At 41.9% G+C, this 70,898-nt stretch overlaps 5 protein-coding genes across 8 annotated transcripts in view; all 5 read right to left on the bottom strand.

Moving 5' to 3' along the window:
• snx13 (sorting nexin 13) overlaps positions 1–24,497 on the bottom strand; it is a 24,970-nt gene extending 473 nt beyond the window's left edge. Inside the window, exons 1-25 of one of the 4 annotated variants that reach the window (XM_026156192.1) lie at positions 24,293–24,497; positions 15,719–15,831; positions 15,495–15,597; positions 15,273–15,362; positions 11,660–11,781; positions 11,405–11,523; positions 11,194–11,298; positions 11,013–11,101; positions 10,700–10,783; positions 10,448–10,586; positions 10,212–10,300; positions 9,972–10,071; positions 6,559–6,752; positions 6,257–6,361; positions 5,992–6,162; positions 5,833–5,902; positions 5,191–5,369; positions 4,757–4,864; positions 4,551–4,661; positions 4,167–4,328; positions 3,995–4,066; positions 3,585–3,730; positions 3,403–3,471; positions 3,208–3,320; positions 1–2,111 (exon numbers count right to left, since the gene is read on the bottom strand). The exon at positions 1–2,111 is cut by the window's left edge and continues 473 nt beyond it. In XM_026156192.1, coding sequence (XP_026011977.1) covers positions 1,876–2,111; positions 3,208–3,320; positions 3,403–3,471; positions 3,585–3,730; positions 3,995–4,066; positions 4,167–4,328; positions 4,551–4,661; positions 4,757–4,864; positions 5,191–5,369; positions 5,833–5,902; positions 5,992–6,162; positions 6,257–6,361; positions 6,559–6,752; positions 9,972–10,071; positions 10,212–10,300; positions 10,448–10,586; positions 10,700–10,783; positions 11,013–11,101; positions 11,194–11,298; positions 11,405–11,523; positions 11,660–11,781; positions 15,273–15,362; positions 15,495–15,597; positions 15,719–15,831; positions 24,293–24,304 — 2,901 coding nt within the window. In that variant the 5' untranslated portion in view covers positions 24,305–24,497 and the 3' untranslated portion in view covers positions 1–1,875. Of the gene's footprint in view, positions 2,112–3,207; positions 3,321–3,402; positions 3,472–3,584; positions 3,731–3,994; positions 4,067–4,166; positions 4,329–4,550; positions 4,662–4,756; positions 4,865–5,190; positions 5,370–5,832; positions 5,903–5,991; positions 6,163–6,256; positions 6,362–6,558; positions 6,753–9,971; positions 10,072–10,211; positions 10,301–10,447; positions 10,587–10,699; positions 10,784–11,012; positions 11,102–11,193; positions 11,299–11,404; positions 11,524–11,659; positions 11,782–15,272; positions 15,363–15,494; positions 15,598–15,718; positions 15,832–23,950; positions 24,252–24,292 lie in introns of those variants that run through there. The other 3 variants (XM_026156193.1, XM_026156190.1, XM_026156191.1) reach the window with 3 other exon arrangements.
• A 15,610-nt stretch (positions 24,498–40,107) lies between these two features.
• On the bottom strand, positions 40,108–41,797 carry twist1a (twist family bHLH transcription factor 1a). The gene is made up of 2 exons (XM_026156285.1): positions 41,021–41,797; positions 40,108–40,587 (listed from the first exon to the last, which is right to left on the bottom strand). The coding sequence occupies exon 1, from the start codon at positions 41,594–41,596 to the stop codon at positions 41,048–41,050; it is 549 nt and encodes a 182-aa protein (XP_026012070.1). The 5' UTR covers positions 41,597–41,797; the 3' UTR covers positions 40,108–40,587; positions 41,021–41,047.
• A 1,810-nt stretch (positions 41,798–43,607) lies between these two features.
• Positions 43,608–44,440, bottom strand: LOC113015276 (fer3-like protein). The gene has a single exon (XM_026157230.1). It carries the CDS (start codon positions 44,373–44,375, stop codon positions 43,926–43,928), a length of 450 nt encoding a protein of 149 aa, XP_026013015.1. The 5' UTR covers positions 44,376–44,440; the 3' UTR covers positions 43,608–43,925.
• Positions 44,441–57,583: 13,143 nt separating this feature from the next.
• polr1f (RNA polymerase I subunit F) lies at positions 57,584–61,224 on the bottom strand. Its single transcript, XM_026157025.1, has 4 exons — positions 60,857–61,224; positions 59,379–59,520; positions 58,936–59,144; positions 57,584–58,722 (listed from the first exon to the last, which is right to left on the bottom strand). The coding sequence occupies exons 1-4, from the start codon at positions 61,156–61,158 to the stop codon at positions 58,245–58,247; spliced, it is 1,131 nt and encodes a 376-aa protein (XP_026012810.1). The 5' UTR covers positions 61,159–61,224; the 3' UTR covers positions 57,584–58,244.
• Positions 61,225–64,476: 3,252 nt separating this feature from the next.
• Positions 64,477–70,689, bottom strand: tmem196 (transmembrane protein 196). Its single transcript, XM_026156470.1, has 5 exons — positions 70,246–70,689; positions 68,154–68,210; positions 66,354–66,489; positions 65,257–65,375; positions 64,477–65,175 (listed from the first exon to the last, which is right to left on the bottom strand). The coding sequence occupies exons 1-5, from the start codon at positions 70,408–70,410 to the stop codon at positions 65,104–65,106; spliced, it is 549 nt and encodes a 182-aa protein (XP_026012255.1). The 5' UTR covers positions 70,411–70,689; the 3' UTR covers positions 64,477–65,103.
• Positions 70,690–70,898: the final 209 nt, after the last annotated feature.

Genomic DNA, 70,898 nt, shown 5'->3' with positions numbered 1-70,898 from the left:
GTTTCCGTCCAATGACTGCAGCAGAATGGGGCGCCGTTTAGTCAATGGGGGAGTGGGACTCCCACACTTGCTACAGTAAGTGCTTATTAGTAGTGATTCTAGTGGTCACAAGACACAGCTCTTCTGTGAACCTGTCTCACCCAATTTTTTGTGGGGGGGGGGGGGGGGGGTGTCTTTTCAGCGGTCAGTTCATAATAACAAACCTCTTTTCACACTTCACAGGCTTCAATGCATGAAAGAAAGAGCAGTTGTTCAAGGCCACCTCTGAAGTAGCTGTCCCCCCGCCACAGTCTAATAATCATCTCTGATTATTTCTGCAAGAGTCAGCTGGGGATAAATGGGAAAATAACCCCCTGCACACCGAAAAGAAAAAAAAGAAACAAATCTAAAAAAGAAAAATCAGACTTATAAAACAAGTCTGTAAAATTAAACATTGTACTTTTATAACAACGGAATGTTAAGTTGTCGGGGGTAAGAGGACATCTCTGGGAAAAGAGCTCTCGCTTTTTCTACTATTAAAATAATTTTCAGTAATACAATGATTCAAAAATGCACATGCCTTAAAGAAAAGAAAAAAATATTGCACCAAATCCAAGTCGTTTTTCCTCTGACCAAAGGTGGTTAGGGACACATCTCCATATCTCTGTCCTGATTTCCTTGTTATGTTCAGTCATGTGAAGGAGAGCTACCTCTAGCGTGCATCTCTTGATCAGTGTACACTGTATATAGACTTAAGGCTGGTTCCCCTAGCTCACACTGGCACAGTTTCTGACAGAAGAGGGTTGCATCTTTGTGCTAACCACACACGCACGCACGCACGCACGCACACACACACACACACACACACACACACACAGACTTCTGCTCAAGCCAGATACAGAACAGACCAGAGAGTACATTCTTGAATAGTTCCTGACAATAACACACCTCAGTGTGTCGTCACAGCCTCACCTTAAGGGTCATTAAAGGTCAACGTTGCATTCTTTTTCTTTGCGTGATATGAAACACAGTAATGTTTCCCCAATGTCAGAACAGTACACACACATACGAACAGCATGAGCTTTGGTTGCTGCAGGATATGAGAGTAGCATTAAAAAGGGTTCTTTGATTGGATGATCGAGGGAAGTACAGGTGATCTAAGACTTGAGAGAGAGAGAGAGAAAGGGTGGAAGAAAGTCAAGACAAGCACTGAGGCTGAGGAGAGAAAAAAAAAGGATATTTGTCACATTTTAAAAACAGCGGCTCTTAAACCCAGTGCAATCGACATTTTTTGGTTGCGAAAACACAGTGTGCAAGTGATTTTTGCAGCTTAGATGTCTACAGCATGAGGGTGGGTTTGATTACAGCTGTGCGGCCACTTCGCTGACGTGGAGGAGGACCGCACTGGCCAACAGATAGAAGCAGGAAGGTAAGGCAAGGTGTGGGTCTAATGCTATTGAGTCCTGCAGTTTAAAAACAACGATACCTGTGGTTGGGCTCTCTGGACCATGATAAAGCAGCATCAGCTGGCCCAGAATGACGCTCAACACAACAACAACAAAAAAAGTCTCAAATGGAGCAGGGGAACTAAAAAGAAAACACAGCCAAGTTCAGTCTTGGTGCAAATTATGAGATTTGTGTTTGCGCGTGTGTCCAAGTGTTACACATCCTTCGTTTCTGTCTTGACAGAAATAATCAGCCAGATAAAATAGAGTGATTTCACCTTCAGCAATGTGTGAGGGAAGAGGAAGGGCAGAATTCTCTCTCTCACACACACACACACACACACACCCCTCAACAACAGTCATATCAATCCCCACCACTGCCACTCACATCCTCAGCTCTCAAGTCTGTGTATCTTATCGGCCCTTGTCCTGCTGCCTCTGTCCTCTCCTGTCACCTCTTGAGGGAGGTGGATTTCAGTTTCTGGTTGTATCTATGGATGCGTGGCGAACGGGAGTGCAGCTTGACAAAGAGCTCGGGGAATTTGTACTGAGGGAACATGGTCTCCAGGAAGCCCTCCAGGAAAACGTAGACTAGGCGACGGTTCATGGGTTGGTACTGAAACATGTCAAAGACGCGGAGGATGCCCTTCCTCGTGGTATCGGCTCCGATGATGTGCTTCAGCTCATCTGAGGAAGAAGGGGGAGGGAGACGTAGATATCAGCAGCGTGAACAAGTTTGGTTCTGTCAGAGGTTACTTCCTGTTAAAACTGTGTCTTTCCTTCCCACTGTCACCAAATGCTTGCTCAGGGGGAGTTTTCTGTTGTTTTTTATTGTTCTCTCTAACGCTTCAGCATCTTTACTTTTAAGGCGACAGGTATTTGGCACTTAATAATTAAAACTGAATGAAATTGATTTTTTGTATGAGTTTACAGCACTGCAAAGAATTCCACCTTTCCTTTGGTTCGCATTAATATTACTGGAATTTTTAGTCTGACAGCAGAAACAAAGTAAAGATATGGCACTAAAGAAAAGTGAGCATGAGTTATACAGATGTCCTCACTGCACCTCATTAGGGCTTGGCTACCTTCACATAGACACCTGATAATACAGCCTCTCAATTCTTGTATTTTCTGTGTACAAATATATTTCTAGCTCTGTGCTTTATCAGAGGTGCAAACCATCAAGGAAAGTGTGTAACTGGCAAAAATGGTCTAGTTTGATGTCACCCTTTCAGTTTTCCAATATGCTTTCTCTGCCTCATTCTAGTGCGCTGACTCATAATTAGCTTATTGAACAAATGATGGTTAAACAGCATTTATACCGCCTGGACACAAGAGGGGGGCAGTGAGTTCATTTCAGTCATTTCTTAAAAGCAGACTTGGACAAATCATACAGAGGTCAGTCTCTGGGTGGTTCTCACTAACTTACTCCAGATTCACTCCTAAACTAGAATACTATTGTGCTGTACTTCAATCGTTTCTTCACACATACCAGATATCGTCTTACATCGAAATTGTTTGTCATAGTTTGGAGTGGTAGTACACAGAAGAGCAGTGGATTAAACCCCTTTATTAAAAAGCTGTTGGTGACACCCAGAAAGATGTCACAGATTCCTCCCTCCTCACAGCTTTTACTTCCATATTCAGTGGGACAAGCAGGGACTGAGAACTGCTTTTCATTTTAAGTATGAATGCTTCAAAGATAATGAGTAAGTAGATGTGGTTGTCTCTATTTATGGCTAGGTGCTAGCTTTATAAAGTGTGAGTGTGTGTGTGTTTTCACCTGGCATGATTCCCAGAAGGCTGGTTTTGGCAGCTACTCGTGTCCTCATGCGGATGTTCTTGTCCCGGCGGGGCGGGGTCTCAGCTAGAATACCATTGGGCCAGTAGGAATCCCTGTTCGGAGGCGGAGCACTAAAAGTTATACAGTACTCCTCTGACTAATCAGAGGTCTTTAAAACAAAAGGCGATGAGTTACCTGAACCTCTTGACGTAATCTGCCACCTGCTCTGGTGACGTCAGGTAGTCCACATGATCTACGATTTTCCTACAGAAAGAAGCAAACTTTAAATATTTCAAACTACTATTTGTATAAGTGATAACATTTTCCCACCTTTAACTGTATGTCAGTCTTTTTTGCAGGTTTAATGTGACACTCACCTGTTGATTGTGTCCCCATATGTGGCCCTGATGAGTTGCTGCAGAAGGTTCTTAATATTCCTGCGCAGCCACTGGTTCTTCTCTTTGAGATCAAACACCTCGTCCATCAGCAGCAGCATTACCCGGAGTGGGATATTATCATCCACCTGGAAGCAGTTTAATTTAAAGCACGGTTAAAGGAATGAAACAGCAGCACACTGACTCACATCAGAGACTTTTGCAGAGACATGTCAACGCAAAGAATGCTGAATTCCTATTCCTAACAGCAAAGATAATGGCAGAAGGATAAAAGCTTTTCAAATCCTCATTTTAGTGGGAACTTTTTAAGCAGTTTCTCATCACATTTAACTGATGAGCCGATGTTTGTACTCTGAGGCATTTCAAGAAAACTTTGGAAGGACTTTGCTCACATTGTCATCGAGCTGAGCAGAGACTCGACAGTGCTCAGGGTCGATTTCAGACTTGGGGAGGATTGGAGGCACCTGGGAAAATCAGAGGTTAGATTAACGACTACAGAGGATCAAGCGAAGCCCGTGCTTCACAACGTTAACTCAAAACACTTGCAGTATTAAACGGTTCTACCTTCAGTATGGATTGTTTGATATCCTGACCCAGTTTTTCTGACATGCGGCCCATGTTATCGGAGACTTTGGTCACTCCCTCTGCTAAACTGTCTGGGAAGGCTTTTACTGCATTGGACACGTTTCTCATAGAGCTCCGCAGAGGGTTCACAAATGTGTCTATCTGATGGGGGAATAAAACAAAAGCAGAAAATGTACTTTATAGACAAAATGCCAGTCACATGGTGAATAAACAGCTGATCAGTAATGAATGATTCTCCAACATACTAAAACGTTATAACACAATATCTACACATCTACTATAATATATGTAGTAATTAAAATAAAAAACAAAAAAAACTGCACAACAGTTAAACAGGTATTTGCATTTGAGAAAAGGAAATACCTTCCGTGCAAACTCTCCTTTGCCCTTGCTATAGGCCTTGTTCTCTAGGAAGTCATACACGTAAGGGATCAGAGTTGGGCAGGCCTTCACCATCTCTGGGTTCAGCAGCAACTGCAACAAATGCGCACCAAGAACTATTAATGGAAGGAAAAATGCATGACAATAAAAAAGAATAACATATATAAACTATCACATAACAACATTACCTGTAGGTAAGCATTGAGGTCTTTTTTTCTCTTCTCCAAGAAGTCTCTGTCCATGTTATTGAAGGTCTTCTTTCCTGGCAGCTTGAGGATTGATGCCAGGTTCTCAAACTAAAGCAGAGCAAGATTACAAACTGAGACTCAGAAGAAGAAAATGCAGCTGATGACTTTCCCTTATTTTCTGTCACGTTTACATTTATCGTAACAATGTTGGATGCCAGGCCAAAGTTTCTATGATAGAAATAATGAGGTCAGTGTGTCTATAAGTAATTCCAGTGAGTCTGACGTTTAGGCTCACAAACTTGCCTCCAACATTTTTTTTCTCTTGTGCCGTCAATATGGCGATACGGTCACGTCAGCCACCAGGCACCACCGGCCTTTGTTTTTTACTTTAAACCGTGTAAAAGTGGTGTAATAGAGTTAAGTCCCACACACACCTGTTCAGTGATTCTCATATGGAAGTCATGGAAATCTGAGTAGCGGCGGTAGGTCTTCCAGGCATCCTCACTGCCATCTTGGTTGCGTCTAACCACAGTGATGGTGTACAGTGCGTAGGTCTTACCGTGGTCATTGCACACCCCTGCAGCACCCCAGAAGCCGGGGAGACAAGCATCAGCTACCCGATCCGGTAATACATCCAACATAGGGAATTGGAAAATGGGGGATGGGTTGAAAAGAGCAGCGGAAAGACAGGAAGTGGGCAAAAGGGAAGTGTTGCAGGTGTAATATAGGGCAGTAAAAGAGCAAGCAGAGGGGAAAAGTGTGTATGAATGGGATAAAAGGGAGGAAAAGTGTAACAGAATGGCAGGAAAGGTGAGGGAGGGAGGGAGGAGGGGAAAAAGGAAAAACAGAAAAGTAGTGAAGGTAATGGAGTGATAGAAATAAAGAATACTGGAACAATGTGGCACGAAACAGCAGGCACATGCAGATGAAACGAGCTTAGAGGTGAAATGCTGATAGAAAACATGCAGGGAAGGACTAAAAGGAAGTAACAGATACCCAATATCCAAAAGAAAAATCACACACACACAATTCAACATGTTAGAAGAATATAAAACTAAACCACTCGGTTGGCGTACCTGTGTCAGAGATGAAGGCATGAAGGTGCATAGATTCATCATGGCAGGAATTGGGCAAGTCATCCAAAGACTGAAATCACAGGAAACAAATCATCATAAACTAATAATAATAAACAGCACAGACAGATAACCCATAAATATTAAATGAAAAGGACTCACTAGGTTTATGCTTCCTGTTGGAGAACCATTAAAGGACTCTCCATCACCATCGTCAGACCCTCGGTAGCTTGGCTCTTTCAACATGTCCAGCTCTGCAAGCATGCGGACATAGAGAGGGCTCTGCTTGAAGGACGGGTAATACCGCTCATCGCGTAGCATCATGTCATACACCTGTTGTAAAGTACAAGCAGTAGTATTTGTTAGACTGGGAGGGAAAATGCAGCGCAAGCAGGAAAAAAAAACAAAAACAAAGGGAGGGGGGAACCTTTCTCTGGATTTCATCAAATATCTCTGGCGTGGGGTCGTCTTTCCGTAGCTTCTCCCCAAGCCTTGTTAGTGATGCCTCGTCCACCTGCACCCTGGGGGACGCCTGTTAGAGCAGACAGAGCAAAGAGGTTAACTTTTCACATTTATAACTACAGAAATGAAAGACAGCTCTTTAAATTTATCTATAAATAAACGTCCCTGTTTCTAAAAGAGAAGTTCAGACACTGTGTAAAATATAGCTGAAATGAGTCTGGCTTAAAATATCGGAGGAGGCTGTGGATGCATGACATTTTCAGCTACCTTGTCAGAGAGGTATTGTTCATAGACACCCAGTGCAGCTGCCTTCAGCAGCCCTTTAGTGTCACTAGGCTGCTTCTTGCCGTCCTTCTGCCAGCTCTGCATGGCCTCCAGCTGCTGCTGCGCCGTCACCCTGTATCCCTCCACTGTGAGCCAGAAGAACAGCTCGGCCTGGGCCCCCGCTGCCTGCATGAAGTCTGGGTCAACAGACAGACAGCATTTAGTCTCCTAAATCATATGATGCATATGATATACTCACAGGTGTCTGCTTATGATTAAGACTCTGGCTACACATACATACACGGCAATCACGGCCAGTAAGTTTTATACTCAGTATTTTTGGCAGCCTCTGGTTTCTGGCAGCCTCGTTTCTAAAGATCAAGTTATGATATCAAACTTCTACTTGTTTAGTTTTGAGTTTTACTTTGATCTATGTACAAAAATGTTACACGGCATTTGAAAACCAAGCTATAGCACAAAATGTCTTTCCCTCAAAATTTCTAGATTACTCACAGCTGAGTGTTTGCTGATTGAGCATTTGGGGCAAAAAAGGCGAGTGATTTATTGACAGTTTATGGATCGGACACTGATCAATTGTCAGACAGTTCTAAGAGACATTTGGAGACGGTGAAGTTATGATATTGGAGATATTGGAGAGTCCAACTAGGGCTGCTCAATTAATCGAATTTTAATCACGATTACGATCTGGGCTTTCAACGATCATTAAAAATGACTGAGCCGATTATTAGCCCCTCCCTCATTTATCCGCGACACCTTAAAGGCCGGTCCGTGAAAATATTGTCGGGCATAAACCGGCCCGTGGCGCAAAAAAGGTTGGAGACCGCTGATTAAGAGGACCCGAGGGAAGCTCGGAAAGCTAAGCAGAAGTTATTTGGAGAGTGACTGCCGTTGGTTGAAAAGAGAGTTTAAAAAAAAAAAAAACTTCAGTGGTGTTGCACACTATTTTATATTATTTTTTTAAAGTCATTGTTAACCCTTTAAAGCCGGTCAGAGCAGCACGCTCCGTTTTGCGTAACTATTGTTAAATCCCTGTAGAACCTGAACCACGTAAGCTAGCGCAATAATTTGTTTTGCATATGAAACCGGAGGAGTTGTACTTACATCTGATGCCATCAGCTTGTCCTCGGTCATGGTTTCCTTCCACATATAGCTTTGCAAAAATTGCATAAAAAGCGCTTGCAGGAACAAAAACATAATATTCCAGAAACACGTTTTGCCGTTCCTATCAGCTGTTCGTAACACTTCCCACAGTGAAATGATGCACATGCTGTTTTCTTTGCAAATTTGCATCATAGGATAAAACTATGAAGACACTCAAAATAAATTTCCTGTTGTTGTAAACTATTTTTTGCAACTTTATTGTATTTAAAGTTTTGAGGGATAAACCTCTTAAATTTCTCCAAGTAGAAATATATGTAAACAAAACAAAAGCGATTTTCAATTTTTTTTGTAGTTTATTGTACTTTTTTGCAATTTATGTAATTACTATGCACTTAATGCATACATATTATTAAAATATGGGCTATAACAGTTGTATTGATGTATAGCAACTTGAAATGCTCCCACAAATGGCACTACAGCATGTAAAAAAATAATATAAGCTCTGGTGGACTTGGTTCTATAGTAGGTCTTAAAGGGTTAAATAAATATCGTCAAATAATCGTGATCTCAATTTCAGTGAAAATAATCGTGATTATCATTTTTGCCATAATCGAGCAGCCCTAAGTCCAACTGTTTAGAATTGCAGCATTGCTTGGCTGTTTTTGTGCACAGGTGGGATTTTCATTCTGACTTTTCCTATGCTGTGTCACAAATTAAAACATTTTAGGCAGCATAAACGTTAGCATGCTTTTGTTTTTGTTTCTTGGTGCAGCCAAGATCTCAGCTGAAGTCTAGAGTAGGGATGGGTATCATTTAGGTTTTATCCGATACCGGTGCCAAACCGCTACTTTTGAAACGGTGCCGGTGCGTAAACCGGTGCTCGAACCGGTGCTTAAAGAATGGAGAACACAAACTTTGTCCAAAAACCTCTCATGTTTAACTGTTTTCCACTTTTTCTTTGGTCATTTTAGCCTTTTTTGCCAGGGTGAAGGGAGCATCTGCCATCAAACAGGAAGACAGCCGCATGTAACTACGACGGTGTTTGCTAGTTCACCTTACATGCATTAATTTAATAACGTGGTTAGCCTACTCAACGTAAATTACACACGAACAACATTAAGCTACTCACGCAGAGAAGAACGGCTGCTGCTGCCATCATCATCCGTCATCATTTCTGCTACACTGACAGGGCTAGGGGCCAGGACTCTCCTCTTCGGGTTCTTGGGGGATGTTGCTAACTCCGGGTCCGATAACAGGCAACCCACCCACACTCGGTGTGAGGTCTTGCAGCAAGCTATCAAATACGGTGCATTTCTCGGCTTTTAAAAAAACGCTATGCGTCGCCAGGTGTTTCATCAGATTCCAGGTGATACTGTGCAAAGGAGGTAACATCTTAAAGCACTTGTTGCAGGCTGCTGAGTTTGCATCTTTTGCTGTGAAGTACAGCCAGACTTTTGACCGCTTCGCCTTGGGCATTTTTAATCTGTAGCTCTGCTCTAAGAGAACGTACGTACCTGGGCCCACCTACTATCCTTGGAAAGGTTAAATTATTGGCTAGAATCCAAAGTGTATGACATCTCAGGAAAAAAAAAAGCACCGAAATAAAGCACGGAAATGTGCGCTGCTTTTCGGTCTGGTTACTACCGTTTATGTCAGAACCGAGGTGACCGTGCATTTGCCTTGGCTGCACCCGATTTGTGGAATAACCTTCCTATTGCCATCCGCGCATCCGATTCTATCCAATCATTGAAATCATGGTTAAAAACCTTTTTATTTAACCTTGCCTTTCCTGCTCGTTAATGCCTGTATCTGATTCCTACACTTACTCTATTTTCCCTTTTATACATATCTTTTATGGCTTTGTGCTTTTAACATGTTTTTACTTGATATGCATTTTATGCTATTCTTGTGTGTTAGTGACATTGACCTGTTAGCACATTTGGTACTTTGTTATGGTCCTATAGTATTTATGTTTTATTTTCTTTTATGTGAAGCACTTTGGTATATCGTTGGTTTTTAAATGTGCTCTATAAATAAAGTTGTATTGTATTGTATTGTTTTTGTCATTATGTTTAGGCTAATGGGAATTCTCCAACCTTTAAAGATTCTCACACCGACATAAGCGACAGCAAAAGAGCATGTCTAAAAAAAAAACAGAGGCTGGAGTCCTACACTAAAGCCCTAACATTCATGTGTTAGGGCTTTAAAAAACATATGATTAACAGAAAAGTTCAGAGTTATAACTACAGTGACCTTTGGCGTCTATGTGATACGTGAGGTGTTGATGCACTTACCCATGAAGAACTGCAGGGCTATGTTGTGGACGAGGATGTGATCCAGCGGGATGACACACAGCTTTCCAAAGTTGGCTGCCAGCTTAAAGGCATCAACCTCCTACACAACACAGGAACCGAATAAGTAAAGAAGAAGAGAGCAAAGCATTAACATAACCAACGCGGACTTTGAGCAAAACCAGCTGACACCTGTGCAGACAAGGCTGTGCGATGCATGTTTACTCCCCTGCAGTTTCTCACCTTGCCAGACTGCAGTCTCTGGATCCTGGTCTCACACACCTTCTTCACAAACAGAAGACTGTTGATCTGGTTCTTGATCACGTTAATGTCTGAAGGACAGAGAAACAAAAAGCCATCAGGGCAGAAGAGGAAAGCAGTGTGCTGTTTCAATTAACATTCTGTAGTTACTGAATGAAAACAATCAGTTTTGAGTGTGTGTGTCTGATGCAAATGGAAAGAAAAAAGCGAGCGCCCACCGTCTCCAGCAGTGTCCAGGGAGCGGAGAAACTGCAGCTCCTCCAGCACCTTGTCTCTAACGGCCTCCAGCTCAGCAGGCTTATCTGTTAACTTCAGGATGTTCATGAAGGCTTCATAGTTACAGCTGTTATCCCGGATCTACACATAAAACAGGACATACAGCTACAAACACCAGCACCAAATCTCATTTGGTCTCCCAACCCTTAAATTAAACTGTTTCTTGGACAGTTTGGGGTGGTGTTAAACCTCACCATCCATATGACAAACTGGTTGATGTAGTCTGGGTCACTCAGCTGGTTGATCAAAGGAAGCAGCACACCACGCGCTAGCACCTCCTAAAAAACACACCACAGTGTATTTCCAGGCATGCTCGCTGTAATTTACACTACAAACATGTCACTGTACAGCACATTCAGGGGGATGCCGTGGCGGCCTGGCAACCAACATGGCAGCATTTGGCATGTGGCTTTTTTGTGATGAACACACAAACACTGGTTAATGGCATACATATGCATTTTTTATCTCTTATTTGCACCTCACACTAGTTTTTTTTCATGCACTCACCCTTAGGAAGTATCTCATATTCTTATTGTGGAAGTCTCCAGGAGGTAGTAACAGGTACAGAAGCAATTCACACAAGTCCCGAAGAAACCCTGACACACACATGCAGAACAGGGTTACAAGCTAGAACAAAAAAGTTCCTCATAACTGTGAAATGTAAGGCCAGAAACAGAGGCGTGTTTACCTTCTTCATCTTTGTGTGAGGTGCACACAACATCTCGACAAATCTTCCTTTCCATCTCCACCTCAGCCTCAAAGAAAGACTCCATCAGATCATCTGTTATGTCCCCTGTTCAGAAATCACTATTTAGTTACAGTCGTCACTATTCTTAAAACAGCTCTCAAGACATGGCAAACACGTTAATAAGTGCAGGGAGTGTGATGTATGCACGTACTTAGTTTGTCTTCTCTGTCACCGAGGCGATCCTGGGCTTTTCTGAAAACACGTAAATGTGTGGCAAAGTCGTCCACCAGGCGAGTGGTGAAGTAAGGCTGCCAGTCCACCTCTTTGGACCTTTGCATACAAATATACACAAAATATAGATTGCTTGATTTTTTGCTAAATATATTAGACATATAATGCGTTTGAGTGTGTGTGTGTGTGTGTGTGTGTGTGTGTGTGTGTGTGTGTGTGTGTGTGTGTGTGTTACCGTGTGGAGAACTGGACAAGGGCATTTTGCAGCGTCTGTCTGATCTCTAGTAAGAAGGACTCATCTTCACTCAGGGTGTAGTACCAGTATTGGATGTAGTCTCTCAGTGCAAACTGGATCACCTAAAGAGACATAAGGAAAAAGTGAGGAGTTAGGCAAAATTCTGTAAAGACAATTCAGACTGAGTGAAGTGAGAACTAGAGAGAGGGATCTGACTGAATTGTCAACACAAACCTGGATAACCCTCTGATTCATCGAACAAACATGGAAGTAGATAAGAACAGTGATTAAAAGTCAAAATGCCAAGGTGACCATTTTAATCACATTTTCTGAAATAATCTCCACTGATAAACTGCCGGTAAGCAGAAATCTCACGACAGCTCAATTACACAGGAGCTGAGTAAACAGGAAGCAGAGGGCTAGCTGTTTGTGCAAAACATTACAGAGACACAACATTAAAGGAAGACTGAAGACTTCTTTGTTTAATTCAAAAAGTGAGATGAAAGTGTTACTGTAAGTATAGGGCTCGGGATTATACTCTCTTAAGGATGCACAGATGGGAGTACATGGATACAGATACAGTTTTATTCACCCTTTGATGACAATATCTATGCCACTTGAACTCAAACAGACCACATTACCCCCTCAGTTGGTAGAAAACAGGGCTTTGGTGGTATAAAAGAGATTGGGAGAGACTGCAATGTGAATAACTGTATATATTGCTACAGTAAAGGGAACAAGCAGTCATGTGCAAAAGGTAATTTTCACAGCTGCCAAAAACTAAGTACAACTTTACTGCTTTCATAGCTATTGAGGGTCAGTAACACCCAGGTGCTGCTAATCAAGTGCCATGTGAGGCAACAAGGCTTAGGCTTGCAAAGTTGGATCTGAACAAACCACAAGACTTCTGGAACAATGTGCTTTGAACAGCCCAGACCAAAGTGGAGACATTTGGCCCCGAAAACCAAATACAGCAAATCAGCACAAACACTTCATACCATGTGTCAGCACAGTGGTGGAGGGGTGATGATATTGGCTTGTTTTGCAGCCACTAAGTCGACCGTGAACTCCTCTGCATGCCCAAGTATTCTGGTTAAAGGTGTCATCTGTCCAACAACTAAGCCACTTAAGCCTGGATCAAACTGGGTCATGCAACAGGACAGAAAGTCAGAGAAAGTCCAAACCTCAACCTGACTGATAAGATCAAACACTAAAATTCCTTGATGACACGATTGTCTGCGAAATCATTTACCAAAAAAAAAAAAAAAAAAAAAAAAAGGACACCAATTCTGCAATAAAACACAAACCAGGACTTTTCTAACTAAAACTACACCAGCAATGTTTCTGACTGGAGCCGTGGATGCCAAGTATAAACCACGTAAAAAGTTACAGGTTTTAAAACGAAAGGGTGTGGAAGTCCCATCAGCTGAAGCTACAATATGAATCAGTGCAATACAGGATGAGAGGGAGCTGTGACTAATGAAAAAAGTGCTTATGTGAGCACATACAAGAGGGAAAAAAATGCCCAGACAATGTGTCAGAAAATAGTGACCACACATTTATTTCAGGGCGCAAGATTCAGCATTGTGCGACTTTACATTTCTCTGTGCAAGATCTCAAGGTTCACATGGAACTGAAAAGATAAATGAGAATTCCTAGAAACGGGCAAGGGGAGAGGAGATGCCATGCTAGAGCCGTTAGCGTCATCTGACCGGCACTAACTGCTGTGTCTGCACTTAACTCTGCCGGCCACACCGCTTTGCTGAGGACGTGCTAAAAAGTTTTCTGCTGCAAGTGTGGTAATCACAGAGCGGCATGGAAAGAGAAACTGACTAATAAACACAAGCCACAAAGTCGTTCTTTCCATTCTGCAATGCTTGCATAGGAACCATCAGTTAGACGATCAACTTGCAAATGTGTCAAGATGAGTTTAAAAAAAAAAAAAAAGCAGTACAAACACTGTTGCATCACATGTCTCACATGTCACAGTCTGCAATGTCCACAGTTTACAAAGGACAAATTACACAAAGAGCTTTGGTGTAATCGTACAGAGTTTCCAATGATGTCAGACTAGTTGTCTAATAAAACAATAAAAAGAATCTCACTGTGAAAAAGTCACTGTGTGACAGATGTAAGGATTTTTATATAAAAACTGGGGAAATAAAGACAAAACATTGCAAGCTGTGCCAGAAAATAAACGTTTAACAACACCGGAGGAGCTTCATTCTGCTTAATGTGAAGAATGCCGCTGGAAACATGTACCACCAACATGGTTTCTATTACAAAGCACGACACTGGTACACAAAATAATTTAATTAAGTCATTTTATAATTGAATCATGTCACATTTTCCTGCTTTTGGCATGTTGGAAAAATGAATTTTGCTCTGACAAAACAATACATCACAAGAAAGACACAGAGCTCACAGAAGAAAACACCTGAAATGCAGACGTTACTGGGTCATGCAGTGTTTGACAGCCAGTACTTCTCTCTGATGCCATTAAGTCACTGACCTGGGCCAGCTGAGCTGATGGGTCAGACAGAGATTTAAAGGAGCCGGAATCCAAAAAGTCTGGAGTATTAGCATTTGTCAGGCAGGGACCTTCTCTAAGCTTCTCCCTGTAGCTGCTGTCCCATTATCACAAGTGCACTGCCCACTCTTAGCTGGGTGGGCACTGATTAAACCTCTCTTAAACCCACATTAGCTAAAACTTTTTATTGTAAATGTCTGAATGTTAAACAAGTAAAAAAAAGTGTTCTACCATAATTCTTTCAGTTTCCTGTAACTGCCTTTGGGCTAATTTGTATGTAATTCCTTATAATGATTTTTGACACTTAGTCTCACTCAGGTAATAATAGGCCCTTTTTTTAGTGGGCTGGAGACATTAATGTAATGAGCTGAGCCAAAAATGTGACATCAACAGACTGAATGGAGTGGCGTCACTGCATGAATCATGACTCCTTCACAAGAATCAAACCTGGCACTGAGGAATATGGACATGCATGCCGCCTCCTTGGCTCTCTAATTTTAGGAAGTCTGACAAAAAGCCATACACCGAGCAGCACGTATAACATCTTCATGTATTCCGTTTTTGTGTAATTATCAAATGACATCGCAGGATGTTTGGGCCACCTTGCTGTAACAACTCTACCTACATTGAGGTGGTACTCAAATTTAATAGAAAATAACCAAAACTGAGTAGAGCAAAGTCCAGCAGTGTTGAGTAGATGCTAGTGGAAAAGAAGCTTTAATGATCATGAGTGTCATTTTCTGAAGTTAGACCCAGCTCCTTTAAAGGCAGTGCTATCAAGGCATTACAAGTAATATAAAATTTTGAATTTAGAAAATAATACTTATCAAAACTCAACCAATTTCTTGCAAATTATTAGCTAATCATCTTATAAAATGTAAACATGCACTTGCTGTGGTAGTGACATGATGAAAGGGGCAAGGTGTGCTTATAAAGAAATGAATACAATTAGTACTGACACAGAGCTTTGGCCATGTGTTGTATGCCATACGATAAAACTGGTCATCTATGCTTCCCTACCTATGAAACACATGTACAGGGAATCACAAGACCTATCACAAAGACAGGCACATAAACACACACCTGCTGTAGTGGTTCATCTATGAAACTCGAGCCTGTGAGTCTTCTGTCAATTTTTATAGGCTTCATCTCCAGCTTCATCTCATCCAACGTCTGAAAGAGACAAAACATAACCCACAGTGAGATAGGAGTAAAGTAATCAGAGAAAACTTTAGTGACCTCCGTGACATCTGGCAGGCCGGGTCATCTGTTTGCACAGGCGAGGTCGAAGTGCGTGTATTTTACCTTCAGTATACCAATTTGTGTGGGTGGTAAGTACGAGTGCTCGCACTTTTCCAGGTGTTTCTCCGAGTTAATCTTTCCATAAAGCAAAGTGACCGCAAAGCCCCTGCAAAACAGAAATGTAATTTAGAAATCAGCAAAAAGCTTATGAGCCAAGCTCCTGATGTGTTGTGGTTAACTGTGAAGCTTAAAGAGGTTAGATTGGCTTCAAACGTCTCACTGCTCACCCTCCAATGAAGCAGAAGATATAAAAGGCCAGGTAGAATATGGCAAAGGGTCCAAAAGTGACGAGGAACAGCACAACTCCAAGACCCCCCCATCCCCAGATGGACAGACTGGCCTGAAACACACAAGACAAAAAAAACACATACTCAATACACAATTCAATTCACCCCATACTCAGCTAGACTGATGATAATATTCTATAAACACATATAATGACCATTAATGGTCCTCCACAGAGCAGAGGGGAGGGAGATGTCTGCGCAGGAAGACATTACATAAAAGAGTGTCAGACAGAAACTGTGTGTGTGTATAATCCTGTACAATCACATCCTATGGTGTTCCTGTTGTTGTCAGTACAGGAAACAGAGCTCGTTTCAACCCTTTTCCAGCTCCAACTTTAGCCCATAGTTACTTGAGTATCTCCTTTTTTAGCCTTATCATATTAACAGGTACAGAAGAAGCTTTTTAAAAAACAAAACAAATGAAAACACAAGCTATACTGATAAGTTATGTCCCCTAAGTGTATGCTTAAGGTCATGATAGCAGGTATGAAACCTCAGGAGGGGTCTGCTGCACATATTAAACCAGGCCGCGGCACCTTAGAAAATAATTGTGAATGTGTTGTTATGAGTTACAGCTGCTTATACAAGGATCCTTAAATGTTCAAGGAAAAAAAAGCCTTCAAAAATGTTCTCACTGTGAAGCCATCAGATAGAGTCACTGACAGGCATCACGATCAGTGGTGATGATCTTCGGCTGCCTTACGTTCATGTTAGAGTTCCTTAGATAAACAAATCCTGTGACGGAGCCAGAGAGGAGCACACAGAGCTTCCTTTGGACACTGAGACATTGTTCTCACTGTTACAGTCGACTGCCACCAGTCGGATGACACACATTAGACTAGCTGCCAACAGTGTCACATCCATAAACAAAGGCCAGTCAGTTTACTGTGTAGATACAGAGCTAGACTAATTAGTAGGGCTGTTCGATATAACGATATATATCGGATGACGATATAAAAACATCTATCGTTTCATTTTATGCTATCGTTTGTTTCGTGGTGTCGCAAAATAAACTGTTTACCGCAATGTTTTTCATTGTTTTGATTGTCACTGTAGTGGCTATATTAATTTCTTAAAGTTCTCTCTTTTGCTCATATTTCATATAACCACACTACGGACAGACAAGCGCCTGTTTTTATGTGTTGTCGTTAGCAACAACGACGGTAAAACCATCGCGTGTCTGCTTGTTTATGTTCCACATAAACCTTTCACAATAAAGCTCAAGATCTTGATGAGACTTTTCAAAATAAACTGAATCACGTGAAAGAGTATGCAGAGTATTTACGGATGAGAAGCAAAAAAGAGCCGTCAGGTGCTGAAAAATAAACCTTAGATTCAAACGTTAGAACAGGCTTTTACGCTGTGTAATAAATACTCACAAAGAAAACGGCAGCCGTTACAACTTATGTCTAAAAATGCATCCTTTAATGCATCGGTTAAAACACTCGACTCCAGGTACACGACGCCCAGCTGGAAACACTTCACGCAAGACGAGCTGCCCGAGATTCACAGAATTTACAAAAAATGTTAAAACTTTGTGATTTATATTGTTATCGGACGACAGATATCTTATATCGGGATATGAGTTTTGGTCATATCACACAGCCCTACTAATTAGTGCCAAATACTATTAAGGCATATGGACAAATGAAAAGAATAATGAAGAGTAATCTGTGGCTCCACAGACATGCAAATGCACAGTTTTCTTGCTTAACGCTAAAAGATAACTTAGCTATCCAAACATCCATCTTCTTCAGTTCATCCAAGGCCTGGTTCTGGGGGCAGCAGTCCAAGCACAGAAGCCTAGACCTTCAGTTTATCTGGGGGAACACCAAAGTGCTCGGGGGCCACCCGAGAGACATAATCTCTCCAGCGTGTTCTAGGTCTGCCCCAGGGCCTCAGACTTGGAGGTGCCGATTCTCATTCCCGGTGCTTCACACTCAGCTGTAAATTGCTCCAGTGCGAGCTGGAGGCCACCACTTGATAAAGCCAACAGAATCACATCATTTGCGAAAAGCAGAGACGAGATTCTGAGACCACCCAAGTGGAAATCCTCCGCCACTTGACTACGCCATAACAACTATGAACAGAATCGGTGATCTAGATAAATGATGATAAAAGAGGAGTGAACATGTTTGAATTAATGAACCTCAATTTACAGTACTGGCTTAAATGTACACTCTACACTGTAGCCTGATGTGAAAAGTACACATATGAAAGCTATGTTAGGTCTTTCAATAATATCCAGTTACACATTTTGTTACCATTATAATTTAGGAGTAAAAATATGCTATATCTACGGTAAATGGACTGGTTCTTATATTACACTATTCTACTCATCATAGCACTTTACTAATTGACTCATTTACCAATTCACACAATCACTTTTTTCTATGCTCTTTCTATGTAAGTGCTTTCATTCACGCACATTCATTCTCTGACAGACACATTGGAGAGCAACTTGGGGTTAGTATCTTGCCCAAGCATATTGTGCCATGCAAACAAATGCAGGCTGCATGAACACCAACCTTCCGATTAGCAGAAGACCTGCTCTACCACCTGAGCTACAGCCACCGCCCATGAAGACCGTGAGGCACCAATCTGTTTATTAACTTAATTAGCACTGGTGTCACCGGTTTTATGCATTTCAGTTTTAAAACAACGACAACAAAACAAACCGCACAATATTCATTACGTTTGTGACAATTGTAATAGCAGAAGAATACACAAACACCAGCACATTGCCCACTGCAATATTGGCTCGATGGAGGAGTTCAAGACTATAAATCAAGCTTCAAGCTACTGTGGAGGAGCTGCTGTGATGCATTGACAGATTATGACATTAAGGACCAACAATGGTCAGAGCTATAGGCAATAGAGAGGTATTTTTTCCCCACTGATGCATTACTCAATATCATTCATAATAAATTTAATCTGTCTCGCTATAGTTTGATGTCGCACATGCAGCCCCAGAGCACACAGGTAAGTGTACACACATTATTGCAAGGTGCACTTACGAGGTAATTAGAGGAAACAGGAGGATATTTCAAACTTCAGCCTGACATTTTTGTTTGTATGGCAGAACTCTAATTAAAAATAAGTTAATAAATTAAATTAATAAATTAAAAAGAAAAAGGAAAGAGCCAGTGAATTTTATGACATCAGCGATGTCATAAAAACCTGCTATGATGTACGACTTGGAGATGGCTGCACTGAAAAAAAAGACAGGAGACCGAACTGCAGGTGGCAGAGTTGAACATGCTAAAATTTTATACAGAGCTGCCAAGCGGGAGGAAAAGAAGAAGATTCCTGCATGCAGTAAAGGAGGACATGCAAAGGTTTGGTGTGACTAAAAAGGATGCTGAGGATAGGGTGAGATGGAAGCAGATTATCTGCTGTGGTGTCCCCACAGGGACAGGCCTGAAGAAGAAGAAGAAAGGGACAGGTATCCTAACATCTGAGTCATGATAGGTTTAAAGACAACTATGAAGCTTCTTTTCATTCAAAGCAAAGTTCCTAGACGCAGGAATGCTCAGTGAGGAGTACAATGTACAACTCTCTTTTTTGTCTACTACAGAGCCCAATATGTTTATGAATGTTTTTCATGTTAAAAAAATGTGAAATATGTACATTTTAGAATGCAATGCCCACTTGCTTCATACAATATCTCTGAATTTATAGATTATGAATTTAAGCAGTCTAATACTGGTTGCTATTGTTCAGATGGGTTTGCTTGCTGACTTGACCTTGTCAGCATGAACGTCTTTATTAAAACTGGCCATAATTGTTTGTCCTGGTCCAGAACTGGAGCAGATAAAACTAGAACAAACACAGCCTCTCAGTTGGATCAGGTTTGAAAAAGCTGATAACGGGCAATTTGAAACAATAACTTCACTAGTACTGGTTCAGATCTTAAAGCAAAGCATTTTTAAAGTCTTACTCTGAAGCACTTTGGACCGCATATGCGCACGAATAGTGTTACATAAGTAAATCTGACTTGAGGTGAACTTGTGACGTCCCTCCTCACCACATCAGCTGAGGCTAGTTTCACAGTAAATAGGATAAATTAAAACCTGAGGCTGATGGCTGTCACTGAGGACCTTCTGACCCTGATGTTGCTTACTCATCAGAGTCAACTAGACAGGCACTGACAGTGTGCAGGCCAAGACATATGGGTCACATTAACAGAACAGCAGGATCTTTGAGAGTGCCTTGGAATAAATGCTGCATACCTGCCTGTCACTTTGTTTACAAATGTGGTTATGGGAGAGGCAGGAAGTATTAGAGGACATTTATATGCAGTGTAATAACCCTGTTGGGTACATGCAGTTCTCCACCCTATATTTCACCCTGTCTTGTACCAAGGGTGACATAATTTCACTATCTCGGTTGCATAAGACATTGCAGTTTTTCTTATTGTTGAAACACCTTAACTGACTACACAAACACAGGAAGGACAATTTCCAACCTTTTCCTTAATTTCTTGCCTCTATTATAAAAAGCACAATTTTGATCTATATGGATGTAAAGAAATCAACTACTGCGAACATTGACTATAATAAAATGTCTCAAACTTATATGAATAAACTGAAGTCCAGGCTGCAGAATGTGTTCAAACTGGCTAGACTAACCCTCTTCCTTAAGTCATAAAGGGCGAGAACAAAGTCACTGATTGCAGGGTTGGGAGGAGAAATAGGGCTGGCCAGCAGAGAGAACCATTATTACAATTTAACTAGGAGTGTAGCAACACAGAGGAATGCTTTTCAGAAAGGTTGCCACAAAATGTGACCATCAAAAACAGATCCACGTGTCCTGATATCTAACACAACCAAGAGAACTATAACATGTCAGCCAGAATCCTTTTATCATTTAAAGGAGATCCAAATTAAACCGCCGTGCAAACAAAGAAACAGTCTGAACTGTTGTTCAATTTCCTCCCACACTTACATCACAGGGAACCAAGCAGGTACATTTTCAGGAGAGTTTGAAAACTTTTTGCCAAACCAACAAAGTCATATTTACTACCATAATCTACATCCTCAGCCTGATGGTAGTAAAGAACAATTATAATACATCACCATCACACACGCTAACAGTGTGATGGTAGTAGTAACTTATGGATTTTGTTAAAAATTTTTGCTAAACAAGATCCGGGTCCAAAGTTAGCAAAGCTAATGCTTGTGACTAACATCTGAATAAAGGCAGAGTGCAACTAAATTTAGCCCACGGTGGAGGGGCAACCAACTTTCCACTGACTTTGTATTTGGTGAAGGTGCCTCCCTATCAAGTGGCTTCACTAAACTACAGCAGCTTGTCAACACGGAGCCAACATAAGACGTAACTGAAGCTAGCTAGAAGCATTTCATTTGCATTTCAGCTCCTAGATACATATAATATTTATTTGTGTTTTCCTTCCAGCTGGTGCAGAGTGTAAAGTGTTGTGCTTTGTCTATACTAAAATAGGACCAAAACAGGGACATATGTAACTGTACTCACCAGAGCAAACCACAAGCTATGCTGTGCTTACTGCAGCATCCAGCAGTTAGTTAGGCAAATCATCTTATTAATCATCTTAAACATGTTTTTTAATAAATAACACAAAAGGTAAGTAATGTGTACACTTATGAGAAAGAGTGTTTTTAGACGTACTGAAGCATATACAGTCTGATCAATTACACCCTTTAAAATTCTGTGACTCCTGAGAAAGAGACTGAATGTAGTTCAAAAGGGAAATGCAAGTATATGTTTGACGTCAGTGGTGCTAGTAAGCAGCAGTGAATGTGCACGCTATCAGTAGGACTGTGTGATGAGACTGTGGAGGCTTGGCTCTGTAGAAGAGATGATAACTGACACTCGTGAGTCATTACAGCTTACACAGGGCTTAAAACATGAACCATCTGTTCCAGTGATTAACACCCAAGCCCATCAGGGATCCTCACATCTGAATATCTAGGCAATTCCTTATGCAATACACACTAAACAGACACTCATTAACACAAAAGTGACAGTATTAAAGGCACTGGGCGAGATCACAGATGCAGATGGGCACTGAAGTACCGCTCTCATGCATTTCAAATTGTTAGTGGCTGGATGTTACAGCATGGCTTCAAAGAGAATTTCAGAAGACATGTTTAAAAACATCTGTCAAAACCTGCTTCATCATCCTGAAAGGATGCTCAGGGATAAAAATCATTACCTGTGTGAATATGCTGGCCAAGGATCAAATACAAAAATATAATTGTGGACTTTACTAGGCTTCAAACAAAGACATATTTTTATTTTCTAAACTTTAATATAACCAATTTAATATTTTGAAATGAATCTATATATTTGTGTTTTAATATTTCTTACAAATTTACTTACAAAGAAGTAGAAGACAATCTAGAATTTAAAAGGAGTAAAACACACAGAGGCAGTGTGTTTTGAAGAACGCTCTGGATGCCCTTGACTCCAGGCACATTCAGATATTCACACGTAGCCTCTTATCAGTGTGTCTGAGAATATTTTTTCCCTAACTTTCCACCATGGACGTGCACACACACGCATGAAGAACTACTCAAGGGTGGATATTTCTATTTTTGTGATCAATGTAAGTCCTCAAGTGCTTAGCTGCAAACCCTGGGTAGTGTAGTCATTAGGTGAAAGGTTAACTAGGCCCATTAAAGCTCTCCTGTGGGAGATCATGCCTGAGAGAGAGAGAAAGTAAATGGGTCTGACTGATCGTGCTGGCCTAATCCACCAGGACCACTGAAATGCAAAGAGCTGCTATATTAACCTTAGGATCAAAAAGGCAGAAGTAGTAATGATGTTAATTTCCAGAGAGGACAAGAAATGTTGTAGTTCACTTCTCTCCAGGATTTGAACTTTATTACAAATTAATAACAGCATACTAATGACCCTGAAAACTGAATGAGCAAATGGTCCAGCTTGTTTTGTCTAGTTCCCCTGAGTTGTGGTTTGATACTGTTATTACCCTGGGGAGGGTAAAGTAAGCCACACCCCTCCTCTGTCACAAACAGTGTCCCTAGCTGCTACTTTTCACCTTCCAGTGAGAAGCAGCTCCAGGAAGGCAATAACTGGTTATTTATACTCATTATGTATTCAGCTAGTAGCGATCATCAGGTTGGCAGTAACCCAACTAGAACTGAAACTGTAACACACAACCAATGGGCATGCGGTGGGAACTGAACTTAAGCCTTATCGAGGCGCTGCAGTAATCATGACTGTTAACAACTCCAAATCTGATGAATCATGTGAGCTGCGTCGTGTCTCGGCATGACCTAGACACACTGTACATATATCTGGATGAAAAGACAGGTCTGAACAGAGCTTAATTCATGAGAGCTGTGAGCCTCTTTGGCAGGGAAACAACTTGAACAGCACGTAGAAGGAAGAGGAGATACACTAGCAGGCCTGATGTGACAGCATGCTGGACTTAATATCTACCAAGCTTTGATTAAGGGAGCTTAACGAGGTTTAGCAAGTGCTAAAAAGCACAGAGATAACGCTGTGTGGCTGTGGACGAGCACACGTGCACTCCCATCAAACTCAATATACAAAGGTGAATTGATCAAGTTGTGTAGACAGGCCACTCACTCACAGAAGCAACTGAACTACAAAGGACTACATAAAACAAAGCGATATCTTTCATTGATTTCTTACTAAGGTTACCAGAGACTAACATTTCCAAATAGCAACTAAGCCAACTAAGTGTAACACGTGACTGCCCACCTCACCTGCAGCTCAGATGAGGTGGGCAGTCTGCTCTTTTAGCTGTCCTTTCAGGTCGCTAAACTGGGGGGCATCCCGTGAGATGTAAAAAAAAAAATCTCTGCAACCACTGATCAACAACAATGGCCTTTATTAATATTTCAAGACAAGCCTGCGTTAGGCCGTTTAGATGTGTATGAAAGGAGGGAAGAAGCCGGTATGACTGACAAGCTTATCCACTACATCTCAACTTGACATCAGTCATTAATGCCTGAAAATTGATTTCCCACACCATTCACACTGTCTGCATCTAGGTGTAACAGCGCAACACGTTTATTATCGACATAAATGTTTGCATCCAATGCAGATTGATCAACAGTGGACCGCAACTGCGCCGATACAAAAATGTAACTTTCCTTAGTTAGTCTCTCTAGCCGTCAGCCAATCTAACGCCCAGCTCACCTGTATTCGTTGTAATGTAGAAATTCGTTTGTGAGTATCTTCATTCATAATATAAACGCAGACTACCGACATTGCCTGTGTCGAGCTAATTCCAGCGCAGTGTTGACAGTGCGGATATCCTAAGCCCGTCGTATTAACTTAGCGTTAACGGTGTAATCCCGCGCTGACTGCCACTTATAGCTGACATGCTTTGTGAAAACACAGCGGCAGCGAACAGTCCTCTCTCCCGGCTCCCGTGTTTACCTGCGGGGCTAGGCGCTAGCTGCTCCAAGCTAACTAGCTATGTCAGCCACAAACTACTGTACCAACACGCGCGAGACTTTTTCACGGGAGATAACTTACCTCTGCAAACATCGTCTAAAAGGCTGTAAGTTGCGGCGGCTCTGGCTAACCCCACCACATTGTAACATGCGAAGAGGAGGTGATTTTCTTGGTTAAAATCGGTCGTATTTCCAATCTCCGTACTGTCTTCGGAGCGTCGCCATGTTTGCAAGGTTTACGTCGTGGGTGCCCCGTTTCTGGACGTGGTCACGCCATTGGCTGGGAGGCGATGACGCCACATGCAGCGATAATCACGATTGGCTGACCTAAATAAATTATTAGTTCACAAATTTCTGACAGACTGTACCCAAACTGTAAGTCATTTTCAGCCAATGTTTTTTTTTTATCTCTTGTTATCTCGCACCAGGCCTTATGAAATAGAGAAAATAATCATCAAGTTAACAACAGCATTAACAGTTTCCAGTAAATGCAATTACAGCAAGTCGTTGAAGCCTAAAGCATCAGCAGACCATCACACTACCAGCCCTATGATTGACTGTTGACTGTTTTATGTTCTTATTATGAAATGCGGTGTTAGTTTTACACCAAATGAAACCAAATCTAAACCTTCCAAAAAGTTCAGCTCTTTTTCTTGTAATGCCACAGAATATTTTCCCAAAAGTCATGAAGATGATTTTTGCTAATGTGAGTCAAGCCTTTGACTTCTTTTTGGTCAGCAGTGGTTTTCTCTTTGGATCTCTCCCATGGTTGCCATTTTTTCCCACGCTCTTTCTTATTGTTGAATCATAAACTCTTTAGATGTTTTTCTGGGTTCTTTGTGATCTGGATGAGTCATCGATGCACTCTTGGGGTAATTTTGGTAGGTTGACCACTCCTGGGAAGGTTCACTACTGTTCCAAGTTTTTACCATTTTTAAATAATGGCTCTCGTCGTGGTTCACTGGAGTCTCAAAGCTTTAAAAACGGCTTTGTAAACCTTTCTAGACTGAGGGACGTCAATGAATTTGTTTCTCACCTGCTTCTTAAGATTGTGGCAGTAAGTGCTGTATTTCTAAATCTTTTAGCCTACTCCACTTTGACTTGCTCTATTTAAGTGATTTCTTGACCCAACAGGTCTGGCAGTAATCAAGCCTGGATGTGGCTACTTAAACTGAACTCAGCTTTCCAGAAAATCTAGTTTATCACAGTCAGTTCATGGCTTAGATAGCTTTTCCCTTAATAAATAGAATCTTGGTTGAAAACTGCATTTTGTTTGGTTTACTAAGATTATTTTTTATCAGTATAAACATTTGTTTAATAACGTGAAAAATGTAAGTGTGAAAAATGTGCAAAAAACAGGAAAACATCAGGAAGCTGGCAAATACTGTTTCTTGGCACTGCATTAGTTCATTTACTGCAAAAGATTCTGTACAGAGGTCATAGCTTGCACCACCCAGTAAAACACAAAGCAGTTAACAATGGCTCCACCTACATAAACAGACCTCTTTCACTACATGAAAATGGTAGGTAAACAGAGGTGCCACTAATAATGTTAATTAAGGCTTTGCACCTGAAACAGCCAAACCTTCCTTAATGTTATTTGTAACAAGTTTTACATAATATTTCATGTCAAAATAGCTACAATTTTAAAGAAACGTCAATAATTAAATGCTAGCATGACTTTCTTTCACTCAGTGGTATTTAGTAGTTTTGATTTGATTTTCCAGTGCTCTAATAAATAGAAGAATTTTTTACTGCAGTATGTTAACCCTAATAAATGTATGGTTTAATAATATGCCTGGCAGTCAACCTCATCAAATACATGATAACAAAGAAAGATCAGTGTGCAGTTTGATCACGTGTTTGGCAGTGGCTACCTGCAAACATGGTACCAATGCATAATTCATTGCCCAACTGCGATCTTCATTAACCTGTGCTCTACCTTACATTGCCTGGCAAAGAGAGGACATTGGAGGAGGTTGTACAAAGGGGCAGAGACAAAGGATCTCAGAGTGAATAAAAAAGATGGATGCAACAGAGATCTATGTTTTGTTCTAGGTCACAGTACCTGTCTCCGAAGTGACAGCCACATCTGAGTCACACAGCAGGTAAGGGTGAAAGAAGACAAAACAGGTGCCTGCAGGTCCACGAGAGCAGAGAGCACACGTCGGACTATCCATTCTTTAATACACAGCAACACATAAGAGAGAGCTCCTTAAGCCTTTCATGTTTCTTATGTCTCTAAATCCCTTTACTGTTTCTTGTTTCTGTCAGCTGATTGCTTGCTCTCAGTCTCACACGGGCACAGTGAAAGTTAATAACAGTAGACTTTATACCCTTGGTTTATGAGTTACACCGCTGTTGTAATCAAAACAGGTAATGAACTAAATGGTGCCTTTGCAAGGTGTAGATACACCTAGGTTAATATTAGGCTATTTATCATATGCAGTAACAAAAATAACAATCACTTGTTGATCAACCTGTTTGGGAGGTATGCTCATGTTTGCATCATAGGGCTTGGCTTTTAAAAAAATAATAATAATAAGGCCAATACAAAAAGTAACTTTGTTTCATGATTTTGCATCAAACACATGAAATGCACTTGCTCAAAAAACATAAAAACCGAGGCATCTTCAGAAACTACAGCATGTGCAGCGTCTAATTGACGTTGTTGCATCTTTACCACTAGATGTCACCGTCAACCCAAGTTAAACTCCAATGGGGGAAACTCCAGTGTCAAATAAATCATCCTGTACACCAGGGGTGTGCCGTGACTTCTACACGAAGGCAAACCGTGAGGACCCCCACCTCCAATATAAACAAGCAGACAAGCAAACAAACTTTCCTTCAATCTTCCACTCTGGACCTCATTAAAACATACAATTCTGACAGCCTCTTGCTGCGCATTTTCAGGATGTCTACTCCTTTCTGTACTTCTGAGGAAGAATTGCTTATGTACTTATGTGTTTATAATCTAAAAATCTACTATTAGTTGACAATGATGAGTGGTGAAATTTAAAAAACAAACAAGAACAAGAACAAGAACAACATTTACTTTAGCAAAAGTGTCAATAAAGCATAAAGAAAACACCTCACTATGCATAAATATGTATTATTGGCAAATTTTACATAAAGTATCAAAAGTAAAAGTATTTATTCTACAGAATCAGAACATCAGTGTTATATGGATAATTTCTATTACTGCTGTAGACACCTTTTATTCTGTTTATTCCACAGTAGTACATCACATGTTTGTAATGTAGCTGTCCCAAACCATGTAGCTGTAATGTGAGAGTCACATGTTTCTAAAAAACAAACAAACCCATAAACAAATACAGCTTTTAACTGGGTCAGAAACACAGAAATATCTTTGAGAAGTATATTAAAAATATTTAATATAGACTGTGTGATGTTGTTAACTGTTTATATCAACAGCAGGCTTCAAATATTTTTGGAAAATTAAGTTGGCGTATAACTAGCTGTATCAAAACAGCGTTGTACATTTGGGAAATTGAGTAATTTTTCTGGTAATTTGAAATTGTTTGTGGAGCCTGCATCTCTTTAACTTCTTGTTTTTTTTAAACTCGACATGTTAGGAGCTCATCTCTCTGTCATTAAAGGTTTCATTACTAACAGGCTAAACAAGCTTTTAAAACTCACAAATGTTGGCCAAGGTGGTTATTAAGAGAATAGTTATCTGTTAAAATGATAAATGTGAGTGCTTATTTTCTTGCTAATGCTTCTTCTGTTTCCACACAAAGCAGATGGTAACTGATCTCAGAGACGTGGAAGCAGTCAACAGCACCTTGTCTAGCATGTTAATCTACCATCAGTTTCCCATCAAAGACCAGAGGTTTATTCACAATATGCATTTACAAAAAATAGAAGAAGCTGCTGCCTTTTAGCTTGACAAACACCAGCCGCTGTTAACTTTGAGACCACTTACCCACACTGATTTTAGTCACTCTATATGCAAGAGGAGTTAATCCTGCTTCCAGAGACAACAGCCAACTCCAGCCAAAAGATGGGAGTAATGTAAAGGATGCATGGGAACAGGCATGGCAGAAGACTGAGAGAAAAGGAGAGCAGTCACTTTACTTTGGTATCTTTAGTTGGCGTCTGTTTATAAGTGTCAGGCAAGCACTGCTTTCCTTGCTTGCCCCGATGGAACACCTCTGCCGTACACATGAGTTACCTACACAAATCATTTCATTCACATTGTAAAATTTGAACAACAAATGAAAACTGCAGGAAAAAAATCACCTGCTGATCGTTTGTAGAAAACAACATTGACGCATTTAATAAAATGGTAATCAATCCCATAAATAGATACCATGAAAAGGTAGTTATTGTCATTAACAGTCAACATACTTCTTCCTAGTTATTCTCTTTCCTTTTAAATCTCCTCTGCATTTGAACAAAAGCATTTGACTCACTGAATTCAGGCATATCATGGACTAGTGAGTTCTAGTATATGATTACACTGAATCACAGTGATCATCTTTTACTGTATATGTTCATGATCGCCCATTCAAGAGGTCTGGCTGAAACAACACTACAGCACACTAGCAGATGTGACGTTGCTTTTGGCATGTGGCACTGTTTGCAAGGGTAGCATCAGGTGTAATATACCTTAATATTTTCATTATGTCCTCCTCCCTCCAGTGGTTTTGTTCAATCTTTTCTAGACAGGCGAGAAACTGTGTTAGTTTGCAACAGAAATATTAGTCAGTCAAGGTATTATTCATAGTTTTTATTATTCAAATTAATCTTCTTTTCTAATTATTATTATTGCATTAATGATAATGCAGCATTTAGTGATTCAAAGATGTTCTAACACCACCCCACTACCCGGGGCTGTTGCCCTGACAGATGGCTGTGCCACTGCTCTATCTGTAAATGGAAGCTGTAAACCAGCAAGGGGGAAAGCAAACAGATGACAGCTATCCTCACCAGCACTGTTCTGAGGTACTTTGATGTAGAAAAAAGAATTGGCTGTAGGTCAGATTTGTCTGAATAAGCTAGAATATAAGCAAGCAACTGCCACCTCCAAGCATGTTTCTGTAACAGGATGTGGACACAAACATGGAAGAAATCAAAGCTGGTGCTGCTAGCTGTGCTGAGGTTATCCCAAATCTGTAACACTAATCTAAACCTTTTTATGTTTACATCTTTAAACATGATACACAGTGTCACTAATAGAGACGCACAAATCCACCAGTCAGGCATTCTTACATATGTTAGATTATGAATTGGTACTTTACATACACATGCACAGTGGTGCAGATAAACAGCGCCTCACACACTTACGTTTGGCTGTGGGTATCAGTCAGTTTTTCACTGTGAGTGAGGAAGATACAAAGTTCACTAAACTAAAGTGTAGAAGAACCACACTAAAAATGTTCATAACTAAAAAGCTAATGAGACAGCTGAATCACCAACACCCAAATGAGCTAAAGCTAAAGCTAAAGCTTGCTATAGCTCAGATACTTTTGACTCTGAGAGACTAGATTTTCCAGGTTGAGGGAAAAAATTGCACTAAAGCTACAAAAGAGCAGAAAGGACCAAGGACCATTTATCATTTAACCTTATTGTGTAGTCACATACAACTTGACAATTATTACTTAAAAAAAAAAAGATTTGCTAACTTCTTAATAAGTATAGTACACTCCTGCTCTTTTTTGTAAGCCATCAAGTGACCCGAGCCATGGCACTCATGATGGTTTGGCCTAGAGGAAGTCATAGTTCAAAGGTTAGGAGGTGGAATGTGACAGCCAATGGTAATGTAATGACTAAAAAAAATAATCTGATATAGATATGTGATATATGTCTTTGTTGCTGAATAAAAACATTACTGTTAATTACTGTTTCTGTCAAAAATGACACTATAAAATGTCCATAGACACCCTTGTATGGAGGGTCACAAGTGCCAAAATGAACGAACTAAATATATCATTAACTATTTAAATAAATATGTAATTAATTAATTAAATCTATAAATAATGAATTGAAGCTCAAAGAGTTGCATTTAAAACATTTTATAAATAATTGATTTCCAGTTTTAATTAATCAAGGCCACATTTAACCATTTAGTAATGTATTTAATTGAATTAATTTGGCAGTCCTGGCCCTCCATACATTTGATATTAACTTTGTTTCTCCAAATACATTTTACATATATTGTTCTTAAATGTTTTGCACTTGTCTATAGTGATGGGGGAAGATGAACTTTGCGGCACAATGCTGATCTTTGGTTGCATGTTTTGGTTGGTTTGGTAGTGTGTTGCTATCTCCTGTAGGTTATAGTGGCAGGGTGACATGAGGAAGATTAGGGGTGACACTGGCTAAATGTTTGCAGATGAGGGCTCCCAATATTTAATCACCATGGTAACAAGGGTCACCAGGATGGGCCAATGGGCCAACTAGCCCAGGGGTATTATGGGGCAAGATGTTTATTTCAGAATCAGATTGTGGGTATGAATGTGTGCATGAGGAAGCTGTTTGTGTGTGCGCGCACACTTGCGTACGTGTGTATGCCCTCAATTGTCCCTTGACCACATGCCTGAGGGAAAAGTGTGCTTAGTCAGTGCTCTTCTAAACTTCACTTAACACGACCTCCTCCCCCCTAACCTCAGCATAATAATCCACACTGTCATAGTCTTGGCAGGATGAGGTGAGTGGAGACTTCCTAATGGCCAACAACGCATTCATTTTAATGCTGTGTGCACATTCCCGTGGTCCAGTAGTAGCCATGGCAGGCATACACAACATAAGCTGGCTAGTTCACTGTCCTCGTGGGAAATATACTTCTCACTGAATAACATTTGGTTTGATATTGCACAAAGACAGAATAACAAGCCACATGCCACCTCAGCGCAGAGAGCAGGCTCCAAAATTACATCACAGAGCTGCACAGAGGTCTTGAGAATGCCACATACTCACCAAAAGGCATTACAGGTTGGGAGGAGGTCACATTTAAAAATTACTCTTGCTAACATGTATTGAGCATTTTTTAAAGATGTCTAGTAACAGGCACTTTGCAGATATGTTAAAACGCAATTACCCATATAGCAAGCAGGTATAGCCCCGATCTGGTATCAAGCTGGCACTGTTGGCTGACTTCTGGCATGATAAGATGTGTGTCATCCAGATATGGGCCAGGCCTGGCATAGACAGCACTGTCTATGTAATGGTATGCCACATCTGGCTCAATTGTGGTTTGGTTTATGTGGCCCAGGCTAATAGAAAACAGGTCTGGCCCACATCTGGCATCAAGCTGGCACTTCTGACTGACTGGTGTCATGGCAGAGTGTATGTCAACCAGATGTGGGCCAGGTCTGGATGGCACTATTTATGTTCCTATTTTCCTATTTTAGTTAGAAGATCCAAATGTCATATTGCAATACTATACTGCTATGGTAGCCAATGTTTCAAAAGCAGGTTTGTGAGTGTACACTTTATCCAAACCTAGTAAGGGTTTACTCATGTTTACCGCTGGGTGGCTGTAGCTCAGGCAGTAGCGCAGGTCCCCTATTAATCGGAAGGTTAGTGGTTCAATCCCTGGTTCCTCCTGTCTGCATGTCAAGAGTATGAATGTAGTTAGGAAGCACTCAGTTTAGAGAGATTGGGTGAATATGGCATATTGTATAGAGCACTTTAAATAATCTAGGAGGGTAGAAAAATGCTATAAAAGAATCAGTCCCATTCACTGTCTGAACAGAGTTTCATGATGTTATTGCTATTATGTTCCAGCACATGTTTTTATTACATGACTTGATTAAAGTACACATCAGACTGACATCTGGCCCAGCAAAGGGCCAGCAGTGTGTCTGCAACTGGCCCGTGGCTGCACACAACTTACGCATGGCCCACATACTGCAAACAATGATAGCCCTTTGGTGGCCCAGATTTGCCAGATGTAATCCACACATGGGCCAGCACAGGACCACCAGTGTGTCTGCAACTGACCTTGTGATGGCCCATGTGTGGGCCACCTCTGGCAAACCAGATCTGGGCCACCAAAGGGCCGTCATTCTTAGTGGTATGTGGGCCATGTGTAAGCACATTGTGTGGGCCAAATCGGGGCCATACCGATTTTGCTATGTGGGTACAAGTCCCACTCACCTGCTATTCAAACCTCCTGTTTGCAAAAAGGCAGCATATCACATGAAAGTTACCTTTTTTTCAAACAGTGAGTAGTGGCTCCGAGGGACAGATAAATAAGGTTTAACGTAAAGAGTGAATCAGACTGCAGCAGAGTCCAAGGATTATATGCATCTGAAAATAAGAATAAAAGGTCCCTTTTTTTTTACCACAAAAATGTAGTTAGCACCTTTTAATAACAGGAGAGTTTAAACCAGCATTTAAACCACCAAGCATTTTTGCTAGTTTCAGTTTTACCATTTTCATCCCACATCAGTTTATAGTCAAAATCAGGCTTGTGTAAAAACTCTCTGTATCTAATTTTAATAATATTTTTTTTAAAAGGAAGAAAGAAAAAAAGGTATTTTTCATCCTGTTTTGACTGGACGTGCTAAGAAAAGCGGTGAGGTCACTAAAAGGAGCTTATTTTTTACAATGTCATTCGCCCACACTTTGTGTTCAGCCGGGTGGTTTTATTGTCTTTTCAACTCTATTTTCATCCTACCAGTACAAAAAAGTTCTTTTTAGTCTCCCCCTCACCCTTTTTGCAGTTTGGTTTATACAGTAAAATAATACGTCTGTGGCGATAAGGTAGATCTGTGAATGTTTCACTGTTCAGAAGAGTTCAAATAAACCTGCTTTATATCCATTTAGGAAATTCCACAAAAGCGTTGTGGGCAGGAATACCACAAGTCTTCAGGGAACACCAGAGCAGAATATTTCCCGGAATTTTGGGGGCCTGTACACCCACAGCAACAGCAGCAACGGCGGTTCGTTTTGAGTCAGAGCACAGCTCATTTTGAGATATCACAGGTAGCAAAGCTTGTTTGTCTCCCTGACTGTGACTCTCTAGAGGACCAGAAATTAAATCCAGTAAACGGAGAGAAGGAGACAAGGCAGGAGTATTGGGTGCAGGGTAGGGAAAATACAGGAGATGAGAAAAAGTGCATTTTTTAAATGGTGAATAATTTGTACGCCCTGACATGATGCTGTGCAGGACCACTTCCTGTGGCTCAGGTTTCAGTGTGTAAATGTGCTATGGGGGGAGGGTCTGCTTCCTGAGCTTTTTGCAGGGGTTATGGAAAAAGTTGGGAACAATATGCAGCAAGTTGAGGATTTTCTTAAAGATCAAAAAAAACTTTATTGTAGATTTATAATGGAGTGCAATGGGGATAAACTGAGAAGTTACACCCCCTTTCCAAAAACGCTTTGGAGAGACAGCATTTATTTATTTATTTTTAAAAAGAGGTTATAAAGTGCAAATGGAAACATTTACATTTCATATACCAAATATAGACCATATGAAAAATTAAAAAGTTTTAACAGTGTGGATCTATATTATATCAGTATTTAAGCTTCTTTACCTGCAATTTTATTAAGTATGGGATAAAAATGAGGATGTATACCTTAGTCCATGCAGGTGCTGATTACATGTGTGTGGCCTTGGGAAGTGTTAGCCACTTCTAAGCTAAACAACCTTGTTCAGACATGATGTTTTTCCTCCCTCTGTACATTCACACCAGCCCACCTTTTAATAGGAGAGTTGATATCCCAGCGGTGCCTTTCCTAATAACCCGTGTTTACCTTAAAGCTACAGAGCCGAGATTTAACAACAGTCACGGTCTGTTATTGCGTAAGACTCTCCCTCTCAGATGTCCCACCTTTTTATTTTGATCAGTTCTTTGCTTTATCCCTTTAATTTTGTTAAATTAATTTGCCTCTCTTCATTAATTTCCTTCTTTTTCTCTCTTCTTCTCTTTATGCTTTGCTGTGTGCACGTGTGTGTCCAGCTTAGGGCTTGGCAGCGTCTCCTCTGAGGTTTCTGTGGCTGCAGGTAGCGGACCTGTTCACTTAAACACTGTACCTCTAATGTACTCCAGATGATCCAACTATTTATAACTCACACACGCACACACACACACACACACACACACACACACACACACACACACACACACACACACACACACACACACACACACACAACTTTACTACTCTCGCCTGTTGTAATCCCACTGCCTGGATTTTTACTATGCCATCATTTCTTGAGATGAGTTTGTTCGAAACACACGCACGCACATACAAACACACACACACACACGGTTTCTCTAATATGTCTGTCTTCGCATTTTACTCTACTTTTAGTCTCAGGACCTTTTGCCACCCCTTTTTAAGAGGCGGTGTTACTTTACACTTTTCCTGTTGGTATGCCATGTCTAGAGTTTACCCATGTGTGTCTAAGCGTGTGTGTGTGTGTGTGTGGAGAAAGAGTGTGGGTGGGTGGGGAGGGTTTGAAAGTTGGCACTTACCTTTACCAGGCAGCCGGGGGAACAGAATTATGGGGCATTCAGGCCAGTTTTACTGGACTTGAAAAAACATGCAAATAGGTCATATGACACCAACCTCCAGGCTTATAAAATCACAGAAGGGGGGGGGGGAGAAGAGGCAGAGACAGAAAAACAACAGTCAGAAGAGCAAAATTACAATACTAAACTAATACTGAACAGAGTAAAGCACACACACACAGATTCAGAGCACAATTGGCTAAAAAATGCTGGCCCACAATAATCATTGCATCAGCAAGACTTTGTTTTCATGCAGTCCCTGAATCGTTCTCTTTATCTCGCTGTGGTTTTATTCCTTTCACCTACATTCTCCAGCTTTGTGCGCACACACTCACACACACGCAAATTTTTAGCCAGCAAATATAGAGGCCTGATGGATGTTTTTGTCTTTGTGCATGCCAGTAAACAAAATCAGGAGAAAAGGAAGGAGTTTGAGAAAGACGAGGAAATGAGAGCACAGAGAGAGAGAGAGAGAGAGAGAGAGAGAGAGAGAGAGAGAGATGATTTGATGATAAAAGGAGTAAGCAAAGGAGCAAATATGACCAAGAGGAGGGAGGAGTGGGGTGGGTGGAGGGGATTTGGGCTAGGAAAGAGGGAACTGGAGAGAGCTGGAAAGACAGAAACAGACCACCTCAAAGTAATGAGAGAGGGACCGAGGAGATAGAAATATTGAAAAGTGGGGAAAGAAACCAAGAGAGACCACCCCACAGTGAACACCAGTGGGAACGCCGTGCAGATTTTAAAATCTTATTTCTCTCCCAGCACAGCTCTCCTTAAACCAACACCCGAAGCAGGAGTCGATCTTACTGCCAAGCCATCCCTCACTCTGCCCTTCTGCATGTGTGCACGCACATACTGACTCATGACAGGGCCCCCAGAACGCTAGTAAACCACGGCTGCGCTCTGCTTATTGCCTGCAACGAGGAAAAGCTCGAAAACTTTATATAAGACGGGATGATGCAACACTCTGTTGCGCATCAGAAAAGCCTTGGTTACTGTGAACAGAGTTGAAACTATCATCTCTGCTATTAACGCAGCCAGGAAACATGCATTTCCCCTGCAGAAAGCCACAATCCCATCTGTGTGAATGGCCCTATGTGGTGTCAGACAATTCCCTCTCTCTGTGGAAATAACACACAACGTGTTGTGCTTGAACTGGGCCTTTTCAGTACTGATAGTCCACAGATCTGTGCATGATAAGAAACCACTGTGGTTTTCTAACGTAAACATATGAAGCCCCTTTAACCTTCATCAACAGACACCCCCCGCCACCACCACCAAAGTTCCCCATTAAACATTTGGAAAGCTTAAATCCAATAAAGGATCTTTGTATAGGGTGCAGTAAATTAAGTTAGGACAAAGAGCCTATATGTTTGAATGAGTCGTGCTGCCCTTTGATAAAGAGCCTATGTTTATACTGGTATGTGGAGAGTTATAAGAGGCTTATGTTTAACTCAGTCTGAAAGATAAACAGCCTTAGGCAAGAGAGCTGAGAGGATGCGTATACTTTTTTTTCCCTCTTGAGTTTTCTTCTTCTTTTGCTTTTTCTCACTGCTTTATCAGCGTGTTCATTTTTCACCTCCCACTGTAATCCAGACTCCATCTTTCTTGCTGTTCTCATACTCTGTGCTGCATTTGACAAGTATTAGAGAACTGAGTGGGGCATTTTGTGGAGGTGAATTGGTGGCCCGTGGTCCAGCTTGGGGGTCACAGCATTCTGGGGACAGGGTCAGTTTGAGAGGTCACAGGTCAGCACTGATGGGTGCAGTTGGCACCGACCTCAGGGAACGTGTGCGAATTAGAGCTCATTCTATTAACGGTTTCTACCCGGACTTCCTGCCACTCTCTGTTCCTGTACCATTAAAACAACAAACCATTTTATTATATACCTCAACATCATCTCGTCCTCCTGCCAGATAGGATTTGGTTATTTTTCTCTTTTCTGACTTCAGAGACATTGTCACGTCATGACAAGGAAACTTAAATTCTTTTGCAAAATAAATAAATAAACAGAAGAAAACTGAGTACTATTTTTGACTTAATGCATTCTTATTTGACTTAGATGAATACATTGTTTTAATAACAAACACATGGGAAGTTTAAAATATTAAGAAGGTTTTATTATTCTTTGGTAAATTTCAGACTGCGCTCCTCGACAAGATGCACAGTATTGTGCAAAACTCTTGATCCACCCTTTATTTCTTTATATTTTACCATGAAAATGGAAAATAGACGCAACAGTTTATTAAAATATGTGAAAACATGAATAGAAGCTACACAGTTTATAAGGCAAAAACAGTTTGAAAGGCAATAATCGGTATGACCACCTTTATTTTTCAACACAGTCTGACTTCTCTTAGGAAGCCTTTCTTGTCGTTTCTTGTCATAGTCTTCAGGAATACTTCTCTAGGCTCTCTCTTTTGATGTTTCTGCCTTTAGTTCTGTTCTTTGTCAAGATGATCTCACACTGCTCTAAAAATGTAGAGGTCCAGGATCTGGGAATACCAATACATCTATACGCTTTATATGCTTTTATTGCATTAGCATCTGTGTTTGGGATCATTCACAAACAGAAAAATTTCCAGCCAATCAAACACTTTCCAAATGATTTTGCATGGTGGAAATCTGTCAATACTTTTCTGTGATCATAATTCTATCAGTTTGGCAAAATCTCCAAAACCACTAGCTGAATTGCAGCCACAAACCATGCCACAGCCTCCGCCATTTTTTGCAGATGACTGACACTCACTGTCGTTCCTCTGTGCGGACGTCCTCCATTTCTGATGAGGCTTCTTTGCTAAGCTGTGTGTTGTGTGAAGACAAAACGCTGGCTCATCCCTTGAGTTAGGTGCTTTTTTCATGTCTGAATGATTCATCAGTCAGTGTTAAGTGGCTTAACAAACAAATAAACATTACTCTGAAAATGGTAAGATGCAGGAACTGGACTAAAAATGAGTGAAAAAGCAGCCAATGTCCACAGACAAACTTTGAAAGACCTTCAGAAAGCCTGAAGACCTACTGCTCAAGACCACTTTAAAGATTACAACAAAGTCTGGCACAGAGGAGGAGGGCAACTCTAAAGCAATAATAAATCTAAAAATGTTCATTACTACTCTTATATAGCAAAAACCAAAGAAGTGTATGGACTCTATTTTTGTCCAGTTTACTGATATATTACATCACTGACCAGCAGACATGGAGGGTTGGAGTGATACGCAAAGCACCATTTGTTTAATTTCACTTCAGAGAGTCAGAGAATGCTATGCAGATCTTAATTTGAGATATATGATGAAAACGCAACAGAGCACAAGTAAAAAAGAAACTCCAGCATACACACAAATACATATATACACCTACACACACACACACACACACACACACACACACACACATGCTAACTGCCTCAGGTTGCGATGAAACACAGATAATTAGCTCTAATGGAAACCAGACTTAGAAATTGAGTCGCCCCCCCTCCGTCTGTCTCACCCAACTTCCTCCCCCTCCACCTTGTCTTTTTGTGGTGTTGAGGGTTAATGTAAACCAGGGCTTGTTACCCCATAATGGGGAACTTCACAGAGAGATGGGAAGTGAAGGAGACACAACACTAAAAGAAGTAAAGGAGACAAGTAAACCACTGTTAAACTACCTGGTCTTGCTTTCCATGTATAGCAGTGAGAAATCCATGTTTGGAAAGATTTACAGCTCCTGGCGTTACTAAAATACACACAGGCCTGCACCTTTGGCTTTTAGATCAGTTTAAGGACTGCAAGCTCAAAGCGAGGAGATATAAACGGTGATTAATGAGAGAGAGAGAGAGAGAGTGCGTGTGTGTGTCAGTATTCAAAGAGCCTATAAATCATAGCACACTTAAAACTAGAGAGCCAGATGCCTTCACACTGATAACAAGCGGTCATCCCATTACTTTCAAACATCAAAGTCGGGCAGGAGCTGAGGTTCAGGAGCCCCCCCCCCCCCCCCCCCCTCCCGATTAGTTTCTCCCTCTCTCTCCTTCTCTGTGTGAAATGTATTTCCCTGTTTGGTAGGCGTGAGAAATCTCCCTGTGTGTGTGTATTAACCTATATGTGTTTGTGTGCACGTGTGTGTTTTGAAGCCTCAGAGGTGACATTCCTCTGTGTCAGAGCAACAGCCTCAAGTTTAAGATAACACGTCCACGGTGATCTAAGGGTGGGAATCGATTCCCCCCGGTGGCTGGCGAGGGCTTTGGGTCAGCGCAGATGGCTTTACCTTCCGCACGCAACCCGTGATACAAAAACACAGCGATGCTCCCATCATCATCTCTTAACAACCCTACAGAGAGATAGAGAACTCCCTTAAGTGAGTCATGAATGACATCGGTGTGTTTCATCTCAAAGTGATATTCCTGTTGCACTCATAAAATAGCCTAATCCTACTTTATTTTATGGGAAATTGTAGCCTTGAAGCATTCAGTCAGGACTTATATTTGGTAGATATAGCATCAGCCAATGAGATACTTCCCATGTAGTCTTCTTGTCTTAATATAATCTAGTCCTTCCCTTCTTGACTTTAATGGTGTGTAACAGCCCAGATGCTGATTTGGTATTTGGACATATCACATTCAGCATTTAGGTGGAAAGATTATTTCTGTCCAAACTTGTGGTAAACCATCCAAAAAATATAATAAAAATAATTTAAAAAACCCACGATTATTCCTTTTCACATAATTTGCAATTTGTTTGTTTGTTTTTTGGCTTTTATTATTTAACAGCTACATGGAGTTTTATTAATTAATCCCGTTTACAGTTTGGGCCAATTTTATCAGCTGTTTTGTTGTTAAGAAGAAATACTCTGATAATCCAATGTGTTTTATGTGGACTATAACTTGTTGGTATTTGTAAATTCCATCCAGCCTATTCTGTTTGCATTTTCACTTCTCTCCACCCCATCAATCTGTCAAGCCTCTCTGGGTATAACTGCTGCAGCACCTGCAGGAGACTCCCATGCTGACCTGCAGCTCAGTGGACATCTGGGAATATCATGCATGCCCCCCACAGCTCCAGATTCACCTTGTTCAAACAGACCATTGGCTAATTATGGCTTTCCCAGATCCCCAAGCTCAAGAAATCACTACGAAATAAGCCACTGGAATGAGATGTTTTCTTTTGCCCCGCTCCACTGTAGTTTGGTTACATGGGGATTCAACATCAAGCAAGAAAATAAGCTCTCTACAAAGACTCAAAGTACAAAGACCATGAAAATTGAATATGTTTCCCCTAACAAAAAAATAAATAAATAAAAAACATTTCTTTAGAAAAGTGACATTTATTCTTCTGTGTAAAAACAGAGGCTTCTAAATTCAGCTGATGGGCATGAAATTTATTTGACGCAGCCTCTAGTTAGACCTTCAAGGAATATCCAGACCAGAAGAATGTACAATACTTTCATAATTTTATTTAAGATATTACCAAATATTTACAACACTCAAAATGCAAAGACTCTAGATCCATTTGGAATTCTGTGATACTGCAAAAATAAATAACCGTTATTTGAAATAGGGGGAGGAAGAAGTTTCCGACCTGTGTAGAAAAATAAATACAAAATACTTCATTTTCTGTGATGCGGTGTCACAGGGAATGTGGAATGGTCTGTCATCTTTCTCTCGTGTTTCAAAACGGAGCCGTTTGTCAGTTTTTTTTTCTTTACAACATTCATAGTCGCAGTGGTCTTTCTTTCTTCATATCCGTCCTGTCTGTCCTAAGTGCTCCCTTGCAAACATTTCAGTCCGTGCAAAGGGAAATATGAAAAAAGCTGCTTTCCTCTGAGGCCTGAAGCACAGCAGCCGAGACTGGGGCCCAGGTGTGTTTGGCCTATTTTAGTCTGTCTGATCCACTGGTTCCTCAGTCTGAGTAATCTGTGAAAGAAATACTCTGGTTAAAACAAGTGAAAACAAGATGTTGGTGCGTGTTGGCCATGTATGTAAATGACAAAACCTGGTTGTGGGCTTAGGTGAAGAAAATAAACATGAAGCTTGGATTTCGTGGAAGAAATGCTATGTCTATTTCTTTGTAGCTATAATATGATATGAGAATGCCATGTTTACAGCGATAACTCTGGTCTGTTGGCGCATAAAGTTGTAGTTGACATCTCTTTCATAATGAAATTAATCAAGCCTAATTAATATTAGAGGAAGTTTAAAAGAGTGAGACAGAAAAACTACAGCGACCTACTGGAGGATTATACATTAGTTTGTTTATCTTGGGCCTGTGCGTAAAATGCGCATAACCGGAACATTTTGGCACGGCTCGAGTTCCTGCTGGATGAAAAGTGAAAGGAGCTCAACCTACCGTACTGTGCCACCAAGAGCAGCCCTTCTAGTGGGACGTAGTCGACAAGGACCACGCGCCCCCCATCCTCCAGACTGAGAACGCATAGCTCAGGCGCTCGTGCGCCACGTAGTTGCAGCTGGTCCCTCGCGCGTCCAGCTCGTCGCTTTGTAGAACTTGGCAAAGGAAGTCGATGTACCGCGCTGCCAGCTTCAGGGTCTGGATCTTGCTGAGTTTGTCCGACGGCAGGGTGGGAATGATCTTACGTAACGACGTGAATGCCTCGTTGAGGGACTGCGTCCTTTGGCGCTCGCGGATGTTGGCCATCACGCGCTGCGTCTGCAGGTCGTCAAATGAGCGCGCTGGGCTACTGCTGGCCTCGCTGCCGCCGCTCCCGGTGCTGCCTCCTCCTCCGTCTCCGCTCTTCCTGCATTTCTTTTTCACCGGACCGGGGCTCTCCACGTCCGCTTCCTCCTCTTCGTCCGTGCTCCTCCGCGCCGTCCGCCTCTTCCTCGCGCCTCTCCGCGGCAGCTGTCGGTCGGTCTCCTCCTCACTGTTACCAGCGCTATCCATTGGGGAGGAGTCGTCTTCCCGCATTGTCTTTTCAGAAAGGTTTTCTGTGTCCTGTCAGAGAGTCACGAATCCCTGACTCAAATCCACTGAAGCGGTCACAACATCAACAAACACGAGAGGTAACAGGAGCGTGTGTGAGCTGGTATTACGGTAAATCTCGTGCGCCACAGAATGGGAGAGGTGTCTGCCAGACTGGGACGACCCGAGTTCTTATAACGGGGAGCAGGCAGGAGGATTTTGGGGCTTGCTGTGATTGGGTGGGGAGGGCTGTAACATAATACCGCAGAAAAAGAGAGTTCTTGCTATAATATTAGGAATTAAGAGATGGAGTGTTTTTTATTCGAGACTGGAAGGATGTAGTGGGGGCAGTGTTTGCTATTGGATCATTGTGCAAGCACTGTAAGACCTGTCATAGAGATAAATTATTTGTCTCTGCTCCACCCCAAATTATTTCTTCCCCAAAAGCACAATGCCACCCCCCCCCCCCCCCCCCCCACACACACACACACCGCATTTATTACAGATGCGGAGTTATAAGAATAATAATAATAATTTTTTTTTTTTTTTAATTTACTTTTTATTTTTTATTTTTTACATTGAATTAGAGCAGACCTCATTAAATGTCCAGGCTCTTTTTTTTGCTCAGTGTTAAATAAAGACCTGTTGTTGTTGTTTTCTTGTGTTATTTATTATTTAGTTTCAGGCTCGATTTTTTAAAGTGTGAATAGCAGGTTTTGTTGTTTTTCCAAATTTGCTGCACAGACTATCCACTGTTTGCGTCACTGACAATAAAACTTACAAATGGAAATCGCCCAGCAGTTTTACCGCTGTGTCATCGTGTGTGGAAATTTCATGCTTTCCCCCTCTTGCTGAAAACAATTCAAAGCCAATGACACAGAACAGAACTCTTCCTCTAGTTTTAAACATTAAAGTGTTTCTGTGCAGGCGTTTGACAAGGGAGCAGCGATCAGGCCCACTGAAAAACACATGAGGCTGTCACAGCAGGAGGTCGCTGCTCTAGTAGACCTGTGTGTTTATTTTGCCGTCAACGGCCTCGCGGTTGAGGTATGCACTTAAAGGGTTTGACTCCCGCAGGGATCTCGGCACCGCGGCTCAGGTTTAAAAGACGGCCCGTCACAGGGAGCTCTCAGGGCGGATCCGTGCTCACAGCAGGGACGCTGAAAGGCGGTGTTCGGCTGGAGCACAACGCAAATACCGGACGTGATAAAGATGGACCGAGGAGAGAGGAAAAAAGCACTTCACTGGCTCACACAGAGTCGAAACACCTACACATGACCACCCAGCTCCGTGGCCTGCTCTGCTGTGATCTAATATCCTAGTCAAAAAACTAAAAATACGTCTTCATGTGGTTGAAACTAGACCTGGCAACTTCTTGGAGGTAGTCTGTGGTGTGAATGGCCCACCGAGAAGCCTCACTTCTGATGAGGAAGGATGACACAAGAGGACCACAGAGGGCCCAGCCCCGCTCTCTTGTGGAGACACGGTCCCCCAGCGCTAAACAGCTTTGCCTCTACCATCAATCCAGGACTGAAAGAGGGCATCTGGTGTGGGTGGTGTTTTTGTCACTCAGTTTACCGTCATCTCACCTCCGTGAATAACTCAATTTACACCTTAGTGACAAAGATAATCTGCAGCTTCATGCCGTGAGCCCTTGATTTGTGATTTAGATCCACTTTTAAACTCTTTTGAGGATATTTGGCCATCAAGGAGAAAACAATCATGATTCATGTGCTCTCGCTTTCTGAGTGAGGAAAACCTCGAGTTGCGTTTTTTTTTTGCCACACCCTTCAAGTGGCCAGGTGAGGCGCGTGCCTCTGTAGCTCTCCACGGTGCTGAAAACCACACCACTTCAGAGCTGTATAACAACAACCATAAGATGCTGACATTCATGTGTATCTCCTCTTAACGGATTTATTAAATGCGACAGTGTAAACATGTTTTGATCCAACACTGGCTGTAAACTGTCCATTTAAGCAGACATTATGGTCTTATTAATTTTAGTAAGGTTAGTCAAAATTAAATTTCACTTTGCTTTCTTTGTCGTGGCAGTCCAGGCAAAGAACACAAACATGACCATAGCGGTACTTTTATTTTCAAGCAACATCGATTCACATGCAACTAATGAAATCTCGGTTCTCACTGACCTAGTGAGCTTTCTCCAACGATGTATGTGTTTTTACAGCCACAAAAAATCTGACATTTCTTAATAGAATCCCTCTTGTTGGTCCATACACGGAAAGTCAGCTGCTCATTTATGTCCGTGTCATTGGTGGGTTGAGTGGCGCCTTCAGTCTAGTTCAGTCTGCCATAGATAAAGCTGAGCTGTTGTGTCTCAGGTGTTCTCCAGCAGGTCCATCATGAAGGAGATGTAGACGATGGCCAGACGCAGCGTCTCGATACGGGACAGCCTCTTCTCGTATGCGAATGTAGGAACTTTTCTCCTTAGTTCGTCAAACGCCTCATTCAGACTGAACATTCGCTTTCTCTCCCGCACATTGGCCGCCTGCCGCTGGACCACCGTGATGATCCTCCTCCGCTTGGCCTTCGTGTTCCCCCGGGCCCCGCGGCTGTAGTATCTCGGCGAGCACATCGCCACCTGAGCAGTGCGCACACCGTCCTCCGCTTCCCGGCTCCAGGAAGGCTCGTTTAACTGCCTTTGGCTGATTGGACAGGATGGAGCAGCATCCACCTGCTGCTTTGGTGCTAAAGCATATTTGTGGGGATACTCCATAACATTAATGTTCATCACCGTGGAGTCAATAAATCGGCCCTGCATTTCCATCTTCAATGCGCTGCAGTTTGAGAGAAAGTCTCTCTTTTGTTTTTCTGTTAAGAAACTGACTCCAATCAGAGCGCTCAGACGGACTAAAGTCGTTCACCAGACACAGAATCCAAAGCGCCCAATCAGATAAATCCAACTTTCTCCAAATCCGGTCAGTGCGCTACGGGGTTAGATCCTATTGGGCCCAAGTCCAAGAGCTTCTTCCTGCTGTTTTAATAAGTCGCCTATACCACCTCACAGCGCGACATCTTTCATGTCCCTCTTGCTCTTAATTGAGCCCATTTTTGCCGTCAGTCGACCGGTGACTGGGATGAGAAAGACTTAAAAAAAAAAAAAAAGGCAAGCTCGACGGCCCTGCCAGTTGATGCACTGTCCTCCTGGAGGCCTTTAATGAGCATCTGAAGAACGAGGGCTCTTAACAGAGGGTCATGCAGTCTTGTTTGCACTCTCTCCTCTGCCTCAGAGGCTAAATAATGACACTTTTATCACTTAAACCAGCCAGGAGAAGGCCAAACAGAACATTCTCTAACAGTCACTACACACCACAAGCTTTTCTGTTGCAAATTAAAGCAAATAACTGTCCGTTCCCATGGCAGGACAGTGTCCACACTGCAGGGACCAACAAGAGAGCCACTGCTCAGCCTAAAACACTGCACTCTCAGAAAATAATGCACTTTAAGGCAAGGTAATTCCAATAAACTCATCAGGTTACTGCACTGCACACTTGTGGTTTGTAACTTATACAGACACCTTTTATGCCTGTATTGATAACATTATGACTTTGATTTAATCACAGCATTTTTGGCATTTTAAAAGTTGCAGATCAGTTTTATACTTACTCATTCACGTTACCTTAGCATATCTTGAATATCTCAGGGTTATAGGAGAAACCCTGGAGATATGGAGGTATAAGGGTGGACAAAAGGATGGAGGCTTTAAAGCCAGAGGCTCCTTGCTGTGTTTATGATCTAAAAATAATGATTTTTGTCAGACTGTATTCAGCTAACCTAAATAAATTCACAGCAATAACCCAAATTCCAAGAGTAAAATCATTATTTTACTCTACTCCTACTTCTGTGAGTTTAGAGTGTTTTTCACTGACATTATCTGAGCGTTCACTTGAACGGCGCATCAATCCCTTATTTTATTTTTCTTGATCATTTAAAATTTTCCAGCTTAATGTGATATTACCTTAACCAGCCACAAAGACCAAGAGCATAAATTCAGATCCAGCTGAGTAGAAAAGTGCTATATAAGTACAGTCCATTTGCTGTTTTACCTTTTACCTCATAAATGAATTGCCAGCAGAAAGGGTCACCTGCATGTGCATATTTAGCAACAGGAATTATTGTGGTGTCGGGAAGTGAATGCGCTGGTCTGAAAGTTGCTGAATTCAGCTTTGCCGGTGTTTTTGCAGCAAACTCATATGCTGACAAGCTGTTCCAGCGACATTTCTTATATCAGCCTAACATTCATAAGATGTTTTATGAATCATCTGAAAATGAGCTAATCTTTAATTAGTTTTCTTTTCTTTGTCCATCTTGGAAAGTTGGGTTTTATTCTGGATCCCAGAATTGCATCTCAGGAGTATCGCTGAGCACTGATTATGTCTGAAAGACCTCAAGCTGCCCCTCTTTTTTTATATTTTTCTTCCAAGAAGCCAGACTTTCTTCTGATTTCTTAAAGTGGACTTTCAAAGTTTTTCTTTGGACATTCACTATTTTATTCCCACTAATTTTCTCTTCTGTCCACTTTTTCTGATGAATGTTTGTTTGCGTGTTTTATTGTTTTAACTATTTAACACTGATTTAAGAGTCACTGAAGCATGAAAGGCATCTAACTCAAGGAAGAATCCGTGTTGTGTCTGTACATAACAGACAACATAGCAGAGAGCCAATTTTAAATTGTATCCTTTGTCACTAGCAGTCTCTTGCAAAAACACATACTTTGTTCCAATTTCGTTAGTTGAATCTACATAAAAATGCCAAAGGTAACACAATTTGTATTTTTTGAGCAACAAGTTGATTCCCAAAGAGCAAAAGAAGAACACAAGAAGATGTGGCAGGCTTAAAACTTCTTCAGCAGCAGATGAACAGTTTCTGAAATTCATACAGTTAAGAAAGTATTGTTTGCTGAAGCCTCATTAGACACGTTATCAATCAGTGACAACAGGTCTCATGGAGTGATGATTACAAACTTGAAATTATTTATACAAATCCTTGTCAGTAAGTCAGGAGGAGGTCGTGAGAGAGGTACAAACGGGAGTGTCTACAGCCATCTGTAAACCACAGTGGAGGCTCTGTCATGGTTTGGGGTTGCACTTAGAGATCAGGTTTGATCCACCATGCAATACCATATCAAAAGCATCTGACTAGCTATAGTTTCATTTTTCATCATGACAATGATCCTAAACACACTGACAGTACAGTAAAAGCATACCTGGAAATAAAAACACCCACTGGAAAACTATTAGTCATGGATTAGGCTCCCCACAGCTCAGACCTCAACATTACTGATGGTGTGCGATCATCTTGACAGAGAACATAAAAAAAGGCATCAAACATCCAAAGAAGAGCTTTGAAGGTCCTTCAAGGAGCCTGGAAAACTATTCCTGAAGACTACTTAAAGGGACGCTTTCCTAAGAGAGTTCAGACTGTGTTGAAGAATAAAGGTGTTCGTATCAAATATGGACTTCTAAGCTTGTTAGAATTGTAGCATAATTTTGTTTATAAAATTTATAAAATGTTTATAAAAAAATTGCTACACATATTTCCCATCTTACTAGCAGAATATAAAAAATAAATATTTGTCATAGATTTTAAGTTCACTTTAACCTTACCCACCTTGAATCCATAGTGGGCATTTAGACTTTTCTCATGAAAGTAGAACACCAAGAGTGTGATTAACACAGCTAATCCTCCAGTAGGATGTTGAATGTCCTCCTGGTTGAGTTAACACTGACATCAAGAGCATGCTCACAAGTTTTTTTTTATTTAAAGTTTTTTATGCATTCTTGTGTGATTATTCCATACCCAAGAGTGTGAATGTACAAGTGTCTGTCATGTATACACACTCCAACCTAAGCATACTTCTCCATCTCCCTCTGCTGCCTCTTCTTCCTCTCTTTCTGTGTTTTCCTGGCACGCAGATAAACATGATGGGACATTCCTCTGGTTGTGGTGGAAACGCTGAGAAAGCACAGCTGGGCGGGAGAATATGAGGTAATCTCACCCTGGGGCTACTTTGTAAATATTGGCCTTAAATAAGGAGTAAAACCCCAAAAGAGGCACACACACACACACACACACACACACACACACACACACACACACACACACACACACACACACACACACACACACACACACACACACACACACACACCTACAAGGGTTTATCCCAACTTTGTGTGAGACAGGACAGACCTTCACACAGACACTCATAATGGTTCATTTCCTGCTCTGCTCTGTTATTACTGGTTACACAGGGTGAAATTAATGATAGTTTGTGGTGTGACTAAATGTTTATGGAAGTAAATAGTCGGCGTTTTAGTAGATACAAACTGAGTGTTAAACCAAATCCTTTCCACAAAGTCTGGATGCTCAGTCGAAGAAGGTGGTTTTTCAGCGATTGTATAACTGTGCCGTGAATTTCATTAACGCATTTTGAAGTATTTGTGAAATCAATGCGGAGTTTGTGCTGAGTAAATGAACAGTCGCTCGGCCCCCACAGAAAGAGCATCTCGACACTTAATCCTAACGGATTAGGGGTCCGCAAATCAACATAATACTGCAGTAAATGTAAGAGGGAACCCTGAAAGGAACATACTTTGTTTCATGTCAGTTAAGAAATCACACATTTCATCAAGTCACACTTCTGAGGGTGACATTTCTTGGTTGTATTTTTAGACGGTGATGGCTTCCATATATTAGTTTTTAAGCTGCTCTGGAGCTGCTCTGGAGCTATGGCCGCTCCAGAGCAGCCATAGCTGTTCTCACCATGTAAATCTGTCCTCCTCCTCCTCTGGCTGTGTCCTCTGTGTGCTGTAAGAGCATGGCCAAATCTCGCCCACCACCACCACCACTGTAAATCTGAAACTAGACACCTCTCTCTCTCTCGCTCTGTTTCTTTCTGTCTCTCTCCGTGTCTCTTTCTCAGGTTTTTTTGTGCTGAACTGTTTCATTGCTTGTTTTCACAACGGTGATTTAATACACATCCATGCTGAGACACTCACCGTTTCTTACTTACAGAGGCACAAAGTTGTTATTCAGTTTGTGTGCGGATTACACTCATGTGTGTGAAAGAATAATTTCACCCACCCTGCAAATCGTGTTTCTGCCAAACATTTCATAACATACTAATAAAGCAAATTTTCAAATTTGAAAATCTGAGAGGGAGGAGAGTCAAAGTGAAAGGGAGGGAGTGAGGAAGATGAGTTTAACTCCTGACCTGTGTGCCTAGTCTTCATTGTGTCACTCTGGCTCTCTGCACATCCTGAAGCTGACTCAACTGTTCACTCGCTCCACCTTCTGCTACATCTCCCCCCTCCCATTGGCCGGACCCTTTAGCCAGCAACCAGTCACGGGCTGTTTAGACAGCTGGGTGGCCATGTGAAAGATAGGGCTCATGCCTTGGACAAACCCTGATACCACATAATATATCTTCTTAACCCCACCCTCCCATACCTCCCCCTCCTCCTCCAGATCTACACCTTCCATTCGCCAAACCGCTGCATGCCTTCAGTTACTCTGTTCTGAAAAACCCTCCTTCTTTTAATCCAAGCTCACTCACCACGTGACTCCTCTATCCACCCTCACCCATGTCAGCACCTTTCCCCTCCCCCCTCGCCCTCCCCAGCCCTCCCCACACCCGTTCTGTCTGAGTAATGTCTGTGTTTACTCTCACCCACTCTTTACTGTGTATTTTTAGGGTGCCGTGTTTCATTTGTTTTAAGAGTCATATTCTCAACCTTCAGCCCGTGTGCTCAGATGTCTGAGTTTCCTAGGCAACAGATGTTATTCTTTGATGATGATGATGATGATGATGACAACGTAGATAGTAGCAGAACGAGTATGTGCTTCGGCACTCTGGGTTTGCCCTTGTCTGGGTTTGTTTGTATGTAGCTCGAGACATTGTTTTCTCCTCTTTACACCAAGATTATTTATGTGGAACAGGTTAGTAGAAAAACTTCTGAGTGTTTCACAGATTAGGATTTTTTTTGTAGGACGAACAAGCTTGAAAATATGCACAGCACCAAAGAGAAATGCCAGTAACTCTCACACAAATAAATAACATTTTTAATCTCCCAGGGGAACTATTGATAATAGGCAGACCTGCATGAGCTACACCTCTGTTAGCACCTCTGGGCTTCCAGCCAGTTTCATCAGATACAATCATGCAGAAAAAATGTCAAGCAATAACTTGAAGTAATCATTTTTTGTAGGACTATCAGTCTCTCACATTGTTGTAAAGGAATTGTTGCCCACTCTTTTTTACAACATTACTTCACACCATTGAGGTTTGCAGACCAGTCCTGTGATTTCTTTTTCCACAGGACTCTACCTTAACATTTAGCAAGGAACACAGCATCAGTCTTTTCAGTGTTTTTATGCAGTGTCAGATAGCTCTTCTCTGATACTGCTCTACTTTTCCTGTGTTGTTGATGCATTACATAACTTTCACACAGAGATGTATCCAATTTGGGGTTCGGTCTTCCAGCACGTGGACTGGAGGAGCAGGGGTTCAGGCCACCTTTTGCTTATCTCTAAGTGCACTTTTGCTCAACACAAAAATATCTGCAGATTTGTTTTTCTTTGTTTTCCATTCAAAAATATTATATTCACTAAACTGTTTTTACTCCATATTTGTTTTCCTGGTCATCTGCATCCTATCTGAAGTGTTTCTATTAGTGATTAGATGAGACGTTTGAGAAGCACAGCTTCACGTGGATTTGCTGCTCCTAGCAAACAGAAGGTTTGAACAGTGAGTTGGTGGGACTGCTGTTCTCACAGGCAAAGCTGTGTGTCTGAAATGACCATATTAAGGATATCCCCTCTCTAAGCCATCACGTGGGTACAAAAATAACAAAAACTGTCTGAAACTTAGCCGGAGCTTTTGACTCGCGGGGATTATTTGCACATGCACTGACCTCATTAGTGGAAATGTTGTCTGTGTTTCAAAGGAACATCTGCTACAAGAGTATATGTATGCATATAAAAGAAAGCATGGAAAGTTTTCAGTGTCACTAGTCTATCACAAATGATGACAGTTCACTAAAAGATGTGTTTGTGCAAGTATATATCATCCATCCATCCGTCCGTCCATCCATCCATCCATCCATCCGTCCGTCCATCCGTCCATCCGTCCACCCGTCCGTCCGTCCGTCCGTCCCGCCATCCATCCGGCCATCCGTCCGTCCGTCTGTCCGTCCTTCCATCCATCCATCCATCCATCCATCCATCCATCCGTCCGTCCGTCCGTCCGTCCGTCCGTCCATCCATCCATCCATCCATCCATCCATCCATCCATCCATCCTTCCGTCCGTCCGTCCGTCCGTCCGTCCATCCATCCATCCATCCATCCATCCATCCATCCATCCATCCATCCGTCCGTCCGTCCGTCCGTCCGTCCGTCCATCCATCCGTCCATCCGTCCATCCATCCGTCTATCCATCCATCCATCTGTCCATCCATCCATCATCCATCTGTCCGTCTGTCCATCCATCCATCCGTCCATCCATTCATCCATCCATCCGTCTATCCGTCCGTCCGTCCGTCCGTCCATCCATCCATCATCCATCCCTCCATCTGTCCATCCATCCATCCATCCATCCATCCATCCATCCATCCATCCATCTGGGTGGCAGGGATTGGAGCCTCTTCCAGGATACGCCCTGGACAGTCTATCACAGTGCTAACACAGAAAGACAGACAACCATTCACACTAAATTCACACCTAGAGCCGGTTTACAATCACCCATTAAGCTAACACGCCTGTCTTTGGACTGCAGGAAGGAGCCGAGGGACTCAGAGAGAGCCCAGGCAGACACAGGGAGAACATTCAAACTCTGAACAGAATGGTCCTGATGCACCACTTTGCTGCTCTGGGCAAAATTCAAAAGATGGAAATGCTTTTACTCAGTATGAATAATATGAGTGCCTGGGATTTCTTGGAAGTTGAGAGAACACACACTGGAAAGGCTGGTAATTTCCAGTTTTACCTCAGTTCTTGGGAATATACATCATCTTCTGAAAATGTGCTTGCACCATGATGCAGACTTAAAATAAAAGTGAAAGAAGACAAATAATTATGTTGTTGTTTTTGGGGAAAAAAGAAAAACTCCTCTCCAGCCTGTATGTACACGACTTCATCCTGTTATTAAAGAGATGTTCGGTAGTTGCTGTTGCACCTGTCGCATGCGTTGATCCTTGCTCTTTTCGCACCATAATCATAGTGGCAATGATTTAATAGCTATATTATCTTTCTGCAGTATTTTTTAGTTTTCTGTAATCAAAATTTGTTTGCACATTAGAGTCAGAAGATGGCTCACTGATCAGGGGACATACTTTTCCTGTAAGTGCTTTTCCAGAATCCGGCTCTAAATGCACGCATCACCAGCAGTACAGGCCACCCAGGTTTCACTTTCTTTTCATCTTACTCCCATCTCAGTGTTGCCCAGCAGTGCCTTCAGTCTCATCTGCAGTTTGACAAGGTCGTCATTAAAATACAATAATAAAACATTTAGTTGCGTCCTGGGTATTGTCCTGAAAAGCTACGTGACTAAACATGAGATCATTTTTTCCAGTCCTAAATTTTTTTCCCCCTCTTGGCTTATTTATTTTTCTGTGGTTTCGGGAGGTTGGGCTGAATGTCCGATGATATGCTGTGTGTGTTCCTCTCCTTACCCCTCCCCTTATAACTCCTCTCCATGTTTGCTTTTCTTTAAATCTATATACAAAAGGTATAAGGAGTGATAAAGATTTATTTTAAAATTCAGCTTGTTTTGTAATTCTCATCTGCTCATATGTTATAGCCTCTTTCTTTTAATTATCTTTGTATCTGCAGATCACCATAATAGCAGCATACTTCATTTTAATCTTAACTGTAACTCCCAGTATGTACCCGTTGTCCTTTCCCTGCTTTTTTTTCTCACTGTTTTGGGTGTAGGAGTTATAGTCTGTCTGCTCTGGACACTGTCTAGACGCCTATGAGCCTCCCATTACCTCCTGATTATACTGAGCCCTGTGCAGGCTCTAAGACACTCAAATAAAATCTTTTCTTGCCCTTTCCAACCCTTTTTGGAAGGTGTTGCATAAAATTCAGTTCATATAGGTTGCAACATGTGATGCGTCTCAACCATTTTCAGTTAAATATGGCTTCAAATCATTTGCAAGTCATTGCGTTCTTTTTGGGTTAAAAGAAACAAGCTTACACATTTTTATACTTTCTGTGAATTCTAAAACTGAACATCCTTCATTAAACACTGAAGCAAGAAAATCAGCTAACGCTCAGCAGTCCTGAGTCTTCTTTATCCTATTTTTATTTAATGATGCTCTAAATGTTTGCAAGGCCTTGACTGAAAAAGACAGCATCTGTATGTGACTATATGTTTCTCTAAAACCTTTGAGCATTGATGGTTCCTTTCCAGATGTGCAAGCTGCCAAATCCAAAGGCAGTAATGAACCCCAATACCATCAGAAAGACCAAAGTTAGTCAAAGTTAGTTACCAAAAGTTACGAAAGTTAGCCCTGATAAGAAGCGGGATGGTCCCTGTTTTCTTTAATCCAGAGGATGTGGTGTCCATTTTTTCCATGACAGTCATTTTTGGAAGTGTTTCTGAGCCCGCGCAGTGTTTTTCATTTTTAACACAGTGCAGTGTGAGGACCCAAAAATCAAAGGCTTCCAATACTGATTTTTGGGCTTGTCCCTTGAGCACAGAGATTTCTCCAGATTCTCATAACCTTGGTATGATATTATGAATGGTACACAATGAGACACCAGGGTAACATTATTCTATAATTGCCTCTCTAAGATGCTCTTTTTATACTTAATCTTGTTACTGATCAGGTGCCAATAAACATAATACGATTTCCTCCAGCTGTTCCTCTTTTAGTACTTTTTCAGCCTCTTGTTACCCCCTCATGTTGCTGCCATCAAATTAGCTTTTTTTTTTTTTATTAAATTGGCACATTTTCTCAGTTTAAATATTTTGTTTTCTGTTTTATTGTAAAATAAAATACATTGTTTTTTTTTAAATTTTCATTTTAGACAGCTTCTCACACAAAACCACTCCCTTGAGCAAAATGTAGTTGTAGACATCTGTAGTTGTGAAGGTTACTAAGGACAGGATTGCGCCAAAGAAAACAAACTAAGCATGGCAGTGAAACTGGTCACCAACCATATGTGATGTTTACTTTGGGTGTTAGTAGTGTGTGCGCGTATGCTTGAATATGTTTGTGTGCAGATCCCTCGAGGAAGATCTGAACACTTGATCCGGTGCGACTGTGGCGCGAGCGCGGGCTATTCGCCTACCTGAGCGAGCACGAAAAGCAGAGACGCAAAGCAGAAGTGCCACAAAAAATCTCCCAGAAATGCCTTTGAAAATGCCATAAAGAGATTTCATGGATGTCAGTAGGCCTGTGAGAGATGGGCTTTGATACAAGTCGGCCCTGCCTGAGTCGTGTTGGGAGGATATATGACCACAGTTGCACAGCTCTGACTGGTGGAACACTTAAGGTTTTATGACCTGCTGCCATTTGGGGCTCTGGGATAGAGCAGAGTGCCGACCACATAACTAATTAGACTTGGCCAACAGAGGTGTGTAAGGATGGGGATTTGTGGATTGTGGGTTGTGGATGTGGTGTGTCTGCATGACTGAATTAGCGAGCGAGCCAGTGAATGTATGGCACAGGTTGTGTGTGTGTGTGCATGCATGCACGCGTGTGTGCATATGTCCCGAACCTGGAGAATTGCGTCAGAGCGCCGTTTGTTCTCCATAAAGACTCTACTGGGCCTTTCATGTAGGTGAGGAGCCGCCAGGCCTGGAAACTTTGACACAGGAGATAGAGGCCGGCAGCCAGCCTACACACTCATTAACACTTACACACAAGCACACACACATACTCAGATAGTACTCCTATCAAGGCTGACAGAAGTCTATGAAGTATATGAAAAGACAGTCTGGCCTCCTCAGCAAAAACAACACTCCTCCTATTGTCTCATCTCTCCCACCCTCCCTCTTCTTCTTCCCATCCGAGGATCACAAAGATAAATGACCGTGCACAGATATGAGAGTCCAGTTGCAGGAGGGGGAGGTGGTGGTGGTGGGCTGAGGGGTGTCAGAAGTGGAATGTGTGTGAACTGCACACTGCCTCGTATAAATCAGGGAGACAAGTAGGAGAAGGAGGAGGAGGCCAAGAAGGAGAGGTAAAGCAGGAAAGGGGGGCAGTCAGCTTTAGGGAGTGATAGGAGGAATGACAAGAGGAATGAGCGAAGATGGAGGGAGGGGAGGGTACAGGTGCAAAAGAAGTGCACCCGGGCTGGGGTTGGAACTGGGCGAATGAAAGTGAAGACGCACGAAGGAGGTCACGGGGGGACGGATTGCAGCGAACAATCACTTGAACTTCTCACATAATTGTTTCTAAATGTCTTTAAGATTACAAGTGTTTTGCGTATTTTCACAGTTGTGCAATTTGAGGTCATCCACGGCATTCTGGGAACGCTGTAATGACTGTGTGATTACAAGAACGCAAGATGGTGAAAACTTAAATGGAGTAGTTGTTTTTTTTTTCTGCAGAGGAATGAAATATGTGTAATGTGAGCATTTATATGTGTGCATTTTGTGTGCCCGTGTTTCAATATACGAAACACTCGGGTTATTTTGGGTCAACGCTATCTACTTACTCACACTTGATAAGTTGTAAAAAATGTCTTTATCAAAGATTTTCTTTTCAAGCCAAGTCATAAAAAATAGGGATTCTGACAATTCGTTCAAGGAACAGCTTGAAATGTTGTGAAATATCCCCCTTTACCCTTTCGCTGAGGTTTGGATGTAAAGGGTTAATGCCGCGATTAAGTATTTAAAAATGTGAACTATTTCTGGGCTTACATTAAATGCTAGGGAACCAGCAGAGACTCCAGGAAGTAGCTGATCCCAGCCAAGAAATAGTCTGATACTCATAATTCTCTGTAAAATGCCAGTTTTTTTTTCCTTTTCTCCTACACTTTGGTTCTTGCACAGGTTAAACAAAGATGATATAATGTCTTTATCTGTAACTTTTAGACATGCTATCTTAACCTGCAGGGTTTCTCACAGTTTTAATGACTGAGTGCCAGTTTAGGAAGCCAACATATACACCTCAAACAGTTTGAGTTAATGTTTTTATTGTGTCTGTTGAGGAGATGATGGTTTATGTTGGTAACTGACATTTTTATGCTGAAATGTTTGTTTTTCTTTTTTCTTGTTAACCATTAGTGAGGTACAGTCTTGTGAGACAGAAAGTTTTCACGTGACTTTGTGCAGTTCTGTCAACAAGTAGGTCTGTCCTTACTGCTAGCATAGGAATTAAGAAGGTAAGAAGCAGCGAGTGCAGCTAATCAAGTGCACCTAGTTTACTGATCACTAGCAAGTGGAAAACATTGAAGACAATTGCTAATCCCAGCAAATTCATCCCAGCATCAGACCATGCAATGCTCAGAAAAATTACAAAAAACCAAAAGGTAGAGCTACATCTCAGACTCTACAAATCTCAGTTTGCAAATTAAAATTTAAAGTTTATGACAGCACAGTTTGTTTGGAAGGCTTGCCAGAAGAAACTTCTCTATAAGAAGAACATGACATCATGGTTTGGGTTTATAAAGTTGGATCTGAACAAACTACAGGAATAGTGGAGCAGTCCTTTTGGTCAGACAAGACCAAATAAACCTGGCAGTCACTCAGTCGACCATGAACTCCTCTGTGGACCAAAGTATTCAAGAAGCAAACTTGAGACCATCTGTCTGACTAGTAAAGCAACAGGACGATGATTAAAAGTACAGCAATGGCTGAAAAAGAAAAGAATCAAGGTAAAAGTAAAAGTCCAGAGCCTACAACAAAACGTTTGAGATTTTGAGATATCTCCATTTGGAGCTGTTTGGCCATAATGCACAGCGCCACATTTGGTGAACACCAAAAGCCAAATACAGTAGCAGCTGTCAAGCACGGAGGTGGAGACGTGTTGATTTGGGCTTGTTTTGCAGAGACAGGACATTCTAGAGTCAAATGCGAGACCATCTGTCCGACAGCTAAAACTTGAGCCGGTCTGATTCATGCAACAGGACAATGTTCCCAAGCACAGCAGTGAATCTACAACGAAAGGACCCGGTCATTGCAAACCCTTGATTCTCCTCCTCCAACTAAAGCTCCAACCCGAACCTGACTGAAATGCTGTGAGAGAGCTGTGCTTAAAAACATCTCTGCAAGCCTCAATAAAATTAAGCAACACTGTGTACAGACAGCTGAAGATTTAAAAGAAAAATGGAATGGAAATATTTCGCAAGTTTTTCTTATTAATGTTTTTTTTCCTGTTAGTGTATGATTGATAAACAGTTTAAAAAAAGTTCACGATGAAGTTTTGCTGTTGTTTCTTGTCAGACTGGATGCTTTGGATACAAGCAGCCCTTTTTTTTAAGACCTATTTGAATGGCTCTCTGCAGTGTTCTCCGATCTGTCCACCCAAAAAAAGATGCACACACAGATGGTGCAGCTCATGCAGATGACAGAAAAGTAAGATCAGGTGTGACTGATGAAAATGAGCCAAGTTAATCGCATCCCCTTATCTCTCCTCTTAGGCAGCTTCCGATAAGCTCTCCAACTCTTAGCACCTAGCAGCTAATTAGACTCCCCACTGAAAAGCAGGAGGATTTCTCTCCCTCACTCTGTGTGTGTGTGTGTGTGTGTGTGTGAGAGAGAGAGAGCGAGAGAGAGAGTAAAGAAAACACTTAGATCTTTAGTCTTATCTCTCAGCTTTTTATCACTCGACTCCCATCGGTCAAAGCAAAAGAGCTTGCTGCAAAACTTTTCACGGCACACTGCAAAAATACAGGAATTTCTGTCTCTCTGAAATCGAAGCGCTGTTCAGGAGTGTGTTTACAAAGCACAGGTGTGTCAAATCATCACTGAAAAGTAGACATCATGACAAAATATCAAAATAAAGAACTCTTTAAAAGGGTGAGAATAATATATTTTTTTATTGTCAGCTAATTTCTGCTCTCGGTCAAAGAAAATCCATTTAAAGACAAAAGGAAGTGAGCGACACGAAAGTAATATTCCATGGCTTCACTGTCACTGTGCCTGATTCATTTCCAGGCCTTTCACTGAATACTGTGGATTTAAGTAAAACGTTCTCCTTGCTTTGCAGTCACAATCAGAACAATTTGTTAAAGACCTGTATGGAAGCATGAGCCAAAGTCTAGAAGTCAGCTGGGCAGCATTAGTCGTTTGGCTTTTGTTTCTTAAATGCTGAACAGGAGAAAACATAAACAGCAGCAAAGCAAAAGATGATCAAACTGTCTCTGCTGGTGAGTTTTTGCCTCTGGATTTTTGTCTGCCAGACTGATTGTAAGAAGCAGTTTGGCTCCACCATGTGGCGAAGGCTGGAACTACAAGTGAGGAAAATCTGTCAAGCCCACTCCTGATCTCTCATTTCCATGTTCTCTTGCATGTCCGACATTATGTTTATGAGGCGAGGAGCCAACTTTGGGATGACAGCCAGGCTCTTTAATGATTAAGGCACGTCAGGATATTCCTCCAGGGCCGTCGCTGTCACTAACACACTCAGTATGTCCTTGATTATTCCAAATGTTTCACTTAATTTGTAAAGATACCATTTTTTAGGCATGCTGCTCTATTTTGACTTTTCTCTTTTTCTTTGGTTTCACCGGGTCGGGATCTTCACTAAAAGATGATGTCACATCGTTTCCTGATTCACGTTTCCTTTTCTTGCTTGGCTTGTCACTAATGTAACCGTTGGAGTCGCTCCCGTGGACCGCCACCTGAGAGACATCCATCTCCTCCTCCTCTTCTTTTATACGTTTTTCCTTCTTCTTTTTCTTCTTCTTTTTGTTCTCTGCGGCTTCATTGCCGTTTACCTCATCCCTCATCCCATTCGGCTCTGGTGTTACACCGTTGTCCAGCTGGCATGCAGATATGGTTGGTATCTCTTCTTCTATCTCCTCTTCTTTGACTTTCTTCTTTTTCTTTTTCTTCTTCGGGGTTTCTTCAGAAGCATCCTGGGTGGGTTCTGGGTCCTCCTCGCCTGCAGGCACACTGGTTTCTGTGCCCTCACACATGGCCAGCAGCTCCTGCACCCTGAGGCACACAAAGACAAAAACAATCAATATAGGCCAGCGCCATACCAGCGCTGATGTGAAGGTCTGAGTTGCTCGCCTATTGTTCAGGAAAAAACTGCAGTGACTACTGGTGTGATGATGCTACCGGCAGCCACAAAGCGGCGAGCATACTGAGGCCTTTAGCTTTGCCCCGAAGCTACTAAAATCATCATCACTGATACTGCACACTTGCCTGGTCTTGTCCAGTCGTCCTCTGATCAGCAGCACCCCAGCAGTGTCGGCGTCGAGCGCCGTCACATCAAACTCCACCTCCGATCCGATCCTCGGCCCCGCGTCTCTCCATGTTTCCACAGTAACCAGATTCGGTCTGGGAATGCTGGCGTTGAAGCAGCCGTGCACCAAGCAGCCCACGTGGCTTATTCCCAGTTTATTTACCTTACCCTACAAACAGACGAATACGTGATACACGCTGTTAGTTATTGTATTTTATCAGAGGCAATTTATCACTCCCACAAAGTACAGGTACGCCTCAAAGCCCCAGGTTTTAATATGTCACTTGTATATTATAACAATAGTAAACACTGAAAAGTGCAGGTCTCTCTTAACAGACACTATGTCAGGTAAGGTCCCGTCAGCTTCTCTGCTTCTACTAAATAATGTGAATGTAAATCTCACCCGTAGTTTTTGTCCTTTTTGTGGCTGAAAAACAATAAAGCTGGCTTCCACGTCCACGTGGACGTAGCCGCTGTCGTCGTAAATGTCTCCGAGGTGTCTCACTATCCTGATGTTGTCGTAGGCCAAGGGGACTCCGTTCAGACTGAAAGAGACAACAGTAACAGGGTCATCTCGTGCATTAACAGTTTATTTAAACTGACAATGCTTTACTTAAAGGAGAAGACCAAACCTTTTTGCGTTACCATTACTGGTTTTAATGCTTTTAAAAGCTGACTGGTGTATGAAAGGATTTAAAAAGGCCGCACGCAGTGATTCATGCATAAAATACATTTTGCAGACAATCACACGTTGTTGGTACTTTTACCTCCGCAGAGCACCACAGTGGATTCTAAAACAAACAATTAAGATGTGATTCAAGTTCAGATTATAAACTTTAACTCAAGGGGTTTAACAAAATAATTACATTAACTGTTTAATCCAAGTTTCAGAGGCTCACAAGTAACAGGACAGTAACAGGTGTTTGTTTTTAGCCAGGAGAGGCCTGCTCTCTCTGTGTTAAACAATAAATTAAGCAGATAAAGAATTTTAAACTTGTATTTTGTAGCTGTTCACTGGAACTATCATTATGTGGCCCATAGAGATATCAGTGCATACAAAGATGATCTTCATCAGGCTGAAAAACCAAAGTAAAGCTATAAGAGAGAGCAAAATCATCCGTCATCCCGGTGGAGGAAGTGTTAAAGCATGAGCATGCATGGCTGCCAGTGGAGCCGGATCACTGGTGTTTATAGATGATGTGACAGCAGGACGACCTGGCGATCGTCTCTGCTCAGATTCAGACAAATGCTGCAAAACTGATTTCACAGTGCAAATGGACAATGGCCCGAAGCACACAAACCCAAGGGTTTCCCGAGGCAAAGAGCAGAGATAATCGTCAATGGCCAAGTCAGTCACCTGAGCTCTACTAAATACAGCAAGTTTTCAGTTACTGAACAAACAACTGAATGCAGTTATTGCCCACAAATAAGCAGCAACTGGTGGCTGCAGTAGAGACCTGGTAGAGCTTCTCAAAGGAAGAAACAGCAGTTGGTGATGTGACGTTCATGACTTTTAGACTTTAGGCACTCATTGACTGTAAAGGATTTAAAAACACATTGGCTGTATTTTCCGGACAATCAATGCCCTGAATTAAAGCTAAAAGTCTGCATTTCAGTGACAGCCTCCCAACACCACCTTCTTAACCCCTAAAAGCACCACCTCGTCAGCAGGTGTGTGTCCGATAAAGGACCTAACAGGATGTTTCATGAGTAGCTACTAGGTTCTTTCACAACACAGGAGACAGCAACACGAAAACTCAGCGGCTAGAGGACATCACAGCTCGTGTGCGTGTTTGTGTTCGTAGGAAAGTGGACTGTCCGGCTCAAAATGCTTCATTGACTGGATAAAAACGTCGGCGGGGGAAAAAAAAAAAGAAGCACCTTTGAGAGAACTTGAGCAGCTCGGCCTCCAGCTCCTCCTTAATCCCCGTCTTCTTCTTGTTTAGATACACGGGCGGCAGGGCGATGTGTCTCCGGTGGGTGTTCACGACCAGACACGAGTAAGGCGCTGACAACAGCTCGGAGGCAGCGGCGAACGACGGGATCGATAACGGGAGAGCGGCAGCAGTGTTTACCGGTGCTGGGGTCTCTTGGGCCGCCTGGTCCGGGACGGACACGTCGGGAGTTTCACCGGACATTCTCACATGTTTTGGATTGTCCTCACCATGCTCCAAATTCGCCATGCTGCGTAGAAAGACCGGAAGACAAACAAGAGGTGACTTCCGCTTTGCGGATTGTTGAACTGCTGTTAAAAACATTTGTTATTGTTGCCCCCTGCTGGTGAAGAAGAGAAGCGCCCTCCACAAACTTCATACTGCAAGCTTATTTAATAGTTTATTTTAGGTCCCATTCACTATCTTTAAGTAATGGTTGTCAAAAAGTATTGTGTTTAATTGTTTTTTTAGACACAGAAATATTGTAAAATCCTTGAAAGCATTAGAAGATATGAAGAATTGTATGACTCACTGCCCCTTTTGTCTGCAGAGCACAGACTGAATCATCATCAAAACACTTTTACACTCTTTAACGATTATAAATGAGCGACTGCAGACTTAATGGCTGTACATGGCTAGTCTGCGTGCAGTAATGCTTTAATGTTTCCTGGCATAACATGTTGATGGATTTAAATGTTGCATGTGGCCAAACTGTCTGTTAGTTTAAATAATGAATGTCCTGTGTAACATGGTGAACTTATTCTGAGTGGCTATTTCATTTTCACATTTTAAATTTATAAATAAAATTTAGCCCTGCAAAGTAACTGCAGCCACAGATAAATGTGTTTCATTTGAGCAAACACCTGGCGGCAGTGGGAAGGAAGAACTCCTCTTTAACAGGAAGAAACCTCCTGCAGAAGTAGGCTCAGACATTTGCCAGCATCACTTTTAACTTTAGACAAAATGACAAAATTTTAGCAAATTAAAATGAACACCATGCAGCTTTGCTGTTGTATATAGCTGTTATGATGCTTACGTAAGTTACCTGATGCCCTTTGTTATGTAATCTACAAGTTCGGCCCTGATAGTCCTAGCAGGGATGCTGTTAGGGAGCTCGTGGGGTAGGAGATGATCATTGATTCTGTATCCCATTCTCACCTGCAGAGCCACATTAAGATCATTAGGGTGACCTGAGGTGTCAATTAGTGCAACTAGTGCAGCGTGTCCAGCCATACACACAGGCATGCACTGAAAATATCCTGACACATGCACAGATGAATCTAGTGTTACTGTTTTCTGACAGGGCAGCACCGCAGGAGGTCACATGATTCAGCGTTTCTCTCTTTATCACACACACTCTCACAGGAATCGCAGACCCGGTGCTCTGTTAGGAGCCATGGCCCTTTCCTGTCTGTTGTCACGGTGATAAATAGTGCATGGTTTCTTAGCTCCCTGTGGCTTCTGCTGCTGTGGGCCCCAGTCAACACACAAACATGCATAAATGCACGCAGATGCACACACATCTCTGTTTGGAGCTTCTCTCAGGAGTTGGCAATCACTGTAATGAGGTGCTGAGCAGCAATGATGTTGTCAGAGCTTATCTTCATAACAGGTCACAGCTGTGTTTGTGTGCAAGCATGTGTGTGTGGAGGAAACAGGTTTTTATTGCTCTTCCTCCTCTGTGAAGCATTTTAAGCTTGCAGGTCTGACGGGTGCTATGAAACTGATTTACTTTGTTACTTAACTTTACGACAAGTGTGGGAACCCTGAACAGCATCATCATTGCCTTAAACTGTGGTCTCATAAGAATGCAGTGGCTTTCTGAATTGATGATGCTATGAAGGACTGAAACTGCTAAAATCTAAAATTCAACCCAACAAATATATTATTGTCATTATATCCATGGATATCAACATGGATATTGTGATTTTCTTTGTATTTAATTCAATCTCTATAAATTCCCCTGTTATGTATTTTTCAATATAACTTCCCTTGTTATTTACTGATTGTATCATTATTTAATAGCTTAGTTATAAAAGAACCATACTGGATAAAGAAATTAAAAATGTTAAATATATTGGGGACAAATATGGTAGAGGAAATAGTGCATAAGTACATAGTTTGTAAATAACTCAATAAATAAAATGGCACATAAAATGAAAGAAGAACAAGTATAAGGCATGTGTTTACAAGAGAAAATAGATAACTGGTGGATGGTATTACACAGGGATTACATGAAGATGTGGGACCTATGGGTTCTTTGACACCCAGCATTTAGACTAACATCAAAACTTGAACTTCAGTGCTCCAACATCCACAAGATACAACTACTATTGCAATAAGTGACTGATGAGGTATAACACAAAAAATAAGGACCATCATGGAAGGACAGGCACTGCATATGCACAGATAGAGGAAGTGGCTGAAATCCAGAAATCATACAAGTGGTAGACAAAGCTGGACTGAAAGACCGCAACAGCACAGAGGCACCAACAATGGCAGCACAGGAACAAGCTCTAAGTACAAGATCCATAGAGGGGGTCTACCACACCAGGTAAGACCACAGGTGCAGGCTGTATAAAGATGCCCCTGAGACAATCCAACACATAACAGCAGGATGCAAGATGCTAACAGGCATGGCACACGTGGAATGCCATAACCAAGTGGCCGACATAGGATACAGAAACATCCGTGCTGAGTATCACCTTGAAGTCCCAAGATCAAAATGGGACCCACCCCCTGGGTTGTCGAGAATGACCAAGCTAAGATCCTGTGGGACTTCCAGATACAGACAGACAAACTGGTGACGGCTAACCAACCAGTAGTAGTGGACAAACAGAGGAAGACGGCTGTATACCGATAGCAATTAGGAAGAAGGATCATGAGAAGCTTGAGAAGTACCACTGGCTGAGAGAGGAACTCGGAGGGTGTGGAGGGTGAAGGTAACAGTGGTCCCAGTGGTAATCGGATTACTCTGTGCAGTGACTCTCTGAACAGGGCAAGTAGCTCCAGCAGATCCCAGGAACAACACCCGAGATCTGTGTACAGAAGAGCACAGTCCTAGAAACAGCAAAGATACTGCGCAGGACCCTCAAGCTCAAGAGGACCTGAGCTTGAAGACAGCCCGCAAGGTGTGAGATGGTTGCTCTGTGTGTGTTTTTGTTTTTTTTTGTTTTTAAAAAACACCTGGATCTCGTTAATATGACTAAGTCATTTAAATACGGTTCTTCATAGTGTGCGATTTTTCAGTGTGTTATTTTAACCTTTGGGTCTTACTATCACCTACAATGATGTAGTGTATTGATTAAAATGCTGTAATCTGGCTTACAAACTGAAAAGTCACTCCCATCACATTTTTACTCAAACCTCACATACTTCACAAACACAAACACACTTCCACAAACATGTGTGTTCATGTACTATAAACACACAAATTGGCAACTGTATAATTAAAAAAAGGCTAATCTGCATAAACTGTGATCATAAAACCAGATTCATCTCAACACGTATTTAACACAGCAACAGTAAAACAACATGCAAGACTGTGCAATTCTTTTATTAGTCGTACTTTAATTGAATGAACTTTATAAGAAGCATTATAAAAATATGTTTGATTTACAAGCATGGATACATACAGTACATTGTGCATCACTGTAACTTTTCTCTCAAAGCATTCCATTATCAGATGATACATACAGTTTACCAAAGGCTATCTCAAGATCTGGCTTCCATAAACCAATAACATGACAGAGAGAGAGAGAGAATAAGGACGATGAGACTGAAATAGCTCTTCTAAACAAGTGAATCAGTTGCATGCTTGGTTTGTGCTCATCGCTTTGATCTGACTGGATGAAATGTATCCTTCACGCTCACAAATTGGAGGATTTCACGCAGATGTCTGTCGCTTCATTTGTCATCCAAACCGCAGCTCACCATCCCGGCTTTGGTGAGATTTAAACCGAAGGTATTTGAACCCATGTTTGCATAATATTCAGAAGCACAAACGGCTCCTTCATGCTCTCCGTTTCATCAGGCAGCAGGTAAACGGGTTCCAAGGCGACAAATTTGGTTCAGTTCCTGCAGTCAGGATACAGTTAAATGCAGTCTACTACAAGCTGCATTAGCTGCGTGACAGCACGAGTTTTAGTAACTGCTTCTGTTTAAGTCTGCAAGTCACCTCCTGCTGAAACTTCCTCAAGGAGATGCCGCGGTGTGTCCATTATAGGAGATCTGAGGAATACCATTACTGGAGTTGTCCAGGACCTCCTGTTAGAGACACACAAACACAAACCTGCTTAGGAAAAAAACTTCCGACAGCAGCTAAAGATGAGTCATGCAGTTTACTACCTTCTCTGTCATCTCATGGGAATGATGTAGCGAGTGTTCCCTCTCCAAGAACATCCTTTGCTGCTCCGAGCTTGCCAGACGACAAGTCAGCCACGTGGATAAGGTACAGGTCGAGATCCCTGGATAAGACCGGAAAAGGAAATTTTACACAGAAGTGAACAGAAAAACACTCAGTCCCCAGAGGATAAAACATACTGTACTGGATGATCGTCTGATTTCTATTTTTTAGTGCTAGTATGGAAAGAGTTTCACTTATGAAGTCCTATGTCTCAGCCAAAGTCTGTATATGGACTGCATAAAAGATGGACGTAGCCTTCGGGTACAAGTAAAGCCGACGCTGCAATGCCTCGTTTGATTTCAGTTATTTAGTTATCAAGCCATCCATTTTCTTCCACTTATCCAATTCAGAGTTGTGAGTGTGTGTGTGTGTGTGTGTGTGTGTGTAATAATATCTATGAGAAAATTAAACTACCTCGCTCTTGATTTATGTCCTCGGTAAATTCTCTCCTAATGGGCTTATGGACTCAGTTGCTGGTTGATTACTTTTGAAATTATGGCCCCATTCAGAGACTTCTAGGGCATTTAATCCCTGACAATTTCTTTAAGCCAAAATGACTTTGATGTATCGCTAACTAGCAAATATTATGTCCCTAATGTGGTTTGCATGCTAAAACTGTTACATACCTACTAAAGGATCCATTTTAACACTGGCATCAACATTTAGCCACAAGCACAACCTCATGGAGCGACTAGTACGCTGGCAGACCTTCAGAAAAGAAATGAAGAGGCACTTCTTCTCTGAATAAAACTGACAAAGCTTTTTTGGGGAGGGTGGAGGAGCACTGGAGAGTTGTTGAGATAGTGTTGAGATAAAAGTGATTAGCAGTAATAAGAAATGCTTGGTATACTGTTAGTATTGACAGGTGACTAATAAAGAAATGCTTTATCTTTACCCCCACATTTAGTCCCTTTCAAATACTTGAACAGAGACTAATAACGTTCTTATCTTACGATGAAAAATAGACAAAGACATGAGTTGTTTTCAATTGCGTCACATCAGATTGTGTTACGTCTTGCGTCCTTGTTATTATCTTTACCTAGACAAGCCAGAGTCATTGCAGCCAGGTGAATTGTTTGCATCTTGTCCGGCCGTTTGTTCAGTGCCCGAACAAACTGGACGTTTAAGATCCCGGCAATGAGACCACAGATGCAGCACGCTGAAAAGAGGATCATCTGAAAGACAAGGGGGGTGAGCCGCAAAATTGAGACCTTATCAACCAATCTGTAAACCAAGTGACAAAATGCGATGAGACCGGAGATATACAAATTACTACTGAGCTTCCATCTCCATCATTCTGCTGTTTTGGAACGAGGCTGCGGCGATGAGTAATGCCTATCAGTCAAAATAAATCTCATTCGCCATTATAAAATAGGATCACTCTCAAAGCCGACTGCCTGTTCCAGGAGCGATGTGCGGCTTGTAAATATGCTTGCATCACTCACTTGCTGTATTTGTGTGTGCGTGTCTGTGTTAAAGTGTGTGTCTGATTTGTGTGTTTAATGAATCGCATTTTACAGATTACTTCTCCGGAAATTGTGATCGGGACCAGGAAAACTAAATCCCAGTTTCAGAATCTGATTTTTTCATCTTTTTATTTATTTGTTTCTGGGTAGAATCTGATGAGAAAACAGTTAGACTTCCATCACCTTCTTATCAAGATAATAAAATCCAGATGATTCATATACTTCCCACTAATTGTGAATGTGTTTGTATTCCATCTGGAGTGCAAGCCCTCTTTCACCGCTCCCTGTGCAGATGCCGTTAGTGCCTTTAACCACATGGAAAACGGCATCTCGTATTTCAGTCGTTACCCAGGGAAGTGTGGAAAGTGGCTGGCAGGGGTCCGGAGCCAAACCAACCTAATGCAATCATCACCCCACAGGCAGACATGGGGAGGGCGCTGGAGGAAGATGGAGAGAAAAATGGAGAGAGTCGCAGCGTCGACATAACGGCTGGGACAGAGTGAATGGAAGAGGCAGATGGATAGATATAGTGATGAAAAAAAGGAAAAGCATGAGTAGGAGGAGATAGACAGGGAGACAAAAGTTGGACAGGGTGAGATGGGGGGAAAGAAAGGTTGAGGGATGTCTCTGTTACAGCAGATTGCGCTGACATTGATCCATCATTAGTCTCCTCCCTGCAGGAGACAGGGAGTCAGAGAGAAACACCAGGACTGGGAGACACTGAGAGACTGTAAAAAAGACAGAAAGAGTGACAGAAAGGGAAGAGAGGTGACTGCTTGTCTCCTCTTATTTCCTCAGATGTCTCTCTCAGAGCATACTGACTGCACCTGCTGCAACACACACACACACACGCACACACACACGCACACGCACGCACACACACACACACACACACACACACACACACACACACACACACACACACACACACACACACACACACACCTTTAGGTGTTCTTTCGTTGTCGAATATGCAGACTCTGTGTATGCTTTGCGTTCAGTATTCCTGATACAGATGACTTTGCATCTGACATCCACAACAGAAGACATCTGCATCATAATTCCAGCAAATACTGAATGAAAAAGGCTCCCAGGCACGTGACAGTTAGCTTGACTGAGCTCAGCATAAAAGGTAGAAACAAGAAAACAACCTGGCTCAGTTCAAAGCTAAAAAAAACAAAATCTACCTTCTACCTCTAGCAAAGGCTACAGGCCTTCTTGAACTATTTCCTGGTGTCTCTGCCTAATTCCTAGAAACTGGTACCATCCTGGAAATAGCTCAGTACAAACTGCTGAAATGTGAATCACTAACTAAACTAAAAGGAAATTACTTGGAGAAATAAACTGAGCTCATTCAGTATGTATGTACTTACAATAAGGCCAGTCCTCTTTCGAGCACACAGCACGCCGCACATCCCGCAGACCAGAAACTGGAAACAAAGAAAGACAGCAAGTAAATTAACACCTCTGTGAGTTCAAGTTAGTTTGTCATGAGAAATTTTTAGATGTTTCTTTTTTTTATGGCACCCGTCCCTGATGCAACAATGGGAAATGCTGAAAATAACAGTGATTGAAATCAGTTATCCACGTGTGGTTTTCTCCCTCTAAAAATAACATTTCCAGAAGGATGTTGGTGGAAAAAGGAGACACGTCCTCTTATTTTTTATTTCAGGATAATTTACACTGTCTGGTTATTATTATTTAATATATAAATGTTTCTAGACAGCCTCTCCGTGTTAGCCTCGCCTCTCGCCCTATGGCAGCTGGGATAAACACCAGCCCCACCCCAACCTTAGATAATTGGATAAGGAGAAGAAAATGGATGGATAAATATTTCTAAGAGCCAGGTGCACTTATTAGAGTCCCTCAAGAGCTTTCAGCTCTTTATAAAGTCTCCTACCTATGGATCAAGTTGTTGAGCTGACACACACACACACACACACACACACACACACACACACACACACACACACACACACACACACACACACACACACACACACACACACACACACAAATCTTCATGTGTACTTTAGGTCATTAAATTGTTTCACTGTAAAAACATTCTTACAATTTTATAACTATACTGCCCTATTCACCTAATCAGGTAATTAGACAGTAGATAGATTAGAATATATGATTTTATCATTTTAGGGCTCTGCCTGCTTTCAAAACTGGAGATCTTTTAAATAGACAATTCTCCTGTTTCACAAAAACTCTCACGATTCAGGTTTGCTGTTCATTGCAAAGAAAACAAACCAAAACCCAAACTGCTCCACTGTTCTGAAACTTAATCCAAAGTTGCAGAAATGATAAATTATTAATCACAATGTTTCAACACAATAAGGCACCAAAGGTTGGAGAGTCAGTGTCCTCTAAAGTCACTGGTCAGTGGGTTACAATAATTTCCAGGTCCTGAAAGAAGACTGAAACTCTTGGATATGGAACCTATATACTGTGATATATCAGTAAATGCTTTTTTTCCCCTCTGTCTGATGCACACCCACATATTTACACTTAAGCAGTCTTTCAAAGCAGCCGTCTCACACCGATGATAATGTTATAGATGACTCTGTATGACTCATAGTGCTTCAGCTCCTGGCATTTATAGTAATTCTCAGCTATAACTGCTGACAGATAGACTATATATCCCCCGCTGGAGCGACTGTCACAGTAAAGTAGATGATTCAAGGTATGTGGCTGCTTAAGATGCCAGGAACAAACTTTTTAAATGTTCTGTGGCAAAATCGAGACAATGAGGCTCAGAGCAGCACAGAAACAGGAGCAGACACATTCAATAGACTGAGAGGATGTAGATGGGTCTAAAAGCTCCGACCCTTCCAAGCAATGAGCAGTAAATCAAGCATCAATTAATAAAGCCAATCTTTAGCTCCAGTGTGCCAGGCCAAATGGCTGTGTGTCTGCCAGGCTTTTATAGGCAAATACCATATGAAGCTGTGTCAGCAAAACCACACCAGGTATTGAAAGTTTGAAAACAACCACAAATATGAACAGAAATCCCACTTTTTCAAACAAAGAATTTCTGTAAGCAGAATGGATTTATTTGATAGGAGCTTAAATAAGACAAAAATATTTGAAGTCAATTAGTTTTTTGAGAAGTTTTAGAGGGAAAAATACAAAAATCTTTCAGATTTTTCTTTGATTTTCTGCACATTTTAAATATCAGTGTTAACCTAGGTGCTGTAATTTATGGTGTATAAATATATTAAAGTTCTAGTCTAGTCCTTTAGCCCTTATATGACCAGAATATGTTTCCCTTATTTTGATATTCTAATGCTTACAGACATGCAGCGCATGCTGTCTCTAGCAGGCTCTATAAAGAGCAAGGTAATTCCCTCGAGTTTTAACGGTCTCATCTTTCAGCACGATCCCTGGAGATACTTATCCTCTGGGAAAGTGAGACAAAGACAAAAAGTAGCGACAAGAATTGCTCCAAGGACGTACACAGAGTCCACTCCAGACCGGAGAAGCGTCTCCCTGCTGCGGTTTATGATCGCCCCGGACCCAGCTGATGCCCACCGCTCCCAGGACGATGCTCGCCACACCCAGGCCCACCTCCACCAAGGACAGCAGGAGCAGGCTCCACAGAATCTTGCGGCTGGAGCACATCCTGCCCCGGGCATCTCTCCAGCTCCAGCAGGAGGGAGGCGCTGAGGCGGGAGTCCGCTTCTCGATGCTCCGAGGGCGGCGCTGCTCTACTGCTTCATATCCGACTGGAAGAGGCGAAAAAAGTGTATCCAAGCGTAAAGAGAAGAGGAGCGAACTTACAGAAGCGGCTAACAAACTATTTAAACAAGGAGGTGGGGGAAGCGTTGGCTCTCTGGTTGGAGATTATTGTGGTAAAGGAGCGTTCGGCTGAAGTTCCTCTGTGCACAACGCACGGCGCTGTCCAGGGTACTTAAACGCCATGGCGCGCGCGCAAGCATGCACCCATATACACACACAAACAGTGCACGCGCGCACATCCAGGGCCGTTACTAGGAGTTCGTGAGTCTCAGCCTCCGCCCACAGCGATGAAGCGTAACGTTCGTTAAACGGAACCACAGACAGGAAACACCTGTCACTTAAATATAAATATAAAAGCTACACTGATATGT

The sequence above is a fragment of the Astatotilapia calliptera genome, chromosome 22 (genome assembly GCF_900246225.1).
Source record: "Astatotilapia calliptera chromosome 22, fAstCal1.2, whole genome shotgun sequence".
Taxonomy (NCBI): domain Eukaryota; kingdom Metazoa; phylum Chordata; class Actinopteri; order Cichliformes; family Cichlidae; genus Astatotilapia; species Astatotilapia calliptera.
This window is presented reverse-complemented; position numbering and strand designations above follow the sequence as displayed.

Bases quoted from the DNA above. Each gene is read 5' to 3' on its own strand.
- twist1a (XM_026156285.1), bottom strand. From the start codon at position 41,596: ATGCGGGAAGACGACTCCTCCCCAATGGATAGCGCTGGTAACAGTGAG.
- LOC113015276 (XM_026157230.1), bottom strand. From the start codon at position 44,375: ATGGAAATGCAGGGCCGATTTATTGACTCCACGGTGATGAACATTAAT.
- polr1f (XM_026157025.1), bottom strand. From the start codon at position 61,158: ATGGCGAATTTGGAGCATGGTGAGGACAATCCAAAACATGTGAGAATG. The intron at 59,521-60,856 runs GTGCTTCTTTTT...TGTCTCTTTCAG, and splicing joins CTGCTCAAGTTCTCTCAAAG to TCTGAACGGAGTCCCCTTGG. The intron at 58,723-58,935 runs GCAAGTGTGCAG...TGTGTGCCTCAG, and splicing joins GGACGACTGGACAAGACCAG to GGTGCAGGAGCTGCTGGCCA.
- tmem196 (XM_026156470.1), bottom strand. From the start codon at position 70,410: ATGTGCTCCAGCCGCAAGATTCTGTGGAGCCTGCTCCTGCTGTCCTTG. The intron at 66,490-68,153 runs GTAAGTACATAC...CTTGTCTTTCAG, and splicing joins GAAAGAGGACTGGCCTTATT to ATGATCCTCTTTTCAGCGTG. The intron at 65,376-66,353 runs GTAAAGATAATA...GGTCTTATCCAG, and splicing joins AATGACTCTGGCTTGTCTAG to GGATCTCGACCTGTACCTTA.